The following is a 72089-nucleotide window of genomic DNA, read 5'->3' as shown; positions in this document are numbered from 1 at the left end:
GAATGAGGAGGATGTCTCCTGTGCTGAATGAGGAGGCTGTCCCCTGTGCTGAATGAGGGGCTGCCCCCTGTGCTGATTGAGGAGGCTGTCCCCTGTGCTGAATGAGGAGGCTGCCCCCTGTGCTGAATGAGGAGGATGTCCCCTGTGCTGAATGAGGAGGATGTCCCCTGTGCTGAATGAGGATGTCCCCTGTGCTGAATGAGGAGGATGTCCCCTGTGCTGAATGAGGAGGCTGTCCCCTGTGCTGAATGAGGAGGATGTCCCCTGTGCTGAATGAGGGGCTGTCCCGTGCTGAATGAGGAGGCTGTCCCCTGTGCTGAATGAGGGGCTGTCCCGTGCTGAATGAGGAGGCTGTCCCCTGTGCTGAATGAGGGGCTGTCCCGTGCTGAATGAGGAGGCTATCCCCTGTGCAGAATGAGGGGCTGTCCCGTGTTGAGTGAGGAGGCTGTCCCCTGTGCTGAATGAGGAGGATGTCCCCTGTGCTGAATGAGGAGGCTGTCCCCAGTACTGAATGAGGAGGCTGCCCCCTGTGCTGAATGAGGGGCTGTCCCCAGTGCTGAATGAGGAGACTGCCCCCTGTGCTGAATGAGGGGCTGTCCCGTGCTGAATGAGGAGGCTGTCCCCTGTGCTGAATGAGGAGGCTGTCCCCTGTGCTGAATGAGGAGGATGTCCCCTGTGTTGAATGAGGGGCTGTCCCCTGTGCTGAATGAAGGAGCTGTCCCCAGTGCTGAATGAGGGGCTGTCCCCTGTGCTGAATGAGGAGGATGTCCCCTGTGCTGAATGAGGGGCTGTCCCGTGCTGAATGAGGAGGCTGTCCCCTGTGCTGAATGAGGAGGATGTCCCCTGTGCTGAATGAGGAGGCTGTCCCCAGTGCTGAATGAGGAGGCTGCCCCCTGTGCTGAATGAGGGGCTGTCCCCAGTGCTGAATGAGGAGGCTGCCCCCTGTGCTGAATGAGGGGCTGTCCCGTGCTGAATGAGGAGGCTGTCCCCTGTGCTGAATGAGGAGGCTGTCCCCTGTGCTGAATGAGGAGGATGTCCCCTGTGTTGAATGAGGGGCTGTCCCCTGTGCTGAATGAAGGAGCTGTCCCCAGTGCTGAATGAGGGGCTGTCCCCTGTGCTGAATGAGGAGGATGTCCCCTGTGCTGAATGAGGGGCTGTCCCGTGCTGAATGAGGAGGCTGTCCCCTGTGCTGAATGAGGGGCTGTCCCCTGTGCTGAATGGCCCTCATTCCGAGTTGTTCGCTCGCTAGCTGCTTTTAGCAGCATTGCACACGCTAAGCCGCCGCCCTCTGGGAGTGTATCTTAGCTTAGCAGAATTGCGAACGAAAGATTAGCAGAATTGCGAATAGAAATTTCTTAGCAGTTTCTGAGTAGCTCGAGACCTACTCACACATAGCGATCAGTTCAGTCAGTTTCTTTCCTGGTTTGACGTCACAAACACACCCAGCGTTCGCCCAGACACTCCCCCGTTTCTTCAGACACTACCGCGTTTTCACAGAAACGCCAGCGTTTTTCCGCACACTCCCATAAAACGTCCAGTTTCCGCCCAGAAACACCCACTTCCTGTCAATCACACTACGATCACCAGAACAATGAAAAATCTTCGTTAAGCCATGAGTAAAATACCAAACTTTTGTGCTAATTTACTTGGTACAGGCGCACTGCGAACATTGCGCATGCGCAGTTTGCGACAAATCGCTCCGTTGTGAAAAAATCGAACGAGCGAACAACTCGGAATGACCCCCATGTGCTGAATGGAGCAGCTGTCTTGTCATGAATGTAGGAGCTGTCCGGGGTGCTGAATAGGGGAGCTGTCCTGTGTGCTGACTGAGGAGTTGTCTGGGGTGCTGAATGGGGGAGCTGTCCCATGTGCTGAGTGAGGGAGCTGTTCCCTCTGCTGACTGAGGGAGCTTCAGCACTGAGTGTGTCTATAACTAAAATAAGTCCCTTTTTTGTTAAACAACCAGTGCTGCTTGTAGTTTCTCTTGTATGGTACTGCACTTACGTGAACAAGTCGTTAGAGTGTTGTGTATAGATTCTATGATATTCTATGCTGTTTCTTCTTCTCCAACACAATTTTCTTATCCCTATGCTTCCCAATAGAGTCCAATATTTTCTATGAAGTGACGAAGAGGAAAAAACAAAGAGCGTATCTAGGACATTATATCTTTATTAAATAAAACACATCACAGAAAAAGGGTGGTACATCACTAACATAGAATCCTCTGAAAAGAACGGCTAAAACTGACATATAACAACTCTCACAAGTCTGCCTACCAGAAGCCAGATGAGCGAGGAATAAATAAACCAGCTTGTCTGTTTTATGTGCCCAGAACTCCGGTTTATTGCTACCACGTAGTCCTGCCGTCTTTCAGGAAGATGATTAACATTGAAAGAAAACAGCCTCCCTGCTCGCCAACAGATTTCAACCTGAACAGTCTTAGTCAAGGCACAGGTGAGAGCGGATGGGTGGGCTTAGTTTATGTGTGCATGAAGATTCTGACAAGTGCCACCACAATAACAAGGACCCAAGCATAATACATTCTTTATTAACAATTCTGTTTTTATATATATATATATATATATATATATATATATATATATACATACTGCCATCCATAGCTAGCCTAGCTTATTTTACAAGAACCACTTTAACTAAGAATCTGACATAAGAGGAGATGCACAATGATCTGTAACAACTTTTTCCAGAACCAACAGTAATAGCGATGCTCATCTTTACTGCGATGCAGTATGCTGCAACACGGCTTGCTGTATGGCATGCCAGGCTGCGATTATTTACAGTCGGTGATCATTTCATTGGTTCCTAAGTTTCATTTTTTTCTTTTTAACAGAGAACAGATTTAGTTATAGACACACAGTGTTAATTTTGAATATTCATTTGCATTGCTTTAAATATGTTTTGGGGAGTGGTGTACCCAATATACAGGACCAGCACACAGTGGATCGGAGCACCACAGCACCACTACACATTCTTTTATTGAATGGGGGAACTGTCTGTTTTGCTGAATGGAGAGCTGTCTGTTTTGCTAAATGGGGGGGGGCTGTCCCCTCTGCTGAATGAGCAAGCTGTCACCTGCGCTGAATGGGCAGCTGTCCTCTTTGCAGAATGGGGGAGCTGTCAACTGTGCAGAATGGGGGAGCTGTCCCCTGCGCTGAATGGTGGAGCCACCCCCTGTGCTGAATGGGGGAGCCACCCCCTGTGCTGAATGGGGGAGCTGTCCCCTGTGCAGAATGGGGGAGCTGTCCTCTGTGCTGACTGAGGGAGTTGCCCATTGTGCGAATGTGGGAGCTGTTCCATATTCTGAATTAGGGAGTTGTCCCCTGTGCAGAATGGGGGAACTGTCCCCTGCACTGACTAGGGAAGCTGCCCCCTGCGCTGAATGGAGGAGCTGCACCCTGCGCTGAATGGAGGAACTGCCCCCTGCGCTGAATGGAGGAGCTGCCCCCTGCGCTGAATGGAGGAGCTGCCCCCTGCGCTGAATGAGGGAGTTGTCCATTGGCCCTCATTCCAAGTTGATCGCTCTCTAGCTGCTTTTAGCAGCATTGCACACGCTAGGCCGCCGCCCTCTGGGAGTGTATCTTAGCTTAGCAGAATAGCGAACGAAAGGTTAGCAGAACTGCTAATAAATAATTCTTTTCAAAAAGGATGGAAGCTGCGCTCACAGGGAAAGGGGTACCAAAAAGTGCTGCTAAACCTAAAGGCGTCCTACCTCTTATAGTGGAATAATATTTGGAAAGGTTAGCGCGCTGATTGGTGAGTAGGAAGGGTGAATAGAATGGGGTGTTATGAATTGAGTGAAATCTGTAGATATGTGATTGTTCTCTGTGTTTTCCCGTGAATGTGTGTGTGAGGTAATGATCACTCTGGGAGGATAGGTGCCATATACTTTATTTGTGTATGCGGTGTCCAAAGGCAGTATAGAGGCTGTCCTTATATCAGCAACCTCTTTGAGGTATAGTAATGGTTCCTTAATGTTGTTTGCTCACCACTGTCAGGTATGTCCTGCAGACTACCCTTTACAAGGTATACCTTCCTAATGGTATACAAAATAGACCCCAGCTCGGGTGAATGTCAGGTGTACCCTGCGGGTCACCTTTACCATAGGAGTGGTGAGTGCCTATGTTCACTCTGAGACTGGGTGTCAGATGGTACTAACGGTGTATGATCAGTGCGGCGTCCCGCCTGTCATTAAGCCTCTATGTGCAGCGCTGAGGTGTGGGACCGTGGGCTGTGTGTCTTTAGACTTACCGCCGGGGGCAGGTTTTTTGCCTGCCGCCGGTGAGCCGCGTCTCTGCTTTCCCCACCTCAGGCTACCAGTCCTCGGTGTCTTCTATCTCCTTCGGTCCGCGCGCTGTCCAGCGGCCTCCGGTCTCCTCCGTCTCCTCCTTGTCTGTGTCCCGTCCTGCTGCTTCCGGGTTCGTGCGTCACGTTCAGTGTCACGTGAGCGCTCTGTTTGTGCACAGTTGAAAGTGCCGTGTTCCCTTCTCCGGCCGGAGAGGGGAATCTGTGAGTGAGTGTGATAAATCAATGAGTCCCAACGCGTTTCAGCACGGATGCCTTTGTCCACGGACTGTGCACAAACAGAGCGCCCACGTGACACACCTCAGCGCTGCACATAGAGGCTTAATGACAGGCGGGACGCCGCACTGATCATACACCGTTAGTACCATCTGACACCCAGTCTCAGAGTGAACATAGGCACTCACCACTCCTATGGTAAAGGTGACCCGCAGGGTACACCTGACATTCACCCGAGCTGGGGTCTATTTTGTATACCATTAGGAAGGTATACCTTGTAAAGGGTAGTCTGCAGGACATACCTGACAGTGGTGAGCAAACAACATTAAGGAACCATTACTATACCTCAAAGAGGTTGCTGATATAAGGACAGCCTATATACAGCCTTTGGACACCGCATACACAAATAAAGTATATGGCACCTATCCTCCCAGAGTGATCATTACCTCACACACACATTCACGGGAAAACACAGAGAACAATCACATATCTACAGATTTCACTCAATTCATAACACCCCATTCTATTCACCCTTCCTACTCACCAATCAGCGCGCTAACCTTTCCAAATATTATTCCACTAAATAATTCCTTGCAGTTTCTGAGTAGCTCCAGACCTACTCCTAGACTGCAATCACCTCAGTCCGTTTAGTTCCTGGTTTGACGTCACAAACACGTCCTGCGTTCGGCCGGCCACTCCCCCGTTTCTCCAGCCACTCCTGCGTTTTACCTGGCACGCCTGCGTTTTTTAGCACACTCCCTGAAAACGGCCAGTTTCCGCCCAGAAACACCCACTTCCTGTCAATCATACTACAATCACTCAAGCGATGAAAAACGTCGCTCGAGCTTGTGTAAATCTACAACGTTTTGTGTGAAAGTACTTAGCGCATGTTTGCTGTTTTTTCACTTAATCGCTGCACTGCGAAAATTGGCAGCGAGCAAACAACTCGGAATGACCACCATTGTGCGAATGGGGGAGCTGTTCCATGTTCTGAATTAGGGAGCTGTCCGCCGTATGAATGAGGGAGCCTTCCCCTGTGCTGAATGAGGGAGCTGTCCATTGTGCTGAATGGGGGTGTTGTTCCATGTTCTGAATTAGGGAGCAGTCCCCTGTGCAGAATTGGGGAGCTGTCCCCTGCACTGAATAGGGGAGCTACCCCCTGAGCTGAATTGAGGAGCTGCCCCCTGCGCTGAATGGAGGAGCTGCACCTTGCGCTGAATGGAGGAGCTGCCCCCTGCGCTGAATGTGGAGCCACCCCCTGTGCTGAATAGGGGAGCTATTCCCTGTAATGAATGAGGGGGTTGTCTATTGTGCGAATGGGGGAGCTGTTCCATATTCTGAATTAGGGAGCTGTCCCCTGTCTGAGTGAGGGAGCCGTCCCCTGTGCTGAATGAGGGAGCTGTCCATTGTGCTGAATGGGGGTGTTGTTCCCTGTTCTGAATTAGGGAGCTGTCCGTAGTGCTGAATGGGAGTGTTGTTCCCTGTTCTGAATTAGGGAGCTGTCCGTAGTGCTGAATGGGAGTGTTGTTCCCTGTTCTGAATTAGGGAGCTGTCCGTAGTGCTGAATGGGAGTGTTGTTCCCTGTTCTGAATTAGGGAGCTGTCCATTGTGCTGAATGGGGGTGTTGTTCCCTGTTCTGAATTAGGGAGCTGTCCGTAGTGCTGAATGGGAGTGTTGTTCCCTGTTCTGAATTAGGGAGCTGTCCGCTGTGCTGAATAGGGGAGCTGTCATTGTGCCCAGTATGAAGCCTGATGAGTACTGTGCTGGAGACAAGTGTAGAATGTAGAGAGCGCTGAGGGTGGCCGAGTGTCTCAGTGGCACAGCTAATGCTCACATACATAGATCACTGTCACCGTGGACCTGTGTCTCCCCAGCCTCATCAATCCATCGTGCTCTTAGCTCTTGACACTGCCGACGCTCCCAGCAGGACTTGCATCAGGATGGAAGGCAGCATCTTTGACATGGGAATACAGATTTAAGAGCCTAACATTCAAATCTGTTTAAGTGTTGTGAACAGCAATTCCCCAGCAAGGCGCCTTCATTGGCCTTTTGTGGAAGGCAGAGAATTGGGTGTGTGTTAGAAGTACAAATTGGTTGTTAATGCAGAGGATGAGCTGAGCTGACACCTCCTCTGGATTCAGAGCTGCTCCTCTTGTTATGTTGTCAATTCCCATTTTTAAATTTAAACCAAAGGCTTTGTATCTAAGCTGCGTCTTATCAGAGGAAGGGGGATAAGTCACACAGGATTAAGGGGCAATATGAATACAGGAAAAGCAGATTTTACTCCTAAAACCTCTTAACTATATTGCAAATGACTCTGCTGAGAATGATTAATGCCTGTTGGGTTCTAAGTATCGGAGATTTAACTGGTTACTATGTAGACATAGATAGGGACCTCGGAGGGCCTTTATTTACATGGCACGCACAAAAACATACATTTACAAATACATTGCTACCTACATGCTATTTATTTTAGGGATAACTCCCAAATACGTGGACTTTCAAAAAGATTGTGGTTCCTGGCATTGTAACTAAACACAATTATATGTACGCCTCCTTCTTTAAAAAACCAACATCATTTAACGTTACCAGGGACCCCAGGCGCTTCTTCCCAATAAAATATCCAACTTTGTCTTATGTCGTGTATTATTAAACATAAACCGCTTGACAAGTCTCTGACCCAGAGGCTGATTACAGATCTCATAGCGTATCAGTCACTGTGACACAATTAGCTCTGTATAAAAGCTTCAGATATTATATCTTCCCAGTAATAAAGTCATAATGATTTCCGTATAAAATGAACACTATCCGTGCCGGAATCGACAGGTAATCAAGTAGAAATCAGCACCAAAAATATTTCACTCAACAATTTCTCTGTCACCCCACAAAGAGGTTGATGCAGAGCTCAATGCAAATCAGCAATAATTGCTAACACATGGAAAAGAAAATGCATGTATTTGGCTGTATACACGCTTGCTTCCATCCCTGCGGTCAGACTACCCCTATTTAAACACTTGGTTTTGTAGCCATCACTGTCAGTGTGCACCAGCCCTAGCGGAAAAGATGCATCTCAAAACAGGTGATATTACGCGTATGCACAACTCTGCATAGCCAGCAACTCTGTCAACAAGCCCTCTTAAAACTATTTGCATGTGCGAACACCCTATTATCAGCCAGTTACACCCCCTCAGCTGATGAGTGACTGAGTTGTGAGCATGCACATAGTGAAAACACAAGATACTTCCTCAAGACCAACTTATAATGCTGCATCAGCCCCAAAATCCCCATTACCTCACCCGCTATACTCTCCTTCACTCACTCCATAAAGTCCCCATTATCTCCCATGCTAGCCTCTACTTCACTCACTCCACAAAGTCCCCATTCCCTCCCATGCTATACTCTCCTTCACCCACTCCACAAAGTCCCCATTCCCTCCCTCGCTATCCTCGCCTTCACTCACTCCAAAAAGTCCCTAGTCCCTCCCTCGCTATCTTAGCCTTCACGTTTCCCACAAAGTCCCCATTATCTCCCTCGCTATCCTCTCCTTCGCTCACTCTACGAAGTCCCTAGTCCCTCCCTCGATATCGTCTCCGCTCATTCCACAAAATCCCCATTCCCTCCTCCACTATCCTCTCCTTCACTCACCCTACAAAGTCCCCATTCCCTCCCTTGCTATCATATCCTTCACTCACCCTACAAAGTCCCCATTCCCTCCCTCGCTATCCTCTCCTTCACTCACCCTACAAAGTCCCCATTATCTCCCTCGCTATCCTCTCCTTCGCTCACTCTACAAAGTCCCTAGTCCCTCCCTCGATATCCTCTCTGCTCACTCCACAAAATCCCCATTACCTCCTCCACTATCCTCTCCTTCACTCACCCTACAAAGTCCCCATTCCCTCCCTTGCTATCCTCTCCTTCACTCACCCTACAAAGTCCCCATTCCCTCCTCCACTATACTCTTCTTCACTCACCCTACAAAGTCCCCATTCCCTCCCTTGCTATCCTCTCCGTCAATCACCCCACAAAGTCCCTAGTCCCTCCCTCGATATCCTCTCTGCTCACTCCACAAAATCCCCATTCCCTCCTCCACTATCCTCTCCTTCACTCACCCTACAAAGTCCCCATTCCCTCCCTTGCTATCCTATCCTTCACTCACCCTACAAAGTCCCCATTCCCTCCCTCGCTATCCTCTCCTTCACTCACCCTACAAAGTCCCCATTATCTCCCTCGCTATCCTCTCCTTCGCTCACTCTACGAAGTCCCTAGTCCCTCCCTCGATATCGTCTCCGCTCACTCCACAAAATCCCCATTCCCTCCTCCACTATCCTCTCCTTCACTCACCCTACAAAGTCCCCATTCCCTCCCTTGCTATCCTATCCTTCACTCACCCTACAAAGTCCCCATTCCCTCCCTCGCTATCCTCTCCTTCACTCACCCTACAAAGTCCCCATTATCTCCCTCGCTATCCTCTCCTTCGCTCACTCTACAAAGTCCCTAGTCCCTCCCTCGATATCCTCTCCGCTCACTTCAAAAAATCCCCATTCCCTCAACCACTATCCTCTCCTTCACTAACCCTACAAAGACCCCATTCCCTCCCTTGCTATCCTCTCCTTCACTCACCCTACAAAGTCCCCATTCCCTCCTCCACTATACTCTTCTTCACTCACCCTACAAAGTCCCCATTCCCTCCCTTGCTATCCTCTCCGTCAATCACCCCACAAAGTCCCCATTCTCTCCTGCACTACCCCCTTCTTCACTCACTCCAAACACTGTCCATTCCCTCCCCCACTATCAACTCTTTCACTCACCCAACAATGTTCCTATTATCTCCCCCATTATCCTTTTTTTACTTCACTCACCCCACAAAGTCCCCATTTACTGCCCCTCTATTCTCTTCTTCACTCACCCCACAAAGTCCCCATTCCCTCCCTTGCTATCCTCTCTGTCACTCACCCCACAAAGTCCCCATTTACTGCCCCACTATTCTCTCCTTCACTCACCCTACAAAGTCCCCATTCTCTCCCTTGCTATCCTCTCTGTCACTCACCCCACAAAGTCCATGTTTACTGCTCCTCTATTCTCTCCTTCACTCACCCCCCCCCCCCAAAGTCCCCATTTCCTCCCTCGCTATCTTCTCCTTCACTTACCCACCAAAGTCCCATTACATCACGTGCTATCCTCTCCCTCACTCATGCTACAAAGCCCCCATTATCTCCTTTGCTATATTCTGCTTCATTCACCCAACAAAGTTACCATTCCGCCCCCGCTATCCTGTACTTCACTCACCCCCCAAAAGTCCCCATTATCTCCCTGCTATCCTCTCCTTCACCCAACCAAAAAAAGTTCCCATTTCATTCTGCTCTATCTCCCACAAAGCCTCCATCCCTTCCCATGCTATAATCTCCTTCATTTGCCCTGCAAGTCCTCATCACCTCCACCTGTGTCACCTACTTCACTCATCCAAGTATTCCATTTAAACCCTGCTATAATTGCCTTCACTCACCCCACAATCATCTTCTTCAATCACCATGAAAAGTCTCCATTCCCTCCCCTACTACCATTTCCTACATTCGCCCCACAAAGTATCCATACTACTTTCACTTCCTTCACTATCTCCCCACAAGTCTCCACTCCACATCTGCTGTCATCTCCTTCAGTAATACCCCGTAAAGTCTCCATGTACTTGTAGTTTCCCCTAATTTATATATTCACTGCATCTGTCATGCCTTCTACTCAAACCTGTTGTAATAAACTGTTTTTCCCTAAACACTTCTGCTGGACTGTCAATGGGAGTTTGAGAAAAGTCTAAAACAGAAGATTGTGAGTTAGAGCCTCCATCTATATTATCCATTGCAGCCATGCAGAGGATACCGAGAGGTCACCCTTAACAAGGACATAATGTCACATACCATGGTGCATGTCTAAAACCCCAGTAGTGCTATTGTGCTTCTTTTTTCTGACCCTCCCTGATCTCTTATGACCCTAACCTTTAGCTTGTTTCTTGACATTAAGTCTGTTCTGCCCACCCTGACAGTTGTCCCATCTCTTAATAACTTCTGTCTTGTCCAATGATTTATGGCAATTTTTTGTCTGAGCTATGGCCAACCAATATTATCACATGGGGTCACTTCTACAGCCTATAACATCTCCCACTGTTCATGACAGATGACATTAACATTATTTACCCACAATTATTGATGGATACTGGTATTATTAATGTACATGACACTGGAATGTTTTGTGACATTCATCAGTAAACACAGCAACTCTCAGAAACTGAGTGAAGGGATGAGAAAGCCTTTATTTTACAGCAAGCACAAGACTATGTTGACTAAAGCCTGATGACTATTTCCACATCTCCGCACTTCTACTTTCCAGAATGCCGAGAATAGTTGCGATCGAAATGCAACAGTGCAAAGTAGACTTTTTGTGGTGCACTTCTAGAATACACACTTAGCTGATGATAGTAACGTTCCCAGGATGAGGTCATACTAACTCAATACACTGAATAATAACAGCACTCCATAAGATGGAGGAGGGGGGCAATCTTTATTTGAGTCTTCATTGTGATTCCTTGGTGATGATGAATTACTTTGCAGCCAGTAACATCCTGGAAGAGTCTATTGAAACAGACCCAACAAACACTGTCTAGAAATGGTGTTTATTCAGTTGGCAGCAGAACATTATTGTACATATTAAATTAAGCCCAGACCTTGAAGGTGATAACAAAGCAGTTTCTGAGGATCATGAGCTAGTCCAAGTTATGACCTCCAAGCACAAAGGGAAATGTCCCTCCCCGTACCCTATGCTCCATCCTGGGTCATATTTTCTGGATCTACAGGTAAGCTTCTTCCTGTTTGCCTTTCTAGCAAAGCAAAAGGACAACAATTACAATTGCTGCACCTAGAGGAACAAATATAAATGAGTCCAGTTTTGTGATGACTACAACAGGACAGATGATACTTCTACATTCCTCACATTCTCATTATCTAGATATAACATTCTATAAGAACTACTGACACACTGGGACAAGTCATTGTAGAAAATGATGTTCGTGGGCTTGTTATATCCTTTGAAATGGTTAGTCAAAGTTTTTAAAGAGCATAAGAAGGTCATGACCTTGCCAGAGCCAAGATCCTTAAATGTAAGCATGGACTTCTTCACCGATTGTGGTATTTAGCTTGAGCAAAGTATCCTCACAAGTTGAAGGTTCCAAACTATATTGACATTAACTGAAGAGTTCCTTTACTCTGAAGAGAGGTTCCTTGGCAATGAGTTTTAGGTTGTCCCACTCTCTCTAGAAGGTTTCTCTTGTGGTTTTCTAGAGAGGAGGAAGAGAACTTACTCATATATATCGAGAGAGGTAACATCAACTTTTTTTCATTGGAAGAAAGGACATATCTTGGAGGATGCACCTAGATTCTGGTGATGATGCAGGTGGCATGTAGTATCTGCGGCACATGGTTTCAGGATTATCACAGTGGGGTTATGATCACTGGGTCTCTGGTAGTGTTGGTAAAGAATAAGACTGGGGCGTCTCGATGATATATTTGATCTTGTTTGTATTTTGTAAATATCACGTATGGTCTTTGCGGATGAGAAGTATGATGTCTATGAGAATGTGCGTGATGCCCTTTGATGATAACTATGTCTTCCTCAGAGGACGACTGTATAGTTTATGAATTTCTATAGATATACCGGGTGTCAGTGTGTTTTATGTTGAGGTTGAGTGGCTGATGCAGAGTGAGGACTACGCCAACTGGTATAGCGTATCTTGGGAGACATCGTTCTCTGTGCCTGTCCAGGCGGTGGCAGCATACAGGGCTGCCCATGCAGATTTGCGCGATACTACCGCTTACACCTGCTTGCGTCCAGGCCAGAACGCGGTCACTTTCATGTAAGCAGAGGACAGTAGGGGCATGTTCTCACCATTATGCACATATGCAGACTGGGACAAGAATACATACATATGCCTTATTGTCACACGGCCAGGGCAGGTGCAAATGACTTGTGACTGCTCCACTGATGCTGGTGTTTGATTGTCACCCAGGCATATACTGTATTATACTGTTGTGTCCTGTTTTAGTGAAACCTTTTTTCTTGCGTACATGGAGCTGGGAGTTGTTTCTGCCGTGTTACAGAGGCTTTCAGAGTTTATTTAAAGCTTCATAGTGAATTTATTGTATTTAAAATAAATGGCTAAAAACATGGTTTCAAGTGGAACGTTACGCGTGACTGGCACAAACCAGGAGCATACGGTTCTGTTGTCAAGTGCACGCATCTTAAAATAGTTTCCACTTTGCACAATGAGATCTTTTTAATGAATACAAGTTGCACCTGGATGTGGGCACAACTGCAGGTAACTCTGCGTCATGTCTTATGTTCTGTCGGATGCATCGCCAGCATTTGCGCAAAGTGTACATCAGCAGTAGTTTTATATATATATATATATACACATATATATATATATATATATATATATATATATATATTGGGTAGTGAAGAGTACAAGCGCTAATGAGTGTAGTGACAATTATACTGGAAATAATCAGGTGGATTAAAAGATTATTAAAATGGCCTTAGGCACTTATCTGATAAAAACAAAACTTCAATCCGGTATTCATCATTTTAGGAATCATGTAAAAGAAGAAACAACAAACATAGTGTGTATCGTTCACAGGTAAAAATAGAGCATTTCGCTATATAAGGTGCAAATTTAGGGAATTTTGGCTATTCCCAAAAAAATTATAATCTGTAGCTTCACAACATAAAATACAGATTTTAATGAACAATACAAAACACGGCTAGACAACACACGTACAAGATTTTAAAATCTTAAAAGCTTATCTGTCCGTTCTAAGCACAAGGGAATCAGTAACCAATTGTTCCAGGGACACAGGATAGCCAAAGTTTATGCGTACAGGATAAAAGTAGTTCAAATGCTTATCTGTCCATCAATAGGAGTTTCAGCAGCAAACGGTCCCAACGCGTTTCGTCCTTCAGAGTGTGGACTTCTTCAAGGGGATCACCTTGAAGAAGTCCACACTCTGAAGGACGAAACGCGTTGGGACCGTTTGCTGCTGAAACTCCTATTGATGGACAGATAAGCATTTGAACTACTTTTATCCTGTACGCATAAACTTTGGCTATCCTGTGTCCCTGGAACAATTGGTTACTGATTCCCTTGTGCTTAGAACGGACAGATAAGCTTTTAAGATTTTAAAATCTTGTACGTGTGTTGTCTAGCCGTGTTTTGTATTGTTCATTAAAATCTGTATTTTATGTTGTGAAGCTACAGATTATAATTTTTTTGGGAATAGCCAAAATTCCCTAAATTTGCACCTTATATAGCGAAATGCTCTATTTTTACCTGTGAACGATACACACTATGTTTGTTGTTTCTTCTTTTACATGATTCCTAAAATGATGAATACCGGATTGAAGTTTTGTTTTTATCAGATAAGTGCCTAAGGCCATTTTAATAATCTTTTAATCCACCTGATTATTTCCAGTATAATTGTCACTACACTCATTAGCGCTTGTACTCTCCACTACCCAATTTTACTCTATGTGTATACCATACACTAATCTTGTATTACGAGCTGCTACTCCTAAAAGAGTTAAACGAGTGTTTTCCTTCTTACGTCTTCTACCGCACGTTTGTACTGTAGCGCCTAGGTCTCTATTTCTCTATATATATATATATATATATATACATACTATCAGCTGGAGGGGATAATCTGTATGCAATCAATAGGCAGTGGCTACTGGTCATCATTATCATTGTGTATCAGTGTATTACACCAGCCATCCAGCACACAAAAGAGACAAGTCTCCAGACAGGTGTATACACGTCTGCATCCAGGTCTGCCCAAGTACAAGAACACCCCCGTACTGTGCTCAGCCTACGCTCACACGCTGTACTCTACAAACATAGGGCCTAGGCGGTCATTCCAAGTTGATCGCTGGCTAGCTACTTTTTGCAGCCGCGCAAACGCATAGTCGTAGCCCACAGGGGAGTGTTTTTTCGCTGTGCAAGGGTGCGAACGCCTGTGCAGGCTAGCGGTACAAAAATTGTTTGTGCAGTTTCTGAGTAGGTCTGAACTTACTCAGCCGCTGCAATCACTTCAGCCTGTCCGGTCCCGGAATTGACGTCAGACACCAGCCATGAAAACGCTTGGACACGTCTGCGTTTTTTCCAAACAATCCCAGAAAACGGTCAGTTGACACCCACAAACGCCCTCTTCCTGTCAATCACCTTGCGATCGGCTGTGCTAATGGATTCTTCATTAAATCCATCGCCCAGCAATGACCCTCTGTGTACCCGTACGATGCGCCTGTAGTGGCCTGATCGCTGCACTGTGAAATATGGCAGCATGCGATCAGGTTGGAAGAACCCCCTAATTCAGAGCTGATTGCAGCAGCTATTGGGCAAAAGCATGCTGCACTGAAAGGGGGGAGGGGAGCAGCTATAACTTGTGCAGAGAGTTAGATTTGGGTGAAATTAGATTCGATTAAGAGTTAGATTTCAAACTGAAATCCAAATTACAGTGTAAAAATAAAGAAGCCAGTATTTACCCTGCACAGAAACAATATAACCCACCCAAATCTATCTCTCTCTGCACATGTTATACAGTATCTGCCGCCCCCCCCCCCCCCCCCACCTGCAGTGCTCATGGTTTTGCCCAATAGCTAACAAATTTGCTGCTGCAATCAGATCTGAATTAGGCTCATAATGAGCCACAACTGGGCAGCATTGTGGCACAGTGGTCAGTATTATATATATATATATATATTTATATATATATTGTGGCACAGTGATCAGTATTGCTGCCTCATAGCACTTAGGTCAATGGATCGACTCTCTCAGGGGCGTTTTAAGAGAGGAGGAGGCCCATGTTCAGCCTCCTCCGTTCAGGCTCCCTCCTCTCTGCCCGGAGCGCAGTAGAGTCTGAGCTCTAGAGGGCTCAGACTCTAGTGCGCATGCGCAGATCTCCGGGAAAATGGCGCAGCGGCCATTTTCCCTGAGATTTCTCTACTGCGCATGCGCAGAACTCCGTGAAAATGGCCGCTGAGCCATTTTCACGGAGTTCTAATAGCGCTGCGGATGCCGGCGCTGGACTCCGGAGGGGTGAGTATTTTAAAAATAGGTGCAGTGTGTGCCATGGGGGCCCCCTCTGGACTCAGGGGCCCGTGTTCACCGCACACACTGCACCCATTCTAGAAACGCCAGTGGACTCTCTACCAGACCCTATCTGTGTACAGTTTGCATGTCCTCTCCATGATTGCATGTGTGTGCGCGTGTGTGTGTGTGTGTGTGTGTGTGTGTGTGTGTGTGTGTGTGTGTGTGTCTGTGTCTGTGTGTGTGTGTGTGTGTGTGTGTGTGTGTCTGTGTGTGTGTGTGTGTGTGTGTGTGTGTGTATTTGTTACAGTTGGAAGAAAAGCATCAGCAAATGCAGACATCCACGCTAGCCATATTTACAGCCCTAGCACTAATGCGAGCCTCCGTTCGTCTTCCATTGGAAGGCCACACCGCCTCTGTTTTTCCGCCCACAGCTGTTACAATTAGAGCAGGGTCTACCCCCACCGCATGCTGGGTGCAGAAGATCTGCAAGAAACAGGTGCCCCATCTCACCCTACTGCAAACTTGCACACAAGGCGGCCCGCACACCCAGCCAGGACACTCCCACAAGGGCGGGCCTGATCCAGAACGCTCTCTTCTAGAAATGCACATTTCACGGGAAGAGAGATCCGCTAAGGCACTCTGGGGATCTCCTTCCGTGTGCACATACACGATGCGGTGCGTGCGCAGTCTCTGATTGCTGTCTATGGCACATGCGCAGTCTTGAGATGTCCGCGGGATGCATCCGCATTTGGACTTGCATCCAACCCAGAATGAGGCCCTTAGAAAGTAAGCTGCGCTGGATCAGGGACTGATGACGGCTGTACAGCGCGGCACAACATGTGGGTGCTATATATTATTGACTGTTAGTAAAAAATAAGTATGTGTACGATGTGGCACGGCCTACATACGGATGTATTTATGTGGAGAGTGGACGGTGACCTCCAGCTTCTGTAACTACTGAATGTGATGTACACAAATGATAAACAGAATAGGAAATCCAGGTGTTCCCAGGTATGCCGTATGCATGTGGGTGTTCAGTCCTACCAGGTAACCATTGTCCAGCGGGCGCCTCTAGTCCGGGTACAGAATGAAGCCGGAGAATGTGCTGTATTTATTATTGTTTCCTCCGTGAGCTTTCCCCCCGTCCAGTTTGACATAAATCTCATCCCCTGAGTCCAGATGAAGCACCACACTGTTACTGGCGTAGTCGTAGTTCTGATCCGCGTCCTGAGCGATAGCGCTGGCCCGGACCTGAGGAACAAGCAGAAGAGAAGGTGTAATGGCAGGAGTCAGGCTCAGGCCACAGATCACTATGACAGGGATACAAGGAACAGAAGGGCCCCTCTAGAAGAAACGTATTTCCTAGGGATTAATCCTCCAATGACGCACAACTGATGTGATATTTCATCTTACGTATCCTAATGTCCCTAGGTGTCATCTCACTGCTCTGACATCATCATAGGGACACAAATTTTACATATCGTACTCATAAGGTGACAAATACAACTCACAATAAACTTTATACTGATTAGAAATAAATTCTATGGGGCAAATTTACTAAGATGGGAGTTCTATTTAAAATGGGATGTTGCCCATAGCAACCAATCAAATTCCAGGTATTATCTTGTAGAAGGTGCTAGATAAAATGAGAAGTAGAATCTGATTGGTTGCTATAGGCAACATCCCATCTTAAATAGAACTTACCCCTATGTCAGATGTAATATTCTAGCTTGTACGATTTATATCAAAAGTCACTTTCCACATTGAGCAGCTTCTTTTAGTTATATTTTTAACATAATTTAACATAAAAGTCGCAGCGCAAAGACTAGGAATATAATCTCAATATAATCTTTTCTGTATATGGTTTATTCCGCAGTTCCCGGCACAATACACAGAGATCCTCACACCCTGACCTGACACACAGGAACTGTACAACACACAGAGCCATAAGATCCAACATAATACACAGTGATCCTCACACCCTGACCTGACCCACAAGAACTGTACAATACACAGAGCCATAAGATCCAACACAATACACAGTGATCCTTACACCCTGACCTGACCCACAGGAACTGTACAACACACAGAGCCATAAGATCCAACACAATACACAGTGATCCTCACACCCTGACCTGACCCACAGGAACTGTACAACACACAGAGCCATAAGATCTAACACAATACACAGTGATCCTCACACCCTGACCTGACCCACAGGAAATGTACAATACACAGAGCCATAAGATCCAACACAATACACAGTGACCCTCACACCCTGACCTGACCCACAGGAACTGTACAGCACACAGAGCCATAAGATCCAACACAATACACAGTGACCCTCACACCCTGACCTGACCCACAGGAACTGTACAACACACAGAGCCATAAGATCCAACACAATACACAGTGACCCTCACACCCTGACCTGACCCACAGGAACTGTACAACACACAGAGCCATAAGATACAACACAATACACAGTGATCCTCACACCCTGACCTGACACACAGGAACTGTACAACATACAGAGCCATAAGATCCAACATAATACACAGTGATCCTCACACCCTGACCTGACCCACAGGAACTGTACAATACATAGAGCCATAAGATCTAACACAATACACAGTGATCCTCACACCCTGACCTGACCCACAGGAACTGTACAATACACAGAGCCATAAGATCTAACACAATACACTGTGATCCTCACACCCTGACCTGACCCACAGGAACTGTACAACACACAGAGTCATAAGATCCAATACACAGTGATCCTCACACCCTGACCTGACCCACAGGAACTGTACAATACACAGAGCCATAAGATCCAACACAATACACAGTGATCCTCACACCCTGACCTGACCCACAGGAAATGTACAACACACGGAGCCATAAGATCTAACACAATACACAGTGATCCTCACACCCTGACCTGACCCACAGGAACTGTACAACACACAGAGCCATAAGATCCAACACAATACACAGTGATCCTCACACCCTGACCTGACCCACAGGAACTGTACAATACACAGAGCCATAAGATCCAACACAATACACAGTGATCCTCACACCCTGACCTGACCCACAGGAACTGTACAACACACAGAGCCATAAGATCCAACATAATACACAGTGATCCTCACACCCTAACCTGACCTGACACACAGGAACTATACAATACACAGAGCCATAAGATCCAACACAATACACAGTGATCCTCACACCCTGACCTGACCCACAGGAACTGTACAATACACAGAGCCATAAGATCCAATAAATTACACAGTGATCCTCACATCCTGTCCTGACCCACAGGAACTGTACAACACACAGAGCCATAAGATCCAACACAATACACAGTGATCCTCACACCCTGACCTGACCCACAGGAAATGTACAACACACGGAGCCATAAGATCTAACTGTCAGGAATCGACTTACCAGGCTGACATCCGTCCGCCGCTGCGGACTCCGTCCTGGCTCCCTGCGGTCACCGGTCGCCTATGCCCCTGCCATGGGTCATCATCTGGATCCTGGGGGCACTGCTGAGACAGCAGGCGTGTAGCGCGCCGCGTCCCCGCTGGGCCGCGGCGTGGGCGCCGCCATGACAGTCTGCAATAGCCAGTATGCTGCGGCCAATCCGGTGCGTGGCCGCACCCACCTTTCCTGCATTCATCCAATCCCTGCGTACCATGGGGTATATAGGAGGCTACAGGTACAGCTCACAGGCATCCTGGACTTTGTGTCTATCTGCGACCTACATGAAAGGATCGGTTCCTGTCTCTCCTGAGTTCCTGGTTCTCTGCTAAGAACATTATACTCCTGGTTACTCTGCATTCTCCCGTGGAACTTCAAGGCTCAGCAATACCTGCAACCTGCATAAGGCTTCACACTCATCACCACCTTGTGTGCTTCAGCCTGCAGTTGAAGACAAACTCCAGGTGCGTTCATTTCCTCCACCTGTGACACAGCTTGCTGCTGCCAGTGCCCATCACCTGCACTGTGAGTCGGTCTCCTGCTTATGCTCAGGTTTGCCATATCATCTACTGCCTAGTTTCCCGTTTTAACCCTGCACTGGTTTCCAAGCCAGAACCATTCCATAAGACATTCTGCTCTTCTGATTTATATTCTGGATATTATTTCTCAAATTCATTTATCATTCATTTGCCATAGACTTTCAGATTCATTACTGAGTGATTGACTTTTTTCACCTGTTATTATTATTTCTGCTGCAATAACTGTTATACATCTGCCTAATAAAAATACCTTTGCGCTCATGCGCAGGAACGTTATTCAACCTCCTCGTTTCCTTCCTTCCACCTCCACTGACCCACTAGCGCCCCCTCCGGGGACACAGACCGAACACAATCTGACAGTAAGTCCAGGATCGATGGACTCGGATGGTGGACGGAGTGTGGGGTCAGAGGCCTTGCAAGATCTGGTCTTCCGTCTGGATGGTCAAGAGGTTGCGCAGCAGCAGATGCTTCACTTTCTACAAGGGATGTCCTCCCGATTGGATACACTGCAGCAATCCCTGCCCAGTGTACTTTCACCTACTGTTCCAGTTACTCCAGCACCTGCCAGTGCTGTAAATTCTTCTACGTCGGCTGCATCAGTTCCAGTATCACGCCTGCACCTGCCCGTGCCGAGCAAATATGATGGCAGTCCTAAACTATGTCGCGGCTTTCTCAATCAGTGTGAAATACAGTTTGAGTTATTGCCACATAACTTTCCCACACCAAGGTCCAAGGTTGCCTACATCATTTCCTTACTCTCTGGTTCTGCTCTGAGTTGGGTGTCTCCTCTGTGGGAACGTGCTGACCCTCTGATCAACAACTACTCAGACTTCGTGTCAACCTTTAGACGGATCTTTGACGAACCTGGTCGAGCAACATCAGCTTCGGCAGACCTGATCCAACTTCGTCAAGGTAACCGAAGCATGGGACAATATGTCATCCAGTTCCAGACGTTGGCTGCAGAGATCCAGTGGAACAACCAAGCTCTGGTAGCAGCCTTCTGGCACGGACTTTCGGATCGGATCAAGGACGAATTGACAACCCGTGACATTCCTGTTCAACTGCCTGATTTGATCTCCCTATGTATTAAGCTGGACTCTCGCATCCGCGAACGCAATAATGAACGCGCTCGGAGTGAGTCTCGCAGACCAAGGTACATACCTCCTGTACAGTTCCAGTCTCCCTCTTCTGACGAGCCTATGCAGATTAATAGGTCCCGCCTATCTCCTGAAGAGCGGGCAAGAAGAATACGGGAGAGGCTCTGCCTGTACTGTGCTGCTACGGGTCATCAAATTAACTCCTGCACGATGCGTTCGGGAAACGCCAGATCCTGACTTGTAAGGGAGGAGTCAAGTTAGGATCTCTCAGTCAAGCTCCTTCCCAACAAGACCTCATTCTTCCAGTGACGCTAGAAACCTCCGTTGGGCTCCAGTCTGCGTCAGCATTAGTGGACTGCGGTGCTGCAGGAAATTTTATCACCCAAGCTGCCGTAAATAAATTTCGTCTGTCTACCTGTGAACTTTCTTGTCCTGTATACATTACTGCTGTGGATGGTAGTAGAATCTCTAAGGGGAACATTTCACATCAAACTACCCCAGTGGTTCTGGGAGTTGGATTTCTTCATTCAGAACTGATCAAGTTCCTGGTCATCCCTCAGGCCACCCAGGAGATTGTCTTGGGCATGCCTTGGCTCCAGCTACATAACCCACAGTTCAACTGGACAACGTTGCAGCTTACCTCATGGGGTTCACATTGTCACCAATCCTGCTTAGCCCAAGTGTGTCCCATTAAATCAACCGAAGTAAAGTCACAGCTAAGTCTTCCAGCAGTTTATCAAGACTTCGCAGACGTCTTCTGTGAAAAGGCTGCTGATATTCTGCCGCCCCATAGGGAATGGGATTGTCCCATCGATCTCCTTCCTGGCAAGAAGCCACCTAGGGGGCGCACCTACCCTTTATCTGTTCCTGAAACAGAGGCGATGAGTAATTACATCAGAGAGAATCTCCAGAAAGGATTCATCCGTCCGTCATCATCACCCGCTGGTGCAGGTTTCTTCTTTGTCAAAAAGAAGGATGGAGGACTGCGCCCATGCATTGACTATCGGGGTCTCAATGACATTACCATCAAGAATAGTTATCCTTTACCACTCATTACCAAACTTTTTGATAGAGTTAAGGGGGCCCGCATTTTCACCAAGTTAGATCTCCGCGGTGCCTATAATCTCATCAGAATCCGGAGTGGTGACGAGTGGAAAACAGCTTTCAACACTCGAGATGGCCATTATGAATACCTGGTAATGCCATTTGGGTTGAGTAATGCTCCAGCGGTATTCCAACACTTTGTGAATGAAATTTTTCGAGATGTGCTGTATAAATACCTCGTTGTCTACCTAGATGATATTCTTATCTTTTCTCAAGACCTTCCATCTCATCGCCTACAAGTCTGTGAAGTTCTCCGACGTCTTCGTGAGAATCGTCTCTACGGGAAACTATCTAAATGCACCTTTGAAGTTCCCTCTATACCCTTTCTGGGTTATATAATCTCCGGATCGGATCTTCAGATGGACCCGACGAAATTGGAAGCCATTGCCAACTGGTCCATTCCAACTTCCCTCAAAGCTATCCAGCGGTTCCTGGGTTTCGCCAACTACTATAGAAAATTTATTCGAGGATTCTCCACTCTCATCGCTCCTATTACCAACCTGACTCGGAAAGGGGCAGATCATTCCAACTGGTCAGAAGAAGCCTTGGCAGCCTTCCGGAAAATCAAGCTAGCCTTTATGTCTGCTCCAGTGCTGTCACAGCCAGATGTCGACAGACCATTCGAGTTGGAGGTAGACGCCTCTACAGTTGGGGTAGGTGCTGTTCTCTCCCAGAAGGGATCTGATGGGAAAGTCCACCCGTGTGGATTCTATTCTCGCAAGTTTCTTCCTGCAGAAGCTAACTACTCCGTGGGAGATCAAGAGTTACTGGCAATCAAGCTGGCTCTCGAGGAATGGAGATATCTCCTAGAAGGGGCCAAACATCCGTTTAACATCTTCACGGATCATAAGAACTTGCTTTATTTAAAAGCAGCCCAGTGCCTTAACCCTCGCCAGTCCAGGTGGGCTATGTTTTTCTCACGTTTTAATTTTAAGCTTCATTTCCGCCCAGGTTCACAGAATGTGAAAGCCGATGCATTATCCCGATCCATGGAATCTGAAGAAGGAACATCTGACTCTGTGCCACATTCCATCCTGAGTCCCGTGGTTTTCGCTGCCTCTCAAGTCTCCCCAGCTCCTCCTCCTGGTAAGACTTTTGTTTCCTCAGAGCTCCGTCCCAAGTTGCTATCTTGGGCCCATCAGTCCAAGTTCACTGGTCATCCTGGTGTCCTGAAGACATTCAAGTTCCTTTCCGCATCATATTGGTGGCCAAAGATGAAAATGGACATCCAGGATTTCGTGGCATCCTGTCCTAAATGTGTGCAGCACAAGACTCCTCGTCAGTCACCAGCAGGTCAGTTACAACCCTTGTCTGTCCCTAGTCGTCCTTGGTCTCATCTGTCCATGGATTTTATCACTGACCTTCCATCTTCTCAGGGACATAATACCATTTGGGTTGTAGTGGACAGATTCACCAAGATGGCTCATTTCGTTCCCCTCCAGGGTCTCCCTTCTGCCCCGAAACTTGCCCAAATCTTCATACAGGAGATTTTCCGCTTACATGGTTTACCCTCTGAAATAATATCTGATCGGGGGGTACAGTTTGTAGCGAGGTTTTGGAGGGCCCTCTGTTCTGCCATGCAGGTAAAATTGAAATTCTCGTCATCATACCATCCTCAGACGAATGGGCAGACAGAGAGAGTCAATCAAGAACTTGAGACTTTTTTAAGGTTATATGTGTCATCTTCCCAGGATGATTGGTTCAATCTGCTCCCGTGGGCCGAGTTTGCCCATAACTTTCGATATCATACTGCCACTGATACGACACCATTCTTTGCAGTTTATGGGCAACATCCCCGTGTACCTGAATTCCAAGAGCTTCCTCATATGGATGTTCCAGCTGCCACTTCTGCACTAACTCAGTTTTCAACCATTTGGAAAAAGATTCACGTTTCCCTCAAAAAAGCCTCCAGTCGATATAAGATCTTTGCCGACCGCAAGAGACGTGCGGTTCCCTATTTGAAACCTGGGGATCGAGTTTGGTTATCAACCCGCAACCTTCGTCTCAGGGTTCCTTCCATGAAGTTTGCACCACGCTTCATTGGTCCTTACCCTATTGAGAGTGTCATCAACCCAGTGGCTTACAAGTTGAAATTACCATCTTCACTTCGTATACCTAATGCCTTTCACATTTCTCTCCTCAGACCTTTAGTTCTAAACCGCTTTCAGAATACTCTTCCAGCAGGTCCCAAGATCCGAACTCAGCGGGGCGTGGAATTTGAGATCAACAAGATTCTGGACTCCCGTTGCCGGTATGGACGTCTCCAGTACCTGGTCGATTGGTGCGGTTATGGCCCAGAGGAGAGAAGCTGGGTGAATTCATCTGATGTCCATGCTCCTAGGTTGGTCCGTGTTTTCCACAGCACTCATCCCTCCAAACCACGTGGGTGTTCGGTGTCCACCCCTAAAGGAGGGGGTACTGTCAGGAATCGACTTACCAGGCTGACATCCGTCCGCCGCTGCGGACTCCGTCCTGGCTCCCTGCGGTCACCGGTCGCCTATGCCCCTGCCATGGGTCATCATCTGGATCCTGGGGGCACTGCTGAGACAGCAGGCGTGTAGCGCGCCGCGTCCCCGCTGGGCCGCGGCGTGGGCGCCGCCATGACAGTCTGCAATAGCCAGTATGCTGCGGCCAATCCGGTGCGTGGCCGCACCCACCTTTCCTGCATTCATCCAATCCCTGCGTACCATGGGGTATATAGGAGGCTACAGGTACAGCTCACAGGCATCCTGGACTTTGTGTCTATCTGCTACCTACATGAAAGGATCGGTTCCTGTCTCTCCTGAGTTCCTGGTTCTCTGCTAAGAACATTATACTCCTGGTTACTCTGCATTCTCCCGTGGAACTTCAAGGCTCAGCAATACCTGCAACCTGCATAAGGCTTCACACTCATCACCACCTTGTGTGCTTCAGCCTGCAGTTGAAGACAAACTCCAGGTGCGTTCATTTCCTCCACCTGTGACACAGCTTGCTGCTGCCAGTGCCCATCACCTGCACTGTGAGTCGGTCTCCTGCTTATGCTCAGGTTTGCCATATCATCTACTGCCTAGTTTCCCGTTTTAACCCTGCACTGGTTTCCAAGCCAGAACCATTCCATAAGACATTCTGCTCTTCTGATTTATATTCTGGATATTATTTCTCAAATTCATTTATCATTCATTTGCCATAGACTTTCAGATTCATTACTGAGTGATTGACTTTTTTCACCTGTTATTATTATTTCTGCTGCAATAACTGTTATACATCTGCCTAATAAAAATACCTTTGCGCTCATGCGCAGGAACGTTATTCAACCTCCTCGTTTCCTTCCTTCCACCTCCACTGACCCACTAGCGCCCCCTCCGGGGACACAGACCGAACACAATCTGACACTAACACAATACACAGTGATCCTCACACCCTGACCTGACCCACAGGAACTGTACAACACACAGAGCCATAAGATCCAACACAATACACAGTGATCCTCACACCCTGACCTGACCCACAGGAACTATACAATACACAGAGCCATAAGATCCAACACAATACACAGTGATCCTCACACCCTGACCTGACCCACAGGAACTGTACAATACACAGAACCATAAGATCCAACACAATACACAGTGATCCTCACACCCTGACCTGACCCACAGGAACTGTACAATACACAGAGCCATAAGATCCAACACAATACACAGTGATCCTCACACCCTGACCTGACCCACAGGAACTGTACAACACACAGAGCCATAAGATCCAACATAATACACAGTGATCCTCACACCCTAACCTGACCTGACACACAGGAACTATACAATCCACAGAGCCATAAGATCCAACACAATACACAGTGATCCTCACACCCTGACCTGACCCACAGGAACTGTACAATACACAGAGCCATAAGATCAAATAAATTACACAGTGATCCTCACATCCTGTCCTGACCCACAGGAACTGTACAACACACAGAGCCATAAGATCCAACACAATAGACAGTGATCCTCACACCCTGACCTGACCCACAGGAACTGTACAATACACAGAGCCATAAGATCCAACACAATAGACAGTGATCCTCACACCCTGACCTGACCCACAGGAACTGTACAATACACAGAGCCATAAGAGCCAACACAATACACAATGATCCTCACACCCTGACCTGACCCACAGGAACTGTACAACACACAGAGCCATAAGATCCAACACAATACACAGTGATCCTCACACCCTGACCTGACCCACATGAACTGTACAACACACAGAGCCATAAGATACAACACAATACACAGTGATCCTCACACGCTGACCTGACCCACAGGAATTGTACAATACACAGAGCCATAAGATCTAACACAATACACAGTGATCCTCACACCTTGACCTGACCCACAGGAACTGTACAGCACACAGAGCCATAAGATCCAACACAATACACAGTGATCCTCACACCCTGACCTGACCCACAGGAACTGTACAACACACAGAGCCATAAGATCTAACACAATACACAGTGATCCTCACATCCTGGCCTGACCCACAGGAACTGTACAATACACAGAGCCATAAGATCCAACACAATACACAGTGATCCTCACACCCTGACCTGACCCACAGGAACTGTACAACACACAGAGCCATAAGATCCAACACTATACACAGTGATCCTCACACCCTGACCTGACCCACAGGAACTGTACAATACACAGAGCCATAAGAGCCAACACAATACACAGTGATCCTCACACCCTGTCCTGACCCACAGGAACTGTACAACACACAGAGCCATAAGATCCAACACAATACACAGTGATCCTCACACCCTGACCTGATCCACAGGAACTGTACAATACACAGAGCCATAAGATCCAACACAATACACAGTGATACTCACACCCTGACCTGACCCACAGGAACTGTACAACACACAGAGCCATTAGATCCAACACAATACACAGTGATCCTCACACCCTGATCTGACCCACAGGAATTGTACAATACACAGAGCCATAAGATCCAACACAATAAACAGTGATCCTCACACCCTGACCTGACCCACAGGAACTGTACAATACACAGAGCCATAAGATCCAACACAATACACAGTGATCCTCACACTCTGACCCACAGGAACTGTACAATACACAGAGCCATAAGATCTAACACAATACACAATGATCCTCACACCCTCACCTGACCCACAGGAACTGTACAATACACAGAGCCATAAGATCCAACACAATACACAGTGATCCTCACACCCTGACCTGACCCACAGGAACTGTACAACACACAGAGCCATAAGATCCAACATAATACACAGTGATCCTCACACCCTGACCTGACCCACAGGAACTGTACAACACACAGAGCCATAAGATCTAACACAATACACAGTGATCCTCACACCCTGACCTGACCCACCGGAACTGTACAATACACAGAGCCATAAGATCCAACACAATAGACAGTGATCCTCACACCCTGACCTGACCCACAGGAACTGTACAATACACAGAGCCATAAGATCCAACACTATACACAATGATCCTCACATCCTGACCTGACCCATAGGAACTGTACAATACACAGAGCCATAAGATCCAACATAATACACAGTGATCCTCACACCCTGACCTGACCCACAGGAACTGTACAACACACAGAGCCATAAGATCCAACACAATACACAGTGATCCTCACACCCTGACCTGACCCACAGGAAATGTACAATATACAGAGCCATAAGATCCATCACAATACACAGTGATCCTCACACCCTGACCTGACCCACAGGAACTGTGCAACACACAGAGCCATAAGATCCAACACTATACACAGTGATCCTCACACCCTGACCTGACCCACCGGAACTGTACAACACACAGAGCCATAAGATCCAACACTATACACAGTGATCCTCACACCCTGACCTGACCCACAGGAACTGTACAATACACAGAGCCATAAGAGACAACACAATACACAGTGATCCTCACACCCTGTCCTGACCCACAGGAACTGTACAACACACAGAGCCATAAGATCCAATATAATACACAGTGATCCTCACACCCTGACCTGACCCACATGAACTGTACAATACACAGAGCCATAAGATCCAACACAATACACAGTGATCCTCACACCCTGACCTGACCCACAGGAAATGTACAATATACAGAGCCATAAGATCCATCACAATACACAGTGATCCTCACACCCTGACCTGACCCACAGGAACTGTACAACACACAGAGCCATAAGATCCAACACTATACATAGTGATCCTCACACCCTGACCTGACCCACAGGAACTGTACAACACACAGAGCCATAAGATCCAACATAATACACAGTGATCCTCACACCCTGACCTGACCCACAGGAACTGTACAACACACAGAGCCATAAGATCCAACACAATACACAGTGATCCTTACACCCTGACCTGACCCACAGGAACTGTACAACACACAGAATACACAGTGATCCTCACACCCTGACCTGACCCACAGGAACTGTACAATACACAGAGCCATAAGATCCAATACAATACACAGTGATCCTCACACCCTGACCTGACCCACAGGAACTGTACAATACACAGAGCCATAAGATCCAACACAATACACAGTGATCCTTACACCCTGACCTGACCCACAGGAACTGTACAACACACAGAGCCATAAGATCCAACACAATACACAGTGATCCTCACACCCTGACCTGACACACAGGAACTGTACAATACACAGAGCCATAAGATCCAACACAATACACAGTGATCCTCACACCCTGACCTGACACACAGGAACTGTACAGCACACAGAGCCATAAGATCCAACACAATACACAGTGATCCTCACACCCTGACCTGACCCACAGGAACTGTACAACACACAGAGCCATAAGATCCAACACAATACACAGTGATCCTCACACCCTGACCTGACCCACAGGAACTGTACAATACACAGAGCCATAAGATCCAACACAATACACAGAGATCCTCACACCCTGACCTGACCCACAGGAACTATACAACACAGAGAGTAATAAGATACAACACAATACACAGTGATCCTCACACCCTGACCTGACCCACAGGAACTGTACAACACACAGAGCCATAAGATCTAACACAATACACAGTGATCCTCACACCCTGACCTGACCCACAGGAAATGTACAATACACAGAGCCATAAGATCCAACACAATACACAGTGATCCTCACACCCTGACCTGACCCACAGGAACTGTACAATACACAGAGCCATAAGATCAAACACAATACACAGAGATCCTCACACACTGACCTGACCCACAGGAACTATACAACACAGAGAGTAATAAGATACAACACAATACACAGTGATCCTCACACCCTGACCTGACCCACAGGAAATGTACAATACACAGAGCCATAAGATACAACACAATACACAGCGATCCTCACACCCTGACCTGACCCACAGGAACTGTACAACACACAGAGCCATAAGACCCAACACAATACACAGTGATCCTCACACCCTGACCTGACCCACAGGAACTGTACAATACACAGAGCCATAAGATCTAACACAATACACAGTGATCCTCACACCCTGACCTGACCCACAGGAACTGTACAACACACAGAGCCATAAGATCCAACACAATACACAGTGATCCTCACACCCTGACCTGACTCACAGGAACTGTACAACACACAGAGCCATAAGATACAACACAATACACAGCAATCCTCACACCCTGACCTGACCCACAGGAACTGTACAACACACAGAGCCATAAGACCCAACACAATACACAGCGATCCTCACACCCTGACCTGACCCACAGGAACTGTACAATACACAGAGCCATAAGATCTAACACAATACACAGTGATCCTCACACCCTGACCTGACCCACAGGAACTGTACAATACACAGAGCCATAAGATCCAACACAATACACAGTGATCCTCACACCCTGACCTGACCCACAGGAACTGTACAATACACAGAGCCATAAGATCTAACACAATACACAGTGATCCTCACACCCTGACCTGACACACAGGAACTGTACAATACACAGAGCCATAAGATCCAACACAATACACAGTGATCCTCACACCCTGACCTGACCCACAGGAACTGTACAACACACAGAGCCATAAGATCCAACACAATACACAGAGATTCTCACACCCTGACCTGACACACAGGAACTGTACAACACACAGAGCCATAAGATCCAACACAATACATAGTGATCCTCACATCCTGACCTAACCCACAGGAACTGTACAACACACAGAGCCATAAGATCCAACACAATACACAGTGATCCTCACACCCTGACCTGACCCACAGGAACTGTACAATACACAGAGCCATAAGATCCAGCACAATACACAGAGATCCTCACATCCTGACCTGACCCACAGGAACTGTACAATACACAGAGCCATAAGATCCAACACAATACACAGAGATCCTCACACCCTGACCTGACACACAGGAACTGTACAACACACAGAGCCATAAGATCCAACACAATACACAGTGATCCTCACACCCTGACCTGACCCACAGGAACTGTACAACACACAGAGCCATAAGATCCAACACAATACACAGTGATCCTCACACCCTGACCTGACCCACAGGAACTATACAACACAGAGAGTAATAAGATACAACACAATACACAGTGATGTGGTTACTGGTATAAAGAGATACTGAAACAATATATCCAGCTGACTGTATAACAATAGAGCCATGCACTCAGGTGACTGAACGTAACAACCACACAACAGTATAATCATATAATACTGTAGTAATTAGTAAATGAATGTTATTTCTATACATACAGGTGGTATGTGGTAATTTGCTGCTCACACCCACCAACCAACACTTATAGATGTGTTATATACACTGCAATAGAACCATTATCTTCCAATACAAGCCTGAGACAATGTGTGCCTCCTGGTAAGTACAGCCTGGCCTCCATCAACCAGACAGAACTGGGTATTTGGGCTTACTCATACATGCTTAGGTCTCTGCCACATGAACAGGGCTGTATAAAGAAGCCTAGAACAGTAATGGCGGTGGCACATGCCACACTGCCCCTGCCACACTGCCCCTGTCAAATCACATGCCACACTGCCCCTGCCAAATCACATGCCACACTGCCCCTGCCATGGCAGAAGAAAATCACTGCTTCATTATAGGGGCTCTATGAGAAAACAAAGTTTTAAAAAAATGATTTAAACTTTATTTTTTATTGTTTTTAAATAACTCTGCCTACTAAATATAAATGGAAGCGCGAGACTGGGCTGTCACTTTCCCTACACATGTGTGCGCCGGCCCAATTACCCCTTACCACTGACATTGGGGGGAATTCAGATCTGATCGCTGCTGTGCGTTTTTGCACAGCGGGTGATCAGGTAGTCACTGCGCAAGCGTAAGCACAACTATGCGCACATGCGTCAGACAACAACAAAGGGCATCGCCGGTCAGCAACGGGATGGTGCAAAAAATCTGATTGCACGGGTGTTCACAAGGTGATTGGCAGGAGGAGGCCGTTTGCGGGAGGTAACTGACCGTTTACTGGGAGTGTCCGGATAAACGCAGGCGTGTCCAAGCGTTTTCAGGGAGGGTGTGTCACGTCAGCTCCGGCCCCGATCAGCCTGTTCTCATCGCACTGTAGGAGTAAGTCCTGGGCTGCGCAGAGATCGCACACAGTGGATTTTTGCAGCTCGGCATACACATGCGATCGCACACTTGCACGGCAAATTTACACTCCCCATGGAGGCGGCGACTATCTGATCGCAGGACAGCAAAGTTTGCAGCCCAGTGATCAGGTGTGAATCGCCCCCATTGTCCCCACAGCAGCTGGGCACCGCTGCCCGGCGAGATCTTATTGATAGGTCATTGAGGCTAATTCAGATGTGATGGAGTTGCTGTCACTTCCTTGGAAGCAGCAGTGATAGCGCTGTATGGTGATGCAGCAGGAGAGACGTCTATTACACACCAATCCGACCTGCATCCAAGGTCCGCAACATCGCTCACTCACCATCAGGCAGCTTGAGGCACCCATAGGGACACGCAAGCCGTCCGTCCCAGAGTTCAGGAGATTCGTGGCTTCTTCCCTCTCTCTAAATGGTGGTGAGATGCCTCCATTGTGGGAAACAGAGGCCATCGCTGCCTCCTCACCATCCCCCAAACGGCAGCAGACTGTCAATCACTAACAGTCTGCTGCCATCCTGCTTCCTACATCACAGGACTCATTGTGCAAGCGCAGAACGGGTCCTGTGCATGTGCGAAGTACCGACCATCATTGCTTTGCACATGAAGTAGCAGATCCGACGGGATCTGAATGACCGTCATTGTTTCCGGTCAGATAAAAAAAGAGATTTTGTATTATGTAGATTCCACGTTCTGTCTGGAATTACGATGCCTCATTTCGTCATTTTTGGCAAATTATTTAGCAGATCCTTTAGAAATGCTTTAAAAAAAAAAAACACTGAAAAATATATTTTTGGGAGGCTATTAAAAGCTGCCTGGAATTGGAGTTACGTCTTATACTCAGGACAAAGCGGTTCTTAGTTTTGAAATTCACTTTCATTGTGACATTTGGATAACGACACAGTGGCCGGGATTTACAGAGACTCCAAGAAACTCAGATAAAATAATTTGCTCATCCTCAGCCAGCAGTGAGATAGTGAAGGGCTGACACAGGAACCTGTACATGTAGGGGGAACAAGTCACATTGCCGACAGGTACCATGTCCACATTCATAATGATGACAGTATTACTCAGTATTCACTACTGAAAGAGAGGGGAAGGGGCCACAGTTAACAGTTATGTTGCAGGGATATTCAGAAAAATGAAACAAGTACATTTACAGAGGAGAAGATCCTAACAGAACTCTCAAAGCTGAAAGTGGAAAAATCTATGGGGCCAGATGGGATACATCCAAGGATACTAAAAGAGCTTAAAGAGGTGCTGGCAGCACCATTAACAGAATTATTCAACCAATCACTAGCTACAGGAGTAATTCCAGAGGACTGGAAAAGAGTGAACGTAGTCCCACTGCACAAAAGTGGAAGCAACTACCGACCAGTGACCCTTACATCAGTAGTAGGGAAATTGATGGAAACATTCTTAAAAGAAAGAGTTGTAGATTATCTCAAATCCGGCAATTTACAGGATACCAAACAGCATGGACTCACTGGGGGATGATCATGTTAAACAAACCTTATTGACTTTTTTTGACTGTGTGACTAAAGTAATAGATAAAGATGGAGCCTTAGATATAGCTTATCTAGACTTTAGTAAGGCTTTTGACACTTTCCCACATCGCAGCCTGCTAAATAAACTTGAAAGCTTGGGATTGGATACTAAGATGGTTGAATGGATAGAAAACAGAGAGTTGTAATAAATGGAGTGCATTCACAGGAGGGAAATGTTACCAGTGGAGGTCCCCAGGGATCTGTATTTGGACCAGTGCTTTTCAATATCTTTATTGGTGGCATTGCAAATGGCATTAAAGGGAAAGAATGCCCTTTTGCAGATGACACAAAGGTATGCAACAGGGTAGACACACCAGGAGAGGTAAAACTAATGATTGATGATCTAGGTAGACTAGAGGAATGGTCAACAGTGTGGCAATTCACAGTTTAATACCCAAAAATGCAAAATCATGCACTTGGATCAAAAAAATCTAAATATAGTATTAATGGCACTATACTGGAAACTACTGAGGAGGAAAGGGATCTAGGAGTCACTATTTCAGGTGACATAAAGGCAGGTTAGCAATGTAACAAAGCAATGAGGAAGGCTAGTCAGATGCTTGGCTGCATTGGGAGAGGAATCAGCAGCAGAAAGAAAGTAGTGATAATGCCACTGTATAGGTTATTGGTACGGCCTCATCTAGAATACTGTGTCCAATTCTGGAGGCCATATCTTCAAAAGGATATTAATACATTAGAGCAGGGGTGGGGAACCTTTTTTCTACCAAGGGCCATTTGGATAGTTATAAAATCCTTCGGGGGCCATACAAAAATGATCAACTTAAAAATGACCCTGTCCCCCAGTAGTTCTGCCCCTCAGAGGTATTAAGTGCGCGCGCCTTCGGCGCTCGTGCCAAAAAATGGGTGTGTCCAATAAAAATGGAATGTGATACACATATGCCCCCAATAGTGCAGTGCCAGATACACATATGCCAGTGCAGTGCCAGATACACAAGTGCCCCCACAGTGCCAGATATACAAATGCCCCCACAGTGCCAGATCCACAAATGCCCCCCGCAGTGCCAGATCCACAAATGCCCCCCACAGTGCCAGATCCACAAATGCCCCCACAGTGCCAGGTATACAAATGCCCCCACAGTGCCAGGTATACAAATGCCCCTACAGTGCCAGGTATACAAATGCCCCAACAGTGCCAGGTATACAAATGCCAGATCCATAAATGCCCCCACAGTGCCAGGTATACAAATGCCCCCACAGTGCCAGATCCACAAATGCCCCCACAGTGCCAGGTATACAAATGCCTCCACAGTGCCAGATCCAGAAATGCCCCCACAGTACCAGGTATACAAATGCCCCAACAGTGCAAGGTAAACAAATGCCCCCATATTGCCCCCCCCACCCCACCCCCAACAGACTGTGCTGCTCACCGCTGCTGCTTCTCCGTCCGGCGGTGTGTTTCAGCTGTCAGGGGGTCAGGGCAGCAGCGGCAGCATGTAGGATCTCAAACCAGCCGCCGGTTTGTGAGCCAATCAGAGCTCGCAAACCGGCAGCGGCGGCTGCTGATTGGCTTCCGGTCTGCGAGCTCTGATTGGCTCACGAACCGGCGGCTGGTTTGAGATCTTACCCGCCACTGCCGCCGGATATGTAGCTGTGCTCTCCTCCCTGCCCTGACAGCTGAGACACGCTGCCGCCGGACTGAGCGGCGGCGTGTCTCGCCAACACAAGTAGGTGGGCCGGAACAAACGGCTTTGCGGGCCACGTACGGCCGGCGGGACGGAGGTTCCCCACCCCTGCATTAGAGACTGTACAAAGAAGGGCAACTAAAATGGTGCATGGCCTACATCACAAAACATACCCAGAAAGACTAAGAAATCTCAGTATGTATAGTGTGGAGCAGAGAAGGGAAAGGGGGGACATGATAGAAACTTTCACATATATCAAGGGTCTTACCAAAGTCCAGGAGGGAAACATTCTCCAAATGAAGAGAAGCAATAGGACACGAGGACATGCACTGAGACTGGAGGGGGGTAGGTTCAGGGGAAATTTGAGGAAAAATTACTTCACAGAAAGGGTAGTAGACAAGTGGAATAGCCTCCCATCAGAGGTGGTAGAAGCTAAGACTGTAGAGCAATGTAAACATGCATGGGATAGACATAAACATATCCTTACAAGGAAATAAGGATCAAATGAGGTTTGAGGTAAAAATACGGTAATAAATGGACAGACTAGATGGGCCGAGGGGTTCTTATCTGCAGTCACATTTTATGTTTCTATGGCCCTCATTCCGAGTTGTTCGCTCGCTAGCTGCGTTTAGCAGCATTGCACACGCTAGGCCGTCGCCCTCTGGGAGTGTATCTTAGCTTAGCAGAATTGCCAACGAAAGATTAGCAGAACTGCTAATAAATAATTCTTTGCAGTTTCTGAGTAGCTCCAGACCTACTCACAGATTGCGATTAGTTCAGTCCGTTTAGTTCCTGGTTTGACGTCACAAACACACCCAGCGTTTGGCCAGCCACTCCCCCGTTTCTCCAGACAATCCTGCATTTTTCCCTGACACGCCTGCGTTTTTTTGCAAACGCTGGGAAAATGCTGAGTTACCACCTAGAAACGCCCCTTTCCTGTCAACCATTTACCGATCAGCAGAGCGACTGAAAAGCGCCGCAAAATCCACAGCAAATCTGCTACGTTTTTAGTTAAATAACTAAGCACATGCGCCCTGCGTGCCTTGCGCATGCGCAGTTTGCAACAAATCGCAACATAGCGAAAATCGGCAACGAGTGAACAACTCGGAATGACCCCCTATGTTTCTAACACAATTTTGACATCCTCAGAATACAGGTTGAGTATCCCATATCCAAATATTCCAAAATACAGAATATTCTGAAATACGGAATTTTTTGAGTGAGAGTGAGATAGTGAAACCTTTGTTTTCTAATGGCTCAATGTACACAAACTTTGCTTAATACACAAAGTTATTAAAAGAATTGTATTAAATGACCTTCAGGCTGTGTGTATAAGGTGTATATGAAACATAAATGAATTGTGTGAATGTACACACACTTTGTTTAAAGCACAAAGTTATTAAAAATAATTAAAAATATTGGCTAAAATGACCTTCAGGCAGTGTGTATAATGGCCCTCATTCCGAGTTGTTCGCTCGGTAAATTTCATCGCATCGCAGCGATTTTCCGCTTAGTGCGCATGCGCAATGTCCGCACTGCGACTGCGCCAAGTAAATTTGCTATGAAGTTAGGATTTTTACTCACGGATTTTTCTTCGCTCAGGCGATCGTAGTGGGATTGACAGGAAATGGGTGTTTCTGGGCGGAAACAGGCCGTTTTATGGGCGTGTGGGAAAAAACGCTACCGTTTCCGGAAAAAACGCAGGAGTGGCTGGAGAAACGGGGGAGTGTCTGGGCGAACGCTGGGTGTGTTTGTGACGTCAAACCAGGAACGACAAGCACTGAACTGATCGCAGATGCCGAGTAAGTCTGAAGCTACTCTGAAACTGCTAAGAAGTTTGTAATCGCAAAATTGCGAATACGTCGTTCGCAATTTTCAGATGCTAAGATTCACTCCCAGTAGGCGGCGGCTTAGCGTGAGCAACTCTGCTAAAATCGCCTTGCGAGCGAACAACTCGGAATGACCTCCAAGGTGTATATGAAACACAAATGCATTCTGTGCTTAGACTTAGGTCCCATCACCATGATATCCCATTATGGTATGGAATTATTCCAAAATACAGAAAAATCCGATATCCAAAATACCTCTGGTCCCAAGCATTTTGGATAAGGGATACTCAACCTGTATTAACATCTGAAATGTTGCCATGAGAAATGTCTGCATTCTTGGTTAGATGCCCCAAGGAGAGATAGAGTTAAGTTGGGGGCAGGGGAGATAGTACTTGGGGTAGGGGTGTGCCGGAAACCCGAAGCAGTGCTGGACCTGCTGCTACCGTCTGGGCCCCCAGTGACGTTAGGTTGACTTTCTACCATATTGATACTGTATGTCATCCGTGTAGATATGATGAATTACAACATGATAACTGTCAAATAACCACACCGCCCTTCAAGCAAGGCACAATGCAGCTGCATCTAGCGATTTTGTCGTAGACTGCGCATCTTTGCGCATGTCTGAGCTATTTTTGAGTTGGATACATATTGGTCCTTTCTCTCCATCCATCATGTGGGCGAGACTGGGTGGCAGCTGGGCATACGCATATAATATAACCATATCACAGGTGTGACGTCATTGGTACATCATATTCGTGTGCATGCCAAGGGGCGCCTACTTCAGCTGTATCTCTTACACCTAGCACTAACATAGGGAAGGTGTGAGTGCCAATAATAGTGATGACAGCTGCCCTAGACAGTGGAGGGCACAGGTTGGTGCAGATGAAGAGATCCGCGTGACTTACAATATGCGCGGATAATCGCACTACACTTCCATTTACGTCCAGTGTATGGAATTTCTGCAGAGCTGCGTGCAACTGGAATCAGGATCGTACTGTACATTGTGATTCCACTGGCATATCACCCGTGGGTGCTGAGTGCCCATTGTTTACTGTGACTTACCAGCTGGCACTAATGTATCTGCCTTAGGTACAGTGTATGTATTATATAATGCCAGTTACAAAGTGCTATTGGCATATCACCCGTGGGTGCTGAGTGCCCATTGTTACCAACACAAGCATCCAAGTGCTGCCCCAAAACAAGTGCCACCTCTAGGCACGTACCTAACGGGGAATTTGCCACTGGGCTAAGGGCGGCACTTGTTGGGGGAAGGGGGGCGCTTGGATGCTTGTGTTGGTACTGTCAGCCCAAAAAGTACCAGTAACTGCAAAATATTTCCACTGCACTGTACCATATGCCATCTTAAACGGGGGTTAAATGGGTAGGACATGCAAATACTGCCCCTGTAAGCTGCCCTACTTAGTAAATATGTATACAAACTTAAAAATTAAAAAAAATTGTCACAGTGGAGTTTTTCATTATTCTATTAAATTGGCTTTCAATAAATTAGAGTTTATACCCAAATCAATGAAAATAATAAAATTAGGGAGACAGTGGGCATCCGTTACTGTTGTTCCTAGCGGTGCCCTCACCCCTAAATCCGCCCCTGACCAGGGGGACTAGTAGCTGGTAGATGGCACTGGTCCCCCGGGTGGGTAAGCTGAGGATCTGGAACTTTGAGTGCACAGTGTGAAGTGACATTGGCATTTTATTTAAGGATCTCAGCAGCACTGGTCTGCTCTCTCTCTCTCTCTGTGCCATTCCCCTGCTCCCACCATCAGTGAGTGAGGCACCAGGGTGGCACTTGTTCAGGTGTAAAAGAAAAAGGAAGACATGGAGGTTTGAGGCTTTCTCTCAGGATTTATATAACTGTGAGACAGTGTGGATACCACATACATTTACAGTATCCGGACTCCAGGTCGACAACAAAAAGGTCGACACACCTTAGGTCGACGCCAATTGGTCGACACACCTTAGGCCAACATGGACAAAAGGTCGACATGGACAAAAGGTCGACAGAAACAAGGTCAACATGGAAAAAGACTTTTTTTATCAGGCGCTAATATCAAATGCTATAAAAAACCCTTTTGGATATAATAACAATCAGCTGCAAAGAGTTAATGACCTGGGGTTAGCAGGTCAATCAAATTGCACTGGGCCACCCAAGTGCAATTAACCACAAAACTCCAATTGTTAGAAACTTTTGCGCTATATTATAAATTTATATGATATGGCTGACGAAAATAACAGACTCCTATTGAATTAAAAATGTTTAATAATATATGAATAATCACAAATCATAAAACAAGACCGGTCTTAGTAGTTTAAACATCTAAGATGACAAGTATATATACTTTCCAATAAAAGGAGGTGGACTTAAGCATATTCTGTGCACAGAGGTGTAAAAACTAGCTCTATAGCTAAATGACTTGATTTACAAAGTGAAAAAAATAGATCAAGTGTAGCTGCTGGTAGAACCCGTATAATAGATGTTTCCAATAGACAGTCACTTTGTATCAAAGTTCCTTTGAATGTAATAATCCAACATAGGTAAGTAAAATGAATGAGAGCCGTTTTCAACCGGAATCTTACGTGAGGTGTGAGCAAGTAGTATCAGCAGGAGTACATCCCGACGTCCACCACACTGGCTTCTAGCTGCGGGGAAAACGGCACCTGCACTGGCGCCTGCTACAACCTGTCCTGCTCGGTCTGAATGCTCCACAGGTCTCCACCTCTACGTGCCGTTTGCGGGCACCGGTGAGCGGCTCCTCTCCACTCAAGAATAAACAACCAGCAGATGAATGCTGCGGCCGGTATGTACTACGGGTCTAACTCCAGCTGGGGTCCAACAGTTCAGCTTCTGACGCGTTTCGCTCCTCCCACAGGGGCTTCCTCAAAGGAGTGGAGAGGAGCCGCTCACCGGTGCCCGCAAACGGCATGTAGAGGTGGAGACCTGTGGAGCATTCAGACCGAGCAGGACAGGTTGTAGCAGGCGCCAGTGCAGGTGCCGTTTTCCCCGCAGCTAGAAGCCAGTGTGGTGGACGTCGGGATGTACTCCTGCTGATACTACTTGCTCACACCTCACGTAAGATTCCGGTTGAAAACGGCTCTCATTCATTTTACTTACCTATGTTGGATTATTACATTCAAAGGAACTTTGGCCCTCATTCCGAGTTGATCGGTCGCAAGGCGAATTTAGCAGAGTTACACACGCTAAGCCTACGCCTACTGGGAGTGTACCTTTGCTTCTTAAAATTGCGACCGATGTATTCGCAATATTGCGATTACAAACTACTGAGCAGTTTCTGAGTAACTTCAACCTTACTCTGCCTGTGCGATCAGTTCAGTGCTTGTCGTTCCTGGTTTGACGTCACAAACACACCCAGCGTTCGCCCAGACACTCCTCCGTTTCTCCAGCCACTCCTGCGTTTTTTCCGGAAACGGTAGCGTTTTCAACCACACGCCCATAAAACGCCGTGTTTCCGCCCAGTAACACCCATTTCCTGTCAATCACATTACGATCGCCGGAGCGACGAAAAAGCCGTGAGTAAAAATACTATCTTCATTGTTAAATTACTTGGCGCAGTCGCAGTGCGAATATTGCGCATGCGTACTAAGCGGATTTTCATTGCGATGCGATGAAAAATACCGAGCGAACAACTCGGAATGAGGGCCATTGATACAAAGTGACTGTCTATTGGAAACATCTATTATACGGGTTCTACCAGCAGCTACACTTGATCTATTTTTTTGACTTTGTAAATCAAGTCATTTAGCTATAGAGCTAGTTTTTACACCTCTGTGCACAGAATATGCTTAAGTCCACCTCCTTTTATTGGAAAGTATATATACTTGTCATCTTAGATGTTTAAACTACTAAGACCGGTCTTGTTTTATGATTTGTGATTATTCATATATTATTAAATATTTTTAATTCAATAGGAGTCTGTTATTTTCGTCAGCCATATCATATAAATTTATAATATAGAGCAAAAGTTTCAACATGGAAAAAGGTCGACATGAGTTTTTCACAATTTTTTTCTTTTTTGGAACCTTTTCATACTTAACGATCCACGTGGACTACGATTGGAACGGTAATCTGTGCCGAGCGAAGCGGAGCGGAGCGAAGGCACCATGCCCGAAGCATGGCGAGCGAAGCGAGCCATGCGAGGGGATGCGGTGCACTAATTGGGGTTCCCGGTCACTCTACGAAGAAAACGACACCAAAAAAACATTAAAAAACTCATGTCGACCTTTTTCCATGTCGAGCTTGTTCCTGTCGACCTTTTGCCCATGTCGACCTTTTGTACATGCCGACCTACGGTGTGTCGACCAATTGGCGGCGACCTAAGGTGTGTCAACCTTTTTGTTGTCGACCTGGAGTCCCAGACCCACATTTACATGTTAACCCTTCAGAGCATCTAAGTTGGGACATAAATCTTATCCTGGATGAGGCTATTCTATGGAAGCGAGGTGACGCCTCCTGTCTCTACTGGCTGATCTTTGGATCTCATTGCGCCCTTTAAATACGACCTACCTGTGTTGTGTGTACAATGTGACCATCACCAGATGTCAGTGACATATCTACAATGGATGATGGAGGGAATATAGATGTAATTACAGACCAACAGCCCTGTGCAATGTGCAATGTGCAATGTGCCTTATGCTGTCATTCCATCTACATACACAGTACTCTTATTATATAGGGTATAAATAATATTATAAATAGATATAAGGTAAAGCACGAGGGAACTTGCTGCGCTATGTAAGAAACTGTCCATAAATAAAAAATAAATAAAAATTATTTACATTGTTCAAAATTTGACATATCGCCAATAGAGTAAAATCTCTGGGGAAAGGGGGGTTTGTAATAATTTCCACTTACTAGAAATATAGGAGTCAGTAAGCTTGGACCCCCAATACTGATCTCACAGCCCCCAGGTATTATCCGGAATAACACTCAGACCTGCAATACTCTCTGCAGCGTAACCCAGCTTATGCTCAGCAGCACCCACAGCTCAGAGATGCCGGATAATGTCAGGGTGGATAATGCTGACATGGAACAAGTCATCACTAGACACAGGCAGCAACGCTACCTCCTGTGCGTGCCAGATCATGTGCTGGATAATGTTGACATCAGCCAGACGCCCGGGTGTCCTCCTCGTGTTACCCGCTGTAACCCCTGAAGACAACAAGCGGCTGAGTCCCTGCCCTCATAGTTACCCCGACGCCCCAGATGACCCGAGGCACCCGGCAATTCCTGCACACCGGCCATTAACCCCAGTCACCCGCCTCACCCGCCACACCCGCTGTCATCACCCCGGTCTCACATGTTACTCAGAGGTGGTGCCCTAAACTCCTTCCAGCCACCCGGCGGTCACCTACCTGATTATTCACGGTCTCGCACATCACCTTTTACTCCTGTCACCCTCCTCTCTCACCCGGGCACACCCGTCACCCCTACACCGCCTCCAGTCTCACCCCATCCTCCTATATCCCTCAGCTCACCCGCCTTCATTCCCCGGGCGCACCCCTCACCCTCCTCTGTCCCCCGGACTCCCCTGTCACCCTCCTCCGTCCTCCGGGTGCCACCATCAGCCCCCCCTATCACCTGTAACTCTCACCCGTCTGCCCAGTCACCCCTTTCCGACAATAATCTGACAGGTGCACTGCTTCTCATCTGTCATTCTCACCCGGTTACCCTAATCTCAGTTATATATCACCCCCCCTACGCTCTTCCTCCCTTACCCCGTCCCCCAATATCACCTGTCAGTCATCCCCATCACTAGTCTCATTCTACCCCCTCCCCAGATACCCCGGTCTCATTCTACCCCCTCTCCAGATACCCCGGTCTCATTCTACCCCATCCCCAGATACCCCGGTCTCATTCTACCCCATCCCCAGATACCCCGGTCTCATTCTACCCCCTCCCCAGATACCCCGGTCTCATTCTACCCCCTCCCCAGATACCCCGGTCTCATTCTACCCCCACCCCAGATACCCCAGTCTCGTCTGTCCCCTTCATCTATCCCAAGGTCACCCCGACCCGGTCTCATCCCTCACCTGTAGCCATTTCTCACCTCTCCACCCCCGCCCCACTAGTCTGGCTGTCCCCGATCATCCCCTCACCCTCGGGTTTAAACTGTCACCTGGTCTCCACTCCACCTGCTGTCCTGTCCCGCGGGACTCACATGTCCCCTGGTCTTCCTCCCCCTACTGTCCCGGCCTCTGAGCTCATCTGTCTCCACAGCGCCCTACCCCAGGTCTCACCTGTCTCTCCCATCTCCCTCCCCCGAATCTCACCTGTCTCCCCCTCCCCCGAGGTCTCACCTGTCTCTCCCAGCTCCCTCCCCAGGGGTCTCACGTGTCTCTCCCAGCTCTTCCCCCTGGTCTCACCTGTCTCCTCCAGCCCCTTCCTCAACGTCTCATCAGTCTCCCCCAGCCCTTGCCCCGGGTCTGCCTCCCCCAGCCCCTCCCCCGGGTCTCACCTGTCTCCCCTAGCCCCCTCCCCCGGGGTCTCACCTGTCTCCCCCAGCCCCACCCCCGGGTCTGTCTCCCCCAGCCCCTCCCCCGGGTCTCACCTGCCTCCCCCAGCCCCTCCTCCGAGTCTGTCTCCCCCAGCCCTCACTTGTCTCCCCAGCCCCTCCCCCTGGTCTCACCTGCCTCCCCCTGCCCCTCCACCAGGTCTCACCTGCCTCCCCAGCCCCTCCCCCGGGTCTCACCTGTCTCCCCCAGCCCCTCCCCCGGGTCTCACCTGCCTCCCCCAACCCTCTCCCCCAGATCTCACCTGCCTCCCCCAGCCCCTCCCCCGGGTCTCACCTGCCTCCCCCAGCTCCCTCCCCCTGGTCTCACCTGCCTCCCCCAGCCCCTCCCCCGTGTCTCACCTGCCTCCCCCAGCCCCTTCCCCGGGTCTCACCTGCCTCCCCCAGCCCCTCCCCTGGGTCTCACCTGCCTCCTTTAGCCCCTCCACCAGCTCTCACCTGCCTCCCCCAGCCCCTCCCCTGGGTCTGTCTCCCCAGCCCCCTCCCCCTGGTCTCCCCTGCCTCCCCCAGCCCCTCCCCCGGGTCTCACCTGCCTCCCCCAGCTCTCACCTGCCTCCCCCAGCCCCTCCCTCGGGTCTGTCAGCCCCAGCACCACCCCCGGGTCTCACCTGTCTCCCCCAACCCCTCCCCCGGGTCTCACCTACCTCCCCCTGCCCCTCCCCCGGGTCTGTCACCCCCAGCACCACCCCCGGGTCTCCCCCAGCCCCTCCCTCGGGTCTCACCTGTCTCCCACAGCCTCCTCCCCCGGGTCTCACCTGCCTCCCCCGGGTCTCACTTGCCTCCACAGCCCCTCACCGTGGTCTCACCTGTCTCCCCGAGCTCCCTCCCCATGGTCTCACCTGCCTCCCCCAGCCCCTCCCCTGGGTCTCACCTGTCTCCCCCAGCCCCTCCCCCGGGCAGCACCCCCCCCCCCCCCCCTGGGTCTCACCTGTCTCCCCCAGCCCCTCCCCCGGGTCTGTCTCCCCAGGCCCTCCCCCTGCTCTCACCTGTCTCCCCAGCTCCCTCCCCCCAGTCTCACCTGTCTTCCCCAGCCCTCTCCCCCTGGTCTCACCTGCCTCTGCCAGCTCCCTCCCCGGGTCTCACCTGCCTCCCCCAGCCCCTCCCCCGGTCTCACCTGCCTTCCCCAGCCCCTCCCCCTGGTCTCACCTGCCTCCCCCGGGTCTCACCTGTGTCCCCCAGCCCCTCCCCCTGGTCTCACCTGGCCGTTCTTGCAGAGGTCCGCCCACATGCTGGTGCCGTCGCCGCCCCGCATGAGGATGTGGTAGGTGAAGTAGTAGATGCCGGGCACCTGGCAGGTGAACTTGCCGGTGCTGGGGTCGTAGTGGTTGCCCAGGTTGGTCACCACGTCGTCGAACTTCAACAGCTCGTAGCCCTCGTGGGGGCTCTTCAGCCCGACATAGAAGGCGATGCGGGGTCCGGGGAGCGCGGCTGAGGCGGTGCCGGACACGGAGCCTCCCGAACCCCCCGCTCTGCCGGGCTCACCCCTCTCTCCTGGCGGGCCCCTGGCTCCTGGGGGTCCCGGCTCTCCTGGGGGGCCCCGGGCCCCTGGCTTCCCCGGCCTGCCCGGCTCACCCTTTGGCCCCTGGATGAAGGGCGGAGGGGCCCCGCTGAGGTCCTGCAGAGCCTCTCCCGGGGTGTTTGGGGGGTGTCCGGTGTACGGGTCACAGATCATCCTGCAGGTCCCCAGCATCTCATAGTGGCCCTGGCCCGGGGGCGGCAGCGCCAGCAGCGGGATCACAATGACCAGGACCAGGAGCATGGCGACCCCCAGGGCCACCAGCCACACCCGCCTGCGGGGCACCAGGGTGAGATCCGGAGACGGAGGATGCAGCGAGACTGCGATCTGCTCTCACCGAGCCGGGGACAGAGTGACAGGGAGGAGGGGCGGGGGGAGCGGCCACCGGGGGGCGGAGGGGGGATTGTCAGAGAGGAGGAGGGGGGGATCCCGGACCCACCCGGGGGGAACCCCTACTCCCCCACCCAGGGGGAACCCCTACTCCGGACCCCAGCATCATATATTATCACTGTATATACTGTATACTGCTGCACTCCGGCAGACACCCCCCTCCCATCTACTTCATATATACTGTATATACAAGCAGAATATTATTATACTATATTATACTATATATTATACTGCACTGCCGGGGGAAGAGCAACATTGTGTATACCCCCCCATCCTACACTGCACATATACACATAATGCACAGATCCATCACACTGCACCTGCACTACGTGTGCCAGTCACTATCAGGTGACCCATGTGTCAGTAACTCTCACTGTCCAGCATGTTAGTAACTCTCAGGTGTCCCATGTGTCAGTAAATTCTGGTGTTCCACGTGTCTGTAACTCTCAGATGTACTATTTGTGAGTAACTCTCAGGTGTCCCACGTGTCAGTAACTCTCTGGTGTCCCATGTGTCAGTAACTCTCTGGTGTCCCACGTGTCAGTAACTCTCAGGTGTCCCACGTGTCAGTAACGCTCAGATGTACTATTTGTGAGTAAATCTCAGGTGTACTGTGTGTCAGTAACTCTCTGGTGTCCCATGTGTCAGTAACTCTCAGGTGTCCCATGTGTCAGTAACTCTCAGGTGTCCCATGTGTCAGTAACTCTCAGGTGTCCCATGTGTCAGTAACTCTCAGGTGTCCCATGTGTCAGAAACTCTCTGGTGTCCCACGTGTCAGTAACTCTCTGGTGTCCCACGTGTCAGTAACTCTCAGGTGTCCCATGTGTCAGTAACTCTCAGGTGTCCCATGTGTCAGTAAAGCTCAGATGTACTATTTGTGAGTAAATCTCAGGTGTACTGTGTGTCAGTAACTCTCTGGTGTCCCATGTGTCAGTAACTCTCAGGTGTCCCATGTGTCAGAAACTCTCAGGTGTCCCATGTGTCAGAAACTCTCTGGTGTCCCATGTGTCAGTAACTCTCTGGTGTCCCATGTGTCAGTAACACTCAGATGTACTATTTGTGAGTAAATCTCAGGTGTACTGTGCGTCAGTAACTCATGTGTCCCATTTGTCAGTAAATCTCAAATATCTTTGGTGTCAGTAAATCTCAGGTGATTTGTGTGTCAACAAACCTTAGGTATCCTGGTGGTTACTAAATGACAGTTGTCCTATTTGTCAGTAAATCTCAGGTGGCTTGTGTGTCAGTAATTGTCAGGTGTCCAATATTTCAATAGTTTTCCTCTGTCCTGTGTGTCGGTGAATCTCAGGTGTCCTATGTGTCAGTAAATCTCAGGTGTTTTGTGTGTTAGTAAATCTGGTTATGGTATAATAGGTCAACAGTCAAAAGGTAGACACTAAATGGTCAACATGCACACTTCAACATGGTCAAAAGGTCAACAGTGTCCAAAGGTTGACATGGATATGGTCGACACCTGAAAAGGCCGACATGGGATTTTTTTGTAACACATTTTTCCTTCCAGCACATGGAACCCCCCTTAGTGTACCACGTTCGCTCACCGTGCTTTAGGCAAGATGCCTCGCTGCGCTCCGCACAGGTTACTGTTCCCAATCACAGTCCATGTAGGTGGTAACGTATGAAAAAGTTGTTTTAAAAAAAAAAAACCTCATGCCGACCATATGCTGTGTAGACTATTCACCGTCACCCAGATACCAATAAATCTCAGGTGTCCTTGTGTCATCTCAGGTATCTTGTATGTCAGTAACTCTCAGATGCCCTGTGTGTCAGTAACTCTCAGGTGCCCTGTGTGTCAGTAACTCTCAGGTGCCCTGTGTGTCAGTAACTCTCAGGTGCCCTGTGTGTCAGTAACTCTCAGGTGCCCTGTGTGTCAGTAACTCTCAGGTGCCCTGTGTGTCAGTAACTCTCAGGTGCCCTGTGTGTCAGTAACTCTCAGGTGCCCTGTGTGTCAGTAACTCTCAGGTGTCCTGTGTGTCAGTAACTCTCAGGTGTCCTGTGTGTCAGTAACTCTCAGGTGTCCTGTGTGTCAGTAAATCTCAGGTGCCCTGTGTGTCAGTAACTCTCAGGTGCCCTGTGTGTCAGTAACTCTCAGGTGTCCTGTGTGTCAGTATATCTCAGGTGCCCTGTGTGTCAGTAAATCTCAGGTGCCCTGTGTGTCAGTAAATCTCAGGTGCCCTGTGTGTCAGTATATCTCAGGTGCCCTGTGTGTCAGTAAATCTCAGGTGCTCTGTTTGTCAGTAAAACTCAGGTGCCCTGTGTGTCAGTAAATCTCAGGTGCCCTGTGTGTCAGTAAAACTCAGGTGCCATTTGTGTCAGTAAATCTCAGGTGCCCTGTGTGTCAGTAAATCTCAGGTGCCCTGTGTGTCAGTAACTCTCAGGTGTTCTGTGTGTCAGTAAATCTCAGGTGCCCTGTGTGTCAGTAAATCTCAGGTGTCCTGTGTGTCAGTAACTCTCAGGTGTCCTGTGTGTCAGTAAATCTCAGGTGTCCTGTGTGTCAGTAACTCTCAGGTGTCCTGTGTGTCAGTGAATCTCAGGTGTCCTGTGTGTCAGTATATCTCAGGTGCCCTGTGTGTCAGTAAATCTCAGGTGCCCTGTGTGTCAGTAAATCTCAGGTGTCCTGTGTGTCAGTAAATCTCAGGTGCCCTGTGTGTCAGTAAATCTCAGGTGACCTGTGTGTCAGTATATCTCAGGTGCCCTGTGTGTCAGTAAATCTCAGGTGCCCTGTGTGTCAGTATATCTCAGGTGTCCTGTGTGTCAGTAAATCTCAGGTGTCCTGTGTGTCAGTAACTCTCAGGTGTCCTGTGTGTCAGTATATCTCAGGTGCCCTGTGTGTCAGTAAAACTCAGGTGCCCTGTGTGTCAGTAAAACTCGGGTGTCCTGTATGTCAGTAAAACTCAGGTGTCCTGTGTGTCAGTAAAACTCAGGTGTCCTGTGTGTCAGTAAAACTCAGGTGCCCTTTGTGTCAGTAACTCTCAGGTGTCCTTGTGTCATCTCAGGTATCTTGTATGTCAGTAACTCTCAGGTGTTCTGTGTGTCAGTAAATCTCAGGTGCCCTGTGTGTCAGTAAATCTCAGGTGCCCTGTGTGTCAGTAAATCTCAGGTGTCCTGTGTGTCAGTAACTCTCAGGTGTCCTGTGTGTCAGTAAATCTCAGGTGCCCTGTGTGTCAGTAAATCTCAGGTGCCCTGTGTGTCAGTAACTCTCAGGTGTCCTGTGTGTCAGTAAAACTCAGGTGTCCTGTGTGTCAGTAAAACTCAGGTGCCCTGTGTGTCAGTAACTCTCAGGTGTCCTTGTGTCATCTCAGGAATCTTGTATGTCAGTAACTCTCAGGTGTTCTGTGTGTCAGTAAATCTCAGGTGCCCTGTGTGTCAGCAAATCTCAGATGCCCTGTGTGTCAGTAAATCTCAGGTGTCCTGTGTGTCAGTAACTCTCAGGTGTCCTGTGTGTCAGTAACTCTCAGGTGCCCTGTGTGTCAGTAAAACTCAGGTGCCCTTTGTGTCAGTAAAACTCAGGTGTCCTGTGTCAGTAAAACTCAGGTGCCCTGTGTGTCAGTAAAACTCAGGTGTCCTGTGTGTCAGTAAATCGCAGATGCCCTATTTGTCAGTAAATCTCAGCAGTCAGTCTGAAATGTGAATTCAGTAAATGGGGTGATGATCTGAGGGTGTGTGTATAACAGGAACGCTTCTCTCCGCTCATTTCCATGTCTCTATATAGATTAAGTTGCAGAGAAATCCCAGATTCCTGTTTTCCCCTCTTGTGTCCCTGCGGGTTCACCGCCGACATACTGAAGACCACCCATCGCTTGCAGCTCTCGTCGCTTGCAGCTCCCGTTGCACATGTAGGAGACATTGGGGGTCATTCAGAGCTGCTTGCAGGTTTTGCAATCTTAGCATAATCTGCGATCACTAATATCACATGCGGTGGGGGGCGCCCAGCACAGGGCAAGGCGACAGCGTCACTTAAACCTGGAGCTATGGGGCCCATTTATCATTAAATATTTGTGGCTTATTCCCCGCAAACACCCATTTTCAGAGTGGGGTGACCGCAGATATTTAATAATACCCCCCAACTATCACAGAGGGACCCTCCACTCCCGACAGCAGCCACAGCCCCCATAGGTTTCTAAGGGGAATGCGATGCTGCCAGATTTACCAGACTCCGGAATGAGAAGCGTTCCCAAGCCTCGCCCCTTTGCAGGTAACCTCACCTGTAGCTGGCCTTAGCCCGTTGTAGCGTATGGGCTACAGATCGCAAAAGTAACCGTCAGGAACGTTCCCCAGCAATGGCCGCTGCGCATGTGCATGAGTCCCGCAAACCACTCTGAATAAACCGGAGCCCCTGTCCCTGCGGATGTTCGGTGTAACATCTCATACTGCAATGCGATTCCCAGTGCTCGTGCCCAGACTGCATGGAAGAAAGCCATGCGCGGGGACACGGTGCACTAACTGGGGTTCCCGGTTACTTTACCAAGAAAACAACACCAAAAAGACTTTAAAAACTCACATCGACCTTGTTCATGTCCACATATTGACCATATTGACCAATTTCAGGTGTCGACCTAGTTACTGTCTACGCTATGATCCACCCCCCCCCCCCCACCTTCACCCCCTTCTATTGCATGCGCAGCACTATCCATCACCGCTCCACTGGAAATGAACACGGAGTTCACTTTGTGAGCGCAGAATGCGCGGCGGGCACTCTGTCCAGAACGCACGTGCTCAGAAGATGCCCTCGGTGCAGTGTGGGTAGCCTAGGCGGCCTAATTATCATTAATTGTATATTTAATGCGATCTGGGCGACATATTAGCGCCCAGGATCATTGCATTGCAATATGCAACTACTTCAGATGAATGTATTAACATGCACCCCAGTGTCGGACTGGGACATGAAGGGCCCACCGGGGGAATGCAGTTATAGGGGCCCATACTTAGGGGTGTGGCCAGCCTACAAAGGGGGTGTGGCCAGCATCCACAGAGGCTTGAAATACACAATAGTTTAGTGCAGTCTAATGCAACATATCTACCATGTATAATACAAGTGCACAGTCTGGAACCTGATCCCTAGAGGAAGGAGTGGGCCCTCAGGCAGTGGGGCCTACCGGTGGTTTCCCTGGTATCCCTGTGGGCCAGTCCAACCTTGCCCGCAGGGATAGGGGCTCAGAAAGGAGTCCGTCCCTGTAATGTGCTGTAAGTACTTGTCGGGGCTTCTGCGCATGTGTGGTCCCACTGACCACACCGGCACAGCGGCCATTTCCGGCAGAGGGTTCCAGGGTAGAGTTCCATGAGAACCCTCTGGAAGGCTATAACAAGCTACCGCTATGTGAAGATCGCGGTAACCACGGAAGCCATTCTCCAGGAGCATTCCAGAAACTGATAAATCGGACAGCATTGCGTCCCCTATACAAACCTATGGGGGACTCAACTGCTGGTGGGAATGGTGGGATCACAGCTGCTGCATCCGCTGCAGTCCCTCTGTCATACATTCAGGGGGTCCTTAATATCAACACCCGTTTTTCAGGGATTAAGCCGCAAATATATAATGATAAATGGGCCCCAGTGTTACTTATCTCAGTAATACAAAGGGGCCCATTTACCAATGATTGCATTTGCAAAGTAATCTTGGGCGCTAATATTGCGCCCAGATTGCATTGCATAATGCGATCACATCGGGTGCATTTATCACCTGGCACAGGCAGGGACAGGGGCTCCGAAAGGGGCTCAGAAAGGTGCCCGTCCCTGCTATGTGCCAAATGTGGCGTCCAGGTCTCTGCGCACGAGCGGTCACTATGACCAGCATGCACAGGGGCCAGGTTCTAGGGGAACCCTGCCTGAACTACATCCCGTGAAATGTAACCCATGGGCTACAATGGCTAAATAGGCTACAACGGGCTACAATGGGCTACCAAAGCATTTCCGATATTGATACATCTCACATTATTGCATCCCCCAACCCTATGGGGAATGCGGCTGCAGGCTGCAATGGAGGGATCGCAGCAGGTATCGGGGATGATACAATCCCTCCTTCTTACATTGCAGGGATGCATAATATTTGTGGCTAGCACCCAAAATATGGGGTTTTAGGGATATTGGGGGTAATTCCCAGTTGATCGCAGCAGGAAATTTTTTAGCAGTTGGGCAAAACCATGTGCACTGCAGGGGAGGCAGATATAACATGTGCAGAGAGAGTTAGATTTGGGTGTGGTGTGTGCAATCTGCAATTTAATTTGCAGTGTAAAAATAAAGCAGACAGTATTTACCCTGCACAGAAATAAAATAACCCACCCAAATCTAACTCTCTCTGCACATGTTATATCTGCCACACCTGCAGTGCACATGGTTATGCCCAACTGCTAAAAAATTTCCTGCTGCGATCAACTTGTAATTAGTCCCATAGCCACAAATATTGGGGGTAATTCCAAGTTGATCGCAGCAGGATTTTTGTTAGCAGTTGGGCAAAACCATGTGCACTGCAGGGGAGGCAGATTTAACATGTGCAGAGAGAGTTAGATTTGGGTGGGGTGTGTTCAATCTGCAATCTAATTTGCATTGTAAAAATAAAGCAGCCAGTATTTACCCTGCACAGAAATAAAATAACCTACCCAAATCTAACTCTCTCTGCACATGTTATATCTGCCCCCCCCCACACCCCTGCAGTGCACATGGTTTTGCCCAACTGCTAAAAAAAATCCTGCTGCGATCAACTTGGAATTACCCCCATTGTTTGATAAATGGCCCCAAAGTCACTAATCAATACAATTTATGCACTAATTGTCCCCAGGACCCAGAGAGATAAGGAGTAACTTACTGACTCTTTGGGTGAGTGCAATACATAAAGAAAATAAAAGCTCAGATTTGGCCTTTCAGTTCCACTTGTTTAAAATAATAATAATAATAATAATAATAACCACCAATAGAATAAAAGTAAAAAAATGTTTTGACCACCATACTGGTTAATATTTTTTTTTAAAAATGCTCAGAAATTGTTGGGGGGGGGTTTTATGATTGAATTAGATTAACACAGTGGTTCTCAAACTATATGAACAAACAGAAGCAAATCCTGTGATACATCACACAATAGAACCTAAGGATGACATATAAACACAATTTACTTTATTTCTAAATTTCTCAATAAGAAACTTTTGGTTCTGTGATAAAAATTCTGATACTCCAGGGCGCCGTGTTTTTAAAAAGTTTGTGAAACCATTGGGTTAAGAACATCTATTCAAAAATAAGAATTTACTCACCGGTAATTCTATTTCTCATAGTCCGTAGTGGATGCTGGGGACTCCGTAAGGACCATGGGGATTAGCGGCTCCGCAGGAGACTGGGCACAACTACAAAGAAAGCTTTAGACTACTGGTGTGCACTGGCTCCTCCCACTAAGACCCTCCTCCAGACCTCAGTTAGGATACTGTGCCCGGAAGAGCTGACACAATTAGGAAGGATTTTGAATCCCGGGTAAGACTCATACCAGCCACATCAATCACACCGTATAACTCGTGATACAATACCCAGTTAACAGCATGATAACAACTGAGCCTCTCAACAGATAGCTCAACAATAACCCTTTAGTTAAGCAATAACTATATACAAGTATTGCAGACAATCCGCACTTGGGATGGGCGCCCAGCATCCACTACGGACTATGAGAAATAGAATTACCGGTGAGTAAATTCTTATTTTCTCTAACGTCCTAAGTGGATGCTGGGGACTCCGTAAGGACCATGGGGATTATACCAAAGCTCCCAAACGGGCGGGAGAGTGCGGATGACTCTGCAGCACCGAATGAGAGAACTCAAGGTCCTCCTCAGCCAGGGTATCAAATTTGTAGAATTTAGCAAACGTGTTTGCCCCTGACCAAGTAGCAGCTCGGCAAAGTTGAAGAGCCGAGACCCCTCGGGCAGCCGCCCAAGAAGAGCCCACTTTCCTCGTGGAATGGGCTTTTACTGATTTAGGACGCGGCAGTCCAGCCGCAGAATGTGCAAGCTGAATCGTACTACAGATCCAGCGAGCAATAGTCTGCTTAGAAGCAGGTGCACCCAACTTGTTGGGAGCATACAGGATAAAGAGCGAGTCAGTCTTCCTGACTCCAGCTGTCCTGGAAACATAAATTTTTAGGGCCCTGACTACATCCAACAACTTGGAAGCCTCCAAGTCATTTGTAGCCACAGGCACCACGATAGGTTGGTTCAGATGAAAAGCTGATACCACTTTGGGGAGAAACTGGGGACGAGTCCTCAATTCTGCCCTATCCATATGGAAAATCAGATAAGGGCTTTTACATGACAAAGCCGCCAATTCTGAAACACGCCTGGCCGAAGCCAAGGCCAACAACATGACCACTTTCCACGTGAGATATTTTAAATCCACGGTTTTCAGTGGCTCAAACCAATGTGACTTTAGGAAATCCAACACCACGTTGAAATCCCAAGGTGCCACTGGAGGCACAAAAGGGGGATGAATATGCAGCACTCCCTTAACAAAAGTCTGAACTTCAGGTAGTGAAGCCAATTCTCTCTGGAAGAAAATCGACAGAGCCGAAATCTGGACCTTAATGGAAACCAATTTAAGGCCCATAGTCACCCCTGACTGTAGGAAGTGCAGGAACCGGCCCAGCTGAAATTCTTCCGTTGGGGCCTTCCTGGCCTCACACCACGCAACATATTTTCGTCATATGCGGTGATAATGGTTCGCGGTTACTTCTTTCCTAGCTTTTATCAGCGTAGGAATGACTTCCTCCGGAATGCCCTTTTCATTCAGGATCCGGTGTTCAACCGTCATGCCGTCAAACGCAGCCGCGGTAAGTCTTGGAACAGACAGGGCCCCTGCTGCAGCAGGTCCTGTCTGAGCGGTAGAGCCAATGGGTCCTCTGACATCATTTCTTGAAGTTCCGGATACCACGCTCTTCTTGGCCAATCCGGAACAATGAGTATAGTTCTTAATCCTCTTCTCCTTATTATCCTCAGTACCTTTGGTATGAGAGGAAGAGGAGGGAACACATAAACCGATCGGTACACCCACGGTGTTACCAGAGCGTCCACAGCTATCGCCTGCGGGTCTCTTGACGCAATATTTTTCTAGCTTTTTGTTTAGGCGGGACGCCATCATGTCCACCTGTGGTTTTTCCCACTGGTTTACAATCATTTGAAAGACTTCTGGATGAAGTCCCCACTCTCCCGGGTGGAGGTCGTGCCTGCTGAGGAAGTCTGCTTCCCAGTTGTCCACTCCCGGAATGAACACTGCTGACAGTGCTAACACGTGATTTTCCGCCCATCGGAGAATCCTTGTGGCTTCTGCCATCGCCGTCCTGCTTCTCGTGCCGCCCTGTCGATTTACATGGGCGACTGCCGTGATGTTGTCTGACTGGATCAGTACCGGCTGGTTTTGAAGCAGGGGTTTTGCCTGACTTAGGGCATTGTAAATGGCCCTTAGTTCTAGAATATTTATGTGCAGGGAAGTCTCCTGACTTGTCCATAGTCCTTGGAAGTTTCTTCCCTGTGTGACTGCTCCCCAGCCTCGAAGGCTGGCATCCGTGGTCACCAGGACCCAGTCCTGTATGCCGAATCTGCGGCCCTCTTGAAGATGAGCACTCTGCAGCCACCACAGCAGAGACACCCTTGTCCTTGGAGACAGGGTTATCAGACGATGCATCTGAAGATGTGATCCGGACCACTTGTCCAACAGGTCCCACTGAAAGGTTCTTGCATGAAACCTGCCAAATGGAATCGCTTCGTAGGAAGCTACCATTTTTCCCAGGATCCGCGTGCAGTGATGCACCGACACCTGTTTTGGTTTTAGGAGGCCTCTGACTAGAGATGACAGCTCCTTGGCCTTCTCCTCCGGGAGAAACACTTTTCTCTGTTCTGTGTCCAGAACCATCCCTAGGAACAGCAGGCGTGTCGTAGGGACCAGCTGTGACTTTGGAATGTTTAGAATCCAGCCGTGCTGTTGCAGCACTTCCCGAGATAGTGCTACCCCTACCAATAACTGTTCTCTGGACCTCGCCTTTATCAGGAGATCGTCCAAGTACGGGATAATTAAAACTCCCTTCCTTCGAAGGAGTATCATCATTTCCGCCATTACCTTGGTCAAGACCCTCGGAGCCGTGGAGAGACCGAACGGCAACGTCTGGAATTGGTAATGACAATCTTGTACCACAAACCTGAGGTACTCCTGGTGAGGATGGTAAATGGGGACATGTAGGTAAGCATCCTTGATGTCCAGCGATACCATGTAATCTCCCTCGTCCAGGCTCGCAATAACCGCCCTGAGCGATTCCATCTTGAACTTGAATTTTTTTATATATGTGTTCAAGGATTTCAAATTTAAAATGGGTCTCACCGAACCGTCCGGTTTCGGTACCACAAACATTGTGGAATAGTAACCCCTTCCTTGTTGAAGTAGGGGCACCTTTACTATCACTTGTTGTGAATACAGCTTTTGAATTGCCTGTAACACTGCCTCCCTGCCTGAGGGAGTGGTTGGCAAGGCAGATTTGAGGAAACGGCGGGGGGGAGACGTCTCGAATTCCAGTTTGTACCCCTGACATACTATTTGAAGGATCCAGGGATCCACCCGTGAGCGAGCCCCTATTGGGCCTTTAACCTGCTTGCCCCTATTGGGCCGAAAGGACTGTACCTGATAATACGGTGCTTTCTTTGGTTGTGAGGGAACATGGGGCAAAAATTTAGACTTCCCAGCTGTTGCTGTGGAAACGAGGTCCGAGAGACCATCCCCGAACAATTCCTCACCCTTATAAGGCAGAACTTCCATGTGTCGTTTGGAATCTGCATCACCTGTCCACTGCCGAGTCCATAACCCTCTCCTGGCAGAAATGGACATTGCACTAATTTTGGATGCCAGCCGGCAAATATCCCTCTGTGCATCCCTCATGTATAAAAGTGCGTCTTTTATATGCTCTACGTTCAGCAAAATAGTGTCCCTATCTAGGGTATCTATATTTTCTGACAGGGAATCTGACCACGCAGCAGCAGCGCTGCACATCCAGGCTGAAGCTATAGCCGGTCTCAGTATCACACCTGTGTGTGTATATATAGATTTCAGGATAGCCTCCTGCTTTCTATCAGCAGATTCCTTTAGGGCGGCCGTATCCGGAGACGGTAGTGCCACCTTCTTCGACAAGCGTGTGAGCGCCTTATCCACCCTAGGGGATGTTTCCCAGCGTGACCTATCCTCTGGCGGGAAAGGGTACGCCATTAGTAACCTCTTAGAAATTACCATCTTTTTATCAGGGGAAGCCCACGCTTCTTCACACACTTCATTTAACTCTTCAGATGGAGGAAAAGCTACTGGTAGTTTTTTCTCTCCAAACATTATACCCTTTTTTGTGGTATCGGGGGTAACATCAGAAATGTGTAACACATTTTTCATTGCCTCAATCATGTAACGTGTGGCCCTACTGGAAGTTACATTAGTCTCATCGTCATCGACACTGGAGTCAGTATCCGTGTCGACATCTGTGTCAACCATCTGAGGTAGCGGGCGTTTTAGAGCCCCTGATGGTTTTTGAGACGCCTGGGCAGGCACAGGCTGAGAAGCCGGCTGTCCCACATTAGGTATGTCGTCAAACCTTTTATGTAAGGAGTCGACACTATCACGTAATTCCTTCCACAGCACCATCCACTCAGGTGTCGACCCCGCAGGGGGTGACATCACATTTACAGGCATCTGCTCCGCCTCCACATAAGCCTCCTCATCAAACATGTCGAAACAGCCATACCGACACACCGCAAACACACAGGGAATGCTCTGACAGAGGACAGGACCCCACAAAGCCCTTTGGAGAGACAGAGAGAGAGTATGCCAGCACACACCAGAGCGCTATATAACACTGGGATCCCACTATCAATAAGTGTTTTCCCTATAGCTGCTTTTTTTATATATATTACATATATATATATCTATACTGCGCCTAAATTTAGTGCCCCCCCTCTCTTTTTTACCCTTCTGTAGTTTTCTCAGACTGCAGGGGAGAGCCAGGGAGCTTCCTTCCAGCGGAACTGTGAGGGGAAAATGGCGCCAGTGTGCTTAGGTAGAAGCCCCGCCCCCTTTTCGGGCGGACTTTCTCCCGCTTTTTCTGTTATACTGGCAGGGGTAATTTTGCATCTATATAGCCCCTGGGACTATATATGATGCATATTTTGCCAGCCAAGGTGTTATCTATTGCCCTCAGGGCGCCCCCCCCCAGCGCCCTGCACCCATCAGTGACCGAAGTATGAGGTGTACATGAGGAGCAATGGCGCACAGCTGCAGTGCTGTGCGCTACCTTGGTGAAGACTGAAGTCTTCTGCCGCCGATTTTCCTGACCTTCTTCGTGCTTCTGGCTCTGTAAGGGGGACGGCGGCGCGGCTCCGGGAACGAACACCAAGGTCGGGTCCTGCGGTCGATCCCTCTGGAGCTAATGGTGTCCAGTAGCCTAAGAAGCCCAAACTACCACCTGTTAGGTAGGATCCCTTCTTCTCCCCTTAGTCCCTCGCTGCAGTGAGTCTGTTGCCAGCAGATCTCACTGAAAATAAAAAACCTAAATATACTTTCTTTCTAGGTGCTCAGGAGAGCCCCTAGTGTGCATCCAGCTCAGCCGGGCACAAGATTCTAACTGAGGTCTGGAGGAGGGTCATAGTGGGAGGAGCCAGTGCACACCAGTAGTCTAAAGCTTTCTTTGTAGTTGTGCCCAGTCTCCTGCGGAGCCGCTAATCCCCATGGTCCTTACGGAGTCCCCAGCATCCACTTAGGACGTTAGAGAAACATATCCAACACAATTTTATAAAACAGAAAAAAAAATAAAAAAAATAAACATCTATGATTGAGATATTAGCCCAACAATGGCGACTATCGCAAATTTACATTTCCCCAGCGGTTCTTGCCTCTCGGTGTACACAGGCAAGGTAAGAGCGGCTTCTATTACATTTCCCCAGCGGTTCTTGCCTTTCGGTGTACACAGGCAAGGTAAGAGCGGCTTCTATTACATTTCCCCAGCGGCTCCTGCCTCTCGGTGCACATAGGCAAGGTAAGGGCGGCTTCTATTACATTTCTCCAGCGGCTCCTGCCTCTCGGTGTACACAGGCAAGGTAAGGGCAGCTTCTATTACATTTCCCCAGCGGCTCCTGCCTCTCGGTGTACATAGGCAAGGTAAGAGCGGCTTCTATTACATTTCCCCAGCGGTTCTTGCCTCTCGGTGTACACAGGCAAGGTAAGAGCGGCTTCTATTACATTTCCCCAGCGGCTCCTGCCTCTCGGTGCACATAGGCAAGGTAAGGGCGGCTTCTATTACATTTCTCCAGCGGCTCCTGCCTCTCGGTGTACACAGGCAAGGTAAGGGCAGCTTCTATTACATTTCCCCAGCGGCTCCTGCCTCTCGGTGTACATAGGCAAGGTAAGAGCGGCTTCTATTACATTTCCCCAGCATTTACTAATCTCTGCAGCCGCAGGGTGGGGACGCCGCCGGGCCGTCTGATCAGCAGTGATTGCAGCACAGCTGTCACTGGGAGAGGGAACCAGGAACCAGAGGGGCCGGAAGGCATTTCTGACTGGTCGTATCAGATGCGATCCTGTGACCCTGTCAGGGAAAGCGCAGCCTGGTGTAGTCACATGTGATGCGACCACGCCAGGCAAGTGGTTGGAACTTCTAAATACTGAAAAAATATTTGAATGTCTTTCTTCTGTTGTCACCTGAGATGGTAAGACCGTATTACAGCGGCACATTTACACCATGATAGTTAAATGGATATCCCAAACTTCTGTAAACAACTACTGCAGTAACCCTCCGATGTCCAGAGCAAAGCAATACAATGCCCTACTGCCAGCAAAATCATCTGCTCCGTTACCGTAGTCATTTCACCCCTGGGGTCATATTTAATGTCAAAACCCCCTGTAAATGTCTGTTTCCTAAACGAAAGTATCCCCTAGATGTAACCTGGAGGGAGCAGCAGATATCGGATGTGGTCCCTATATTACCGACCGAAAAAGCAGCCCCTATAGGTTTCTATGGTGGGGGCTTAATTGGCAAATTTACTGAGCTCTGGAATCAGATGGCATAAGCCATTGCATCCTATGGGCTACATTACACAAATGTTACTGGGAGAGGGATGCAGAGGATCCCTCCCCTGCACTCCCGGCTTGCACTTGTGCGCTCAGTATTACATCCCCGGTACCCGGTCTTTAGGTCGACACTCATTAGGTCGACCACTATTGGTCGACATGGTTACTAGGTTGACGTGGCAACGGTCGACGCATGAAAAGGTCAACTTTTTTTTTCTTTTTTGAACTTTTTCATACTTTACGATCCATGTGGACTACGATTTGGAATAGTAACCTGTGCCGAGCGCGGCGGTAGCGGCGCGAGGCACCTTGCCCGAAGAATGGCGACCAAAGCGAGCCATGCCAGGGGATACGGCGCACTAATTGGGGTTCCCGGGCACTTTATGAAGAAAACGACACCCAAAAAATTATTAAAAAAAACTCATGTCAACCTAATGACAGTGTCGACCTATTTCAGGTGTCGACCTCGTCACTGTCGACCGATAGCGGTCGACATAATGACTGTCGACCTAGTTACTGAAAGTGGTGGCATTTTCCACATCACAGGTTGCCTAGCGCCAGCACCATTCCCTGTTCCCCCGTGCTATCACTGTTCGCACTAATGTGCGTGCATGTCTGTAACAAGAGAGGTAAGTGTGCAACAATCACCACAACAAAGCTCTGCGACCGGCCTTGTGTCTGAGAACACTACTGTACGTCCTGGGTAGATAGAATCTGGAGAGTGAATACTGAATTTATAGGCAGGAGAGAGAATAACTTTCCATAGAATTATCCCACAGAGGTTCTCATCCCAATTACTGAAGATTCTATTATGTTTGTCATGCTGCAGCCTGTTCGGAATATAACAAATGTGCGGAATACAGAGCAGTAGCAGATTAACTCTTTGTGGCTAGGCACGCACATTGGGGCTGATTCACAGCTGGGCGCAAAGTGGTTATAAGGACTCCTGCAAATGCTGATATTTCCCATAGGGCCTTATTCAGCAAACCCAGAAAGTTGGCAATTTGCAAAACCATGTGCATTGCAGGGGGGGGGGGGGGGGGGGGGTTAGATGTAACATGTGCAGAGAGAGAGAGATTTGGGTGGGTTATATTGTTTCTGTGCAGGGTAAATACTGGCTATATTTTTACACTGCAATTTAGATTTCAGTTTGAACACACCCCACCCAAATCTAACTCTCTCTGCACATGTTACATCTGCCCCACCTGCAGTGCACCATGGTTTTGCCCAATTGCTAACTTTTTTTGTTTGCTAACAACTCTGAATAACCCCCGTAAGCAGAGTTGTTCTTATGTGGTCGCGTTCAATGCAGCATGCAAGCAGCATTGAATTTCTATCCAAACTCTAGCAGGGACGTGCGTGAGACATCTCAGTGGAAGAGACACCTCCTGCATGTAACTAACATCCCAGCACTGCGACCAACGCTGCAAGCTGAGATTCAACATCGCCATCAACAGTAAGCCTCAGCTTACGCAGCCGGACAATGGAAGCGGGGGCTGTGAGACCAGGAAGTCTACGTGGTGACATGCAGACCCGTGGCTCTCCCCTCCCAGAAAACAGGAGTGACACGCCTCCGTTTTCAGGACCTCAGCCTTCTCTCCGCCCCCTCCCCACACCCTCAACGCCACTACCTGTCAATCAGGCAGCGGCAGAGGGGAACTAAGGGTGTCACTGCAAGGCCCGAATGGACCTTGAGCTGTCGCTTATTCCCGATAATCAGAAATCTGCGCGGAACACATTACCTGCACAAAACTCTGAATCAAGCCCTTAGTTAAGTAGCAGTCATCATTATCAGCTGTCACTTGCACCTGCCCCGTCGTGCATGTCTGCGCATCACACATAGGGCCTAATTCAGACCTGATCACAACAGCAACATTTTCTCTAATGTGTAAAACCATGGAGGTAATTCTGAGTTGATCGCAGCAGGAATTTTATTAGCAGTTGGGCAAAACCATCTGCACTGCAAGGGAGGCAGATATAATATGTGCAGAGAGAGTTAGATTTGGGTGGGGTGTGTTCAATCTGCAATCTAATTTGCAGTGTAAAAATAAAGCAGCCAGTATTTACCCTGCACAGAAATAAAATAACCCACCCAAATCTAACTCTCTCTGCACATGTTACATCTGCCTCCCCTGCAGTGCACATGGTTTTGCCCAACTGCAAAAAATTTTCCTGCTGCGATCAACTCAGAATTACCCCCCATGTGCAGTGCAGGGGAGGCAGATGTAACATGTGCAGAGATAGTTAGATTTGGGTGGGCTGTGTTCAAACTGAAATCTAAATTGCAGTGTTAAAATAAAGCAGCCAGTATTTACCCTGCACAGAAACAAAATAACCCACCCAAATCTAACTCTTTCTGCACATGTTACATCTGCCCCCCCCCCCCCCTGCAGTGCACATGGTTGTGACCATTAGAGAAAGATTTTGCTTTTGCGATCAGGTCTGAATTAGTCCCATAGGAACATAAGCAGTGCAAAAGCACAGAAGAGCCATCCGCAAAACAGACTCAGCACCGGCCCCATTATGTGCAGAAAAAGTGAACATCTGTATGACCTTCCCCTTATGGAGGAACCCTGAGTCGCACACCACCCGGTCACATATCTCTTGCACCTGGATGAGCGTTACTGTGTGTCAATGGAGCGGTAATAGAGCATTTGCACGATGAGCATATTTGCCATGGGCAACTGTGGTGCTTCGATATCTGGTCTCTAGGTCGTCCACACTTAGATCAATGTGCATTAGGTGGACCACTATTGGTCGACATGGTTACTAGGTCGACATGACAAAAGGTCGACATGAGTTTTTCACAATTATTTAAAAAATTGAACTTTTTCATACTTTACGATCGACGTGGACAAAAATTGGGAACGGTAACCTGTGCCGAGCGCAGCAGTAGCGGAGCGAGGCACTTTGCCACGGTGCACTAATTGGGATTCCCGGTCACTCTACAAAGAAAACAACACCAAAAAATAAACTCATGTCGACCTTTTGTCATGTCGACCTAATGCTTGTGTCGACCTATTTTAGGGGTCGACTTAGTTACTGACGACCAATAGAGGTCAACCCTATGAACCACACCCGTTGCTTCATAGTTGGAATAGTCCATACGCAGAGATCTGTCCGATTTCAGTTGCACCTCCCGCACCAAGGACGGGAAGGGTGCAAATGCTGATTTGTAGCACAGACGGTAGATGCATCTGATGGAGGTTTGCATTACTTGCATCTGAGAACCAGGCCCTACACTGCTATAAATCATGTACCAACTTGTAACGTTAGGTGAGCACCAGTAACAGTTCTCATAGAAATAAGGCACTGCTTAAACTTTTCCTTGTACCCATTCTTTCTCTATTGGATCCATTGCTTTACATGGCATTTCCTGCTCAGGTCACACATCCAGCACCCAGGTGTACTGTGCACAAGCACTTACATACAAGTAACAACAGAGTCTGAGAACATTTACAGCAGACAGACATGGCCCTAAGCAGGGAGCCAATACAGAAAAATAGGGACATTGTCAGGCTTAAGAACTTCTAGGAACAAAAACACCAATATATAATTACTGACGTATGAGGGGTGATTAATTCCTACACATCAGTCAGCTTCAGACAGAGGACGAAGCTGTTCAGATGTGTGTATATAATTACCTGGTGGTGCGGAGGGAATTATATCAGTAACGAGCACCCCCCTGCTCCATAATCTTTGCCGTTTGATGCCTGCACTTGGTTCTAGAGGATCCCAATGGGAATAAACTCCTTAGTCTCTGTTTGCTGAATTTAGTTCTGAGCGTCCTTTAAAGAGCAAACTACTGAGAAGTGATTCACTTTCATCTCCTAATCTACGTGTCTGCAGTTTAATTAAGACTTTTCTCTGAGAGAATTAAGAAGGTCAAAGAAGTTACAAAGCATTTTCTTTCTGTTGTGGAGGCTCATTGCCCCATACACTTAGATGACCTTCTGTCCACATTACTGGCTCATGCCCCATATACTAAGATGACCTTCTCTCCACATTACTTTGTCATGCCCCATATACTAAGATGATCTTCTGTCCACATTACTGGCTCATGCCCCATATACTAAGATGATCTTCTGTCCACATTACTGGCTCATGCCCCATATACTAAGATGACCTTCTGTCCACATTACTGGCTCTTGCCCCATATACTAAGATGACCTTCTGTCCACATTACTGGCTCATGCCCCATATACTAAGATGACCTCCTGTTCACATTACTGGCTCATTGCCCCATACACTAAGATGACCTACTCTCCACATTACTGGCTCATGCCCCATATACTAAGATGATCTTCTGTCCACATTACTGGCTCATGCCCCATACACTAAGATGATCTTCTGTCCACATTACTGGCACATGCCCCATACACTAAGATGACCTTCTGTCCACATTACTGGCTCATGCCCCATACACTAAGATGATCTTCTGTCCACATTACTGGCTCATGCCGCATACACTAAGATGACCTTCTGTCCACATTACTGGCTCATTGCCCAATACACTAAGATGACCTTCTGTCCACAATACTGGCTCATTGCCCCATACACTAAGATGACCTTCTGTCCACAATACTAGCTCATTTCCCCATACACTAACATAACCTTCTGTCCACATTACTGGCTCATTGCCCCATACACTAAGATGACCTTCTGTCCACATTACTGGCTCATTGCCCCATACACTAAGATGACATTCTGTCCACCATACTAGCTCATTGCCCCATACACTAAAATGACCTTCTGTCCACATTACTGGCTCATGCCCCATATACTAAGATGACCTCTGTCCACATTACTGGCTCAATGCCCCATACACTAAGATGACCTTCTGTCCACATTACTGGCTCATGCCCCATATACTAAGATGACCTCTGTCCACATTGCTGGGTACAGTCTGTTCATCTGAACATTAGGATGACTTAGTGTCGTGACCCACATCATGCATCCACATCACCTTCTGTCCATGAACTATTTATTACTTCAATGTACACATGGCATTTTGTCCACATACTTTTAGCATTACAGGAAATCTAAAGGCTCACTTCTAATTCTTCTGGACCTTTAGCACTGTGATCACTATCTTCTCATAAAAACACAGCATTCCCTTAAGTCATCAAGAAAATTTCCTATCCAGGTTCTCATCCCACTTCTCAAAAGCCTTGTTCCTTCTGTAGATCCATCTCCTATCTGTTTCCTTTATCAGGTGGAGAACATAAGGCTCAGCCCTTGGTCCTCCGCTCTATTCAACGTCTCTTGAAAAACTAGTAAGCTTCTCTGGATTTCAGTATCTTCTCTGCGATGATATTCAAATTTACCCTTCCTCTCCAGATCTCCCACCATCTGTGGTGGCCAGGGTTACAGACTGTCCTTCTGCCATTTCATCATGGATGGCCTCTCGCCACCTCAAACTCAGTCTTTCAAAACCTGAGCCAATAAATTTCCCACTGGCCAACAAAAGTTACCAACCTCTGTTTCTATAGACAACAAAACAATAACCCCTACCCCTTACACACGCTGACTAGGTGCCATGCAAGAAATGTCTTTTGCTCCTTACAAGCATTCTGCACACAAATCCTGTTACATACATCTAAGACACAATTTCCAGAAATATTCACATATCTCATACAAGACACTGCAAACAGAGCCATAGATCTACGCTCCCATTCGTGGTTACAAAACATTGTCGGGCTGCACTCACTCTGCGGAATGCCCTCAGTCACATAATACTTTCCCCAGCCTCCAAACTTCAGAGACACCCATTAAATGAATTTCTTGAGGCACCTTATCAAATTCCCAAGTGATGTCCTAATTTCCCTATGCTATTCTACCCAATTACCTTCCCTGTATTTTATTCTACCTGAATCCCAATTACCCCCCGACCACTCTTCTATTCTACCCAATTACCAACCCATTATTATACTCAATTACACCCCCTACACTATTCCCTTCTTCCCGATTACTCCCACCCACCCACCCACCCACAGTGGTCTGGCATGATTTAGGTCCCTGAAGCAACTGTGGCACAGATACAAAGTACCGACGGACGCTACTTTGCGCATATGCCTGACCTGTGCTGCACGTCTGCAGTACGGGTCCTGCGTCGTCAGACGCAGGATGGCTGTCAAATGATTGACACTCTACAGCTATTTGGGAACAGGGAGGGGGCGGTGATGGCATCCGTTTCCCTCTATTGTATTCTTCCCAATAACAAACCCCCCCCAATTCTATTTTACCCGGTTGCCACCCTCTATTTTTTGCCTAAATTACCCCCCTCTATTGTATTCTATAGGATCACCTCCCTCTATTCTATTCTACCAGATTACCCTTCCCCCGCCTCCGCCGTTCTACCCGTTTACCAACCTCTATTCTATTCTGCTTGAATACCCCCCTTCTCAGATCTGTATTTCTGTGTTTTAGTACAGTAACTGATAATGGTGCATTTTTATTCTGCTGCAGCTGAGATGTTAAATTACATAAAGGTGAACATGTCAGAAGGCTTTTAATGTTGTTTTCATCCATAAGGCACCAGAAAAAGAATGACTTTATTTTTTTAAGGATATCATTTAATTCATCATCATTGTAGCAATTCAATTCACAAATCCAAACTCACAGGCATGTAAGGCTGGTTTATTTAGTGAGTTTGTTAGAATGTGAATTCACGCAGGGGAAGAAAAGGGACGGTATTATTTTATGGGGCACTACTTATGGCAGTGATATAGTTAAAACTTAATTTTTATTAGGTACATATTAAAATATTAAGAGTTATAAAATGATACAGTAAGTGATGTATAGAATTGTAATGAACGCCATTCTTTATCTTTGGGAGCGGTGATTTGAGACACCATGAAATTAAAATACCCCTATACAGGCTTTGTAACAAGTAATATTATAGATTGTAATGCTCACAAAACACGCATATATCATGTGTGCAATAATCATGTATATGGATTACCAGCCTAAATCCAATTGATCCCAATCAGAAGTCATTGCAGCGGATTGATCCTCCCGGGACAGCCTGCGATTCTGGATCAATTTGGATAAATAAGAGGAAATTGGCTGCCTGGACTGTAATGTTTTCGGCAAGTCACGTGAACAGAAACTCTAGCTCGCAGAGCTTACAATCTAAAGCTAGCGTATCATGCAGAGTCTGCGATTCCTGGACATGTTCTCCTCTCTCTGACCATGAAATGTTGGCTACAGTCCTGCAGATATCTGCTCATTACAAACAGCAAAGGCTATCATTTCCCTGCTGTAAGGTCAGGTCCACAGCAGAACTCAGGGCCTGGCCAGCAGTAAGCTCTGAACTGAATCTGTCACGGACGCTTTAGATGTTTCCAGGGGAGCGCTGGCCGCAGAGCAGAATCCAAATTGCTTCTGACGTTTGTGTTTTAAGTTTTCATTGTCAAATCCGCCAGATCCAAATCACATCTGTTCCGGAAAGTCTTCATATGTAGATGCTGAAGGGATGGTTAGGCAGGGGGCAATTACTGAGGATGGGGGCAACTGGTGACAGGTTAGTGCTGCACGGTGATAGTGTCACAGACCCATGCCCACAGGAAATGAGCTCTTCCAACATTCTGGAAGTGAATACATGAAGGGAATGTTTTTTTCAGTACAATCCAAAAACAAATTGTTTTTTGTTTTTGAATTATTTAATTTCCTCGCAGAGGCCAAATGTATAGTGTGTTTGTGTCAAAGCCAAAATAAATCAAATAAAAAAAATGTAATATAATTTTCTCTCTTTTAACTGGCCCTGACGATTAAGCAATTAACTCGCCACAAGTTGCAGTGGTGGATACTTAATTACAGGAGCAATTCACTATTGCGATGACAGCAGAGGTCATGCAAGCGCAAGGCCAAAGGTCACTTGCTGCCCCTCCCCGGAGCCTAACCCTAACCCTTCCCCCACAGCCTAAACCTAACTCCCCCTATGGCTGACCTCTCTGACGAGTCGGCTAGCGCTCATTCCAAATCCCGGCGTTCAGGAATCCGGTGCCAGGATTGGGATTCTTGTTGAGATGCTGGCGTCGGCATTCTGAGCAGTGTCGGTGTTCCGGCGTCGATATTTCGACTGACGGGATCCTTACCGGATCCCATGTAAGATACACCATCTCAACACATGAGCCTTAAACATATGTATGAGTGTATTTTTGTTAATGAACGCATGTTTTATATTTGTTAAGTTATATATAACACATTATGGGGCTGATTCTAGCAGTTGTTAGCAAAATATTTGGTAAACAGACCAAAAATGCTATTCTGAAAAAATACAAAAGCTCTGATTGGAGAAATAAAAGTTTAACTATACAAAATTTTATTTCAGTAAAATTAAATCAATTTTATTGCGACTATGTTTTAATAATTAACTACATTTTTTATTTTATACTTTTCTTATTACAATAATTATTTTATAAGAAAGTAACAACAAAAACAAACATTTTATATTATTTTCTTTCATTTTAACAAAGCTTAGTGCTAATATTTGTACCAATACTTTTATTATACCTTATACTAATTTATAAACAAAGTTTATAGTAAAATTAGAAGTTACAAAATTTCTTTATACAATATTGCAAGTTTTTTGAGAGGAGAGTATACTTATAGGGGGGGATTCAGACCTGATCGCATGCAGGCGTTTTTTGCACTGCTGCGATCAGGTAATCACCGCCTACAGGGGGAGGGGTAATCGCTGTGCAGGGGTGTGAACGCTTGTGCAGAGAGCTGCACAAACAGACATGTGTGCAGTCTCTGCACAGCTCAGAACTTACTCAGCTGCTGCGATGATCCTGGATGAAGCTGACGGCAGGAACCCTCCCTCCAAACAGCTGGACACGCCTGCGTTCTCCCGGAGACTCCCTAGAAACGGTCAGTTGACACCCACAAACGGCCTCTTCCTGTCAATCTTCTTGTGATCGCCGGTGCGTTCGTTTTCTTCATTAAATCCGTCGCTATCCGGCGATCCCTATCGTTGGCGGCCAACGCGCCTGCGCATTGCGGAGCGTTCGTTTTCTTCATTAAATCCGTCGCTATCCGGCGATCCCTATCGTTGGCGGCCAACGCGCCTGCGCATTGCGGAGCATATGCATGCGTGGTTCAGACACGATCGCACCGCTGCATAAAAAAGCTAGCGTGCGATCGGGTCTAAATGACCCCCAAAGATTTGTATCTGTTCCTAGTCTAGAGCATCCTACATGCAGGTGATCATGGGATAAGGAGTCCTCTTCTAGTTGAAGCCCAACTACTTTAAGTGGCCCATTTATCAAACAGTGGGGCAGATGTATTAACCTGAAGAAGGCATAAGGAAGTGATAAACCAGTGATAAGTGCAAGGTGATAAACGCACCAGCCAATCAGCTCCAATATGTAAATTAACAGTTAGCATCTGATTTGCTGGTGTGTTTATCACCTTGCACATATCACTGGTTTATCACTTCCTTATGTCGTCTCCAGGTTAATACATCTGCCTCAATATTTGCTACTATGTTCCCAAAAACACCTATTTTGGGGGGCTAGCCGCAAATATGTATCCCTGCAATGTAAGAAGGAGGGATGGCAGTAGGTGTCTCTGATACTTGTTGCGATCCCTCCATTGCCACCGGTAGCCGCATCTCCCATATGTTTCTATTGGGGATTTGGTGCTGCTTCGCATTCCGGATATTGGCCCTTGCAGCTACCACAATCTTTTCCTTGCGGTACCCTACTGTAGCCTATGGGATACTGGGGGTCATTCCGACCCGATCGAACGCTGCACTTCGTCGTAGCCGTGCGATCGGGTCAGAACTGCGCATGCGCTGCGGCCACATTGCGCAGGCGCATCGTTGCCCGGTGACGGCTGTCGCCGGGCAGCGATGTCACTAGCGAAGAAAGCGGTCGCAGCGGCGACCGTAAGAAGATTGACAAGAGGAAGGCGTTCCGGGGCGTCAACTGACTGTTTTCTGAGAGTGGTGCGGCGAATGCAGGCGTGTCCAGGCGTTTGGAGGGCGTATGTCTGACGTCAATTCCGAGACCATCAACGCTGGATTCATCGCACTGGGGAAGTAACTCTTACCCTGGTCTTGTTCTACACAAAACTTTTTCTGCATAGCAGGGCTGCACAAGCAATCGCAGCCTTGCTATGCGAAAATACACTGCCCCCATAGGCGGTGTCTAGTTGATCGCACGGGCTGCAAAAAGTGTCAGCGTGCGATCAACTCGGAATGACCCCCACTCTTCACAGGATGTAATTCCAGCAGGGTTCCCCGAGAACCCTCCGCCGGAAATGGCCGCTGTGCATGCCTGTCACCCTGACCGCGCATGCACAGCGGCCCCAGCATCGTACTTGGTGCATCACAGGGACAGGCTTCTTTTTGGTGCCCCTGATCCTTCCTGTGCTGGTTTCATACATACACCTGATATGATCGCATTCTGCAGTGCAGTCCTGCCCATTAATGTCACGCCCAGGTTGCATTGCAAATGCGATCATTGATAAATGGGCTCCTCAGTATTTGTCCCTGGGATTTATTGATCAACATGGCAAAACTTAACCTTACTGGAAATTGTAAGAGTTTAAATTGAAACGGTTTCTCAGATGTTATTATTGGTATTCTAGGAATAAAAGTGTCTTCTCCTTTGCGACAACCAATTATCTTTTTGTACGACATACTTACAGATTTTATTGTAAAGGTATACTTAAAAAATACAATTGTTGCGAGATTTGTTGCTTTGTTGCATTGACGCTATGTCGTGTTGTCATGAGTTTTCTTCCGTCAGTCCAATAATTGTTTACAACCAAAAAATGATGTTTCAGTATTTGTTGCATTGTCGCATTATCGCTATGTGGTCTAATAGCTGAATTTTTCGATACTAAATAACTGTGTCAAATTTGTCAGCTTCACCTTCAGACCAGTGGAAGATATTCACTTACAAACAAACAAACTTATTTTCGATGGCCCTGGGCACACAAGGGTCATGTGGAGGTGTGTGATGACATATAAGGGGCATGTGGAGGTGTGTGATGACATATAAGGGGCATGTGGAGGTGTGTGATGACATACAAGGGGCATGTGGAGGTGTGTGATGACATATAAGGGGCATGTGGAGGTGTGTGATGACATATAAGAGGCATGTGGAGGTGTGTGATGACATATAAGGGGCATGTGGAGGTGTGTGATGACATATAAGAGGCATGTGGAGGTGTGTGATGACATATAAGAGGCATGTGGAGGTGTGTGATGACATATAAGAGGCATGTGGAGGTGTGTGATGACATATAAGAGGCATGTGGAGGTGTGTGATAACACATAAGGGGCATGTGGAGGTGTGTGATGACACATAAGAGGCATGTGGAGGTGTGTGATGACATATAAGAGGCATGTGGAGGTGTGTGATGACATATAAGAGGCATGTGGAGGTGTGTGATGACATATAAGGGGCATGTGGAGGTGTGTGATGACATATAAGAGGCATGTGGAGGTGTGTGATGACATATAAGGGGCATGTGGAGGTGTGTGATGACATATTGTGTGATGACATATAAGGGGCATGTGGAGGTGTGTGATGACATATAAGGGGCATGTGGAGGTGTGTGATGACATATAAGGGGCATGTGGAGGTGTGTGATGACATATAAGAGGCATGTGGAGGTGTGTGATGACATATAAGAGGCATGTGGAGGTGTGTGATGACATATAAGGGGCATGTGGAGGTGTGTGATGACATATAAGGGGCATGTGGAGGTGTGTGATGACATATGAGGGGCATGTGGAGGTGTGTGATGACATATAAGGGGCATGTGGAGGTGTGTGATGACATATAAGAGGCATGTGGAGGTGTGTGATGACATATAAGAGGCATGTGGAGGTGTGTGATGACATATAAGGGGCATGTGGAGGTGTGTGATGACATATAAGGGGCATGTGGAGGTGTGTGATGACATATAAGGGGCATGTGGAGGTGTGTGATGACATATAAGAGGCATGTGGAGGTGTGTGATGACATATAAGGGGCATGTGGAGGTGTGTGATGACATATAAGGGGCATGTGGAGGTGTGTGATGACATATAAGGGGCATGTGGAGGTGTGTGATGACATATAAGGGGCATGTGGAGGTGTGTGATGACATATAAGAGGCATGTGGAGGTGTGTGATGACATATAAGGGGCATGTGGAGGTGTGTGATGACATATAAGAGGCATGTGGAGGTGTGTGATGACATATAAGAGGCATGTGGAGGTGTGTGATGACATATAAGAGGCATGTGGAGGTGTGTGATGACATATAAGGGGCATGTGGAGGTGTGTGATGACATATAAGGGGCATGTGGAGGTGTGTGATGACATATAAGGGGCATGTGGAGGTGTGTGATGACATATAAGGGGCATGTGGAGGTGTGTGATGACATATAAGAGGCATGTGAAGGTGTGTGATGACATATAAGGGGCATGTGGAGGTGTGTGATGACATATAAGGGGCATGTGGAGGTGTGTGATGACATATAAGAGGCATGTGGAGGTGTGTGATGACATATAAGGGGCATGTGGAGGTGTGTGATGACATATAAGGGGCATGTGGAGGTGTGTGATGACATATGAGGGGCATGTGGAGGTGTGTGATGACATATAAGGGGCATGTGGAGGTGTGTGATGACATATAAGAGGCATGTGGAGGTGTGTGATGACATATAAGAGGCATGTGGAGGTGTGTGATGACATATAAGGGGCATGTGGAGGTGTGTGATGACATATAAGGGGCATGTGGAGGTGTGTGATGACATATAAGGGGCATGTGGAGGTGTGTGATGACATATAAGAGGCATGTGGAGGTGTGTGATGACATATAAGGGGCATGTGGAGGTGTGTGATGACATATAAGGGGCATGTGGAGGTGTGTGATGACATATAAGGGGCATGTGGAGGTGTGTGATGACATATAAGG

At 47.9% G+C, this 72089-nt stretch overlaps 1 protein-coding gene across 1 annotated transcript; it reads right to left on the bottom strand.

Annotated features, from left to right (window-relative positions):
- Positions 1-16174: 16174 nt before the first annotated feature.
- Positions 16175-45043, bottom strand: C1QL2 (complement C1q like 2). Its single transcript, XM_063932230.1, has 2 exons — positions 44389-45043; positions 16175-16915 (listed from the first exon to the last, which is right to left on the bottom strand). Exons 1-2 carry the CDS (start codon positions 44947-44949, stop codon positions 16736-16738), a joined length of 741 nt encoding a protein of 246 aa, XP_063788300.1. The 5' UTR covers positions 44950-45043; the 3' UTR covers positions 16175-16735.
- Positions 45044-72089: the final 27046 nt, after the last annotated feature.

The sequence above is a fragment of the Pseudophryne corroboree genome, chromosome 7 (assembly GCF_028390025.1).
Source record: "Pseudophryne corroboree isolate aPseCor3 chromosome 7, aPseCor3.hap2, whole genome shotgun sequence".
Lineage (NCBI taxonomy): Eukaryota > Metazoa > Chordata > Amphibia > Anura > Myobatrachidae > Pseudophryne > Pseudophryne corroboree.
This window is presented reverse-complemented; position numbering and strand designations above follow the sequence as displayed.

Coding starts and splice junctions, on each gene's coding strand:
- C1QL2 (XM_063932230.1), bottom strand. CDS start 44,949: ATGCTCCTGGTCCTGGTCATTGTGATCCCGCTGCTGGCGCTGCCGCCC. Junction 16,916..44,388: donor ACCTCTGCAAGAACGGCCAG/GTGAGACCAGGG, acceptor CTTGTTCCTCAG/GTCCGGGCCAGCGCTATCGC.